Source organism: Aulonocara sp. 'chitande type north' Nkhata Bay, linkage group LG12 (genome assembly GCF_057382095.1).
Source record: "Aulonocara sp. 'chitande type north' Nkhata Bay isolate Kocher_YH1m ecotype deep benthic linkage group LG12, A_spYH_male_GT1.1, whole genome shotgun sequence".
Taxonomy (NCBI): domain Eukaryota; kingdom Metazoa; phylum Chordata; class Actinopteri; order Cichliformes; family Cichlidae; genus Aulonocara; species Aulonocara sp. 'chitande type north' Nkhata Bay.
The window spans coordinates 2572470-2638941 of record NC_141355.1 but is presented as its reverse complement, the minus strand read 5'-3'; the positions used below and the strand labels follow the sequence as shown (position 1 = coordinate 2638941).

Genomic DNA, 66472 nt, shown 5'->3' with positions numbered 1-66472 from the left:
ACGGAAGGCAAGAAAGTACATATGCGCAGGCGATTACGATGGACCACTCTAACAGGCCCATCTTTACCTTCTGGCCGAACTCTGTAGACTGGGTTCATAGGGTTTGGCTGGCCAACTACAATTTGGATCTCTTCCTCCCAGTGTGCTGCCAGTTTACCCTGTCCGTCCCTTCTTGTCATATGGACTAGAACCCTTTCCCCCGGGAGCAATGGTGCTGCCCTAGCCCCAACATCATACCTGTCCTTCATCCGGCCTGCAGCCTTCTGGCTGCTCTTTTCCACCATCTGGTATGCCAGCCTCAAGCGCTCATGATGTCTCCTCACCCACTCCTGCGTCGTGGTTGACTCCATGGGTCTCTTCGTCCCCATAAACAGCTCGCCTGGCAGACGAGCATTCCATCCAAACATCAGGTAATGGGGGGTGTAACCTGTAGACGCATGGACAGAGTTATTATAAGCCTGGAGCAGTTCGGGCAAACATTGTACCCACCGAGTCCGCCTCTCTTCCTCTAGGGTGGACAGCATATTTATTAATGTCTGATTGAAACGTTCACAGGCCCCATTTCCCTGAGGATGATAGGCAGTAGTTCGACTTTTCCGACAATTATAATACTGACAGAGCTCCTTTATGAGGGCGGACTCGAAATTAGCACCTTGATCCGAGTGCAGTTGTTCTGGGCATCCAATTGGCTGAATAATATGTTTCAACAACATCTTCGCTGTAGTTGCAGCGGTCTGGTCCCTGGTAGGTATTGCCCAAGCATACTTTGTAAACAAATCAGTGGCTACCAAAATGTACTGGTATGAGTCTGCCGGTCTACCTAATGTCAGGAAATCAACTGCCACGGTTTGGAGAGGTGCGTGTGTAAGAACAGGACTAAGTGGGGCCTGACCGTCACCACGACCTTTATGACGTACACACCGTTCACAGGATGTTGTCCAGTCCCGCACTCTCTTCTCCATTTGAAGCCAATAAAAACTACGGCGCAGCATCGAAAGTGTCTTTGCCACCCCCAAATGACCATTCCTTTCATGGAAAGCCTTCCATGTTGGTTGCTGTTCCTCCAAAGGAACAAGGATTTGGTAGTACGCCTCACAGGTGTTGGAATCCACCCCCCTGCGGACCAGAACACCCTCCAACAACTCCAGCCGTGACCATTGTTTCATGTAGTTTAAGACTGCAGTAGGCTCCTGGCGTCTTTCCTCCCCAGATGGCATCTTTCCTCGGGCCATGTAGTATCTCACTCTATGCAGCGTGGGGTCCTGCTCTTGTAAGCCTTGCCAGCATCCTGGATCCCAATCGATGTTCACAGCCTGAACCCATGCTTTTTCGTCCACCCTCTGTGGAGGCACCAAATCCTGGGGTTGCACCTGCAATGGCATTCTAGACAGAACATCAGCATTCACATTTTCCTGGCCAGGCCGATACTTAATATCAAATTGATAATTTGCGAGCTGGGCTACCCACCGTTGTTCCACTGCGCCCACTTTTGCAGTCGATAAATGGACCAATGGATTATTATCAGTATAAACTGTGAACAGAGACCCCCATAGATAATCTTTAAATTTCTCAGTCACCGCCCACTTCAAAGCGAGCAGCTCCAGTTTAAAGGAGCTATAGTTTGCATCATCCCTTTCGGCGGGTGCTAAGCTTCTGCTAGCATAGGCTATCACACATTCCTTCCCATCTTGTACTTGAGACAGTACTGCACCAAGGCCCACTTTACTGGCATCCGTATAAAGCCGGAAGGGTAATCTGAAATCAGCAAAAGCTAAAATAGGAGCCTCGAGCAATTTCTGCTTCAGAAGATCAAAGGACTGCTGACAATCCTCATCCCAATTTATGGGGATATTCTGTTTTTTATTCTTCGGTACTCCCACTAGCAGCGAGTTAAGAGGCCTAGCAACACCCGCAAACCCTGCAATGAACCGCCGATAATAACCGGCAAAGCCCAAGAAGGAACGCACCTGATGAATAGTCTGCGGGGCCGGCCACTTCTGTACAGCGGCAATCTTATCAGGGTCCGGAGCCACACCCTCACTGTTCACCAGGTGACCCAGGAACTTCACCTGTTGCTGGAAAAGAACACATTTATCAGGTCGCAACTTCAGCCCATAGCTCTTCAATCTTGCAAACACTGCCTGCAGATGTTCTAGGTGGCTGTCAAAATCCGGTGAATATACTATCACATCATCCAGATAGACAAAAGCGGACTCTGTGATTTGACTTCCCAAACAACTCTGCATCAACCTTTGAAATGTTGCTGGAGCATTACACAATCCAAAAGGCATTCTTTCAAACTCATACAAGCCAAAAGGAGTACAAAATGCAGTTTTTTCCCTGTCAGCTTCAGAAACTTTCACTTGCCAATACCCACTTGCTAGATCAAGGGTGGAGTAGTATTTTGATTTAGTCAGCATCGTCAAGGTCTCTTCAATTCTAGGTAATGGATGGGCGTCTTTATGTGTCACTGCATTCAACTTGCGGTAATCCACACAAAATCTCAATTCCCCATTCTTTTTCCTTACCAGGACAATGGGTGCTGCCCAGGGACTTGTACTCTCTCGCACCACCCCTGATCGAATCATATTATTCAGCAATTCTCGCACTTCCTGATACATTTTAGGGGGGATTGGCCTATACCGCTCTCTAATAGGAGGTGCCATACCTGTCGGAATAGAGTGCGTAATTACATCTGTGTGGCCATAATCCTCTTCGTCGGCAGCAAACACATCGCCCCACTTCCTCAAGTGACCATTTAACTTTTCCTGCTCCTCCATAGATAGATTCGACCGCCCTTGTGTCATAACTTCAATGTGAGGAGCTTTACCAGATGGTTCCGAGCTCACCTGGGATACGCCCACTTCAACGATGCCTGGCCTGGTTTGCTCAAACGTGACTTCAAAAGGTTCCTGAATGTCGACATTTTCCGTGGAGAATGTAGCCAGGGCCTCATAACGTCGTAACGTAATAGGAAAAGGATTGAGATTCCTTACTTTGATGGGGACCCGGCCTCTATAGACAGTTCCTAGCGATCGAGCAACGGCAACTGTACTAGGCCCTTCCAATGGCTCCACCAAGATACATTGTCCTTTCCTCAGTGTCTGTGGGGCCCTAGCCCAAATCACCTGCTCACTGTGCTCAGGGATCTTCACCGGGTGGCGGTAAGCGGGTCGCAGGGTCCCTACTTGTGGTACGGGGACAGCTGCCTGAATTCTTTGACAGTCCTGAAAAGCAGATGCCCACGCTTGTTGAGCGTCTACAGTCGAGCCAACAGGCCAGGTCTGGGTCTGCGTCTGAGGTTTCAAAAAAAACACATCCCAACATGGAACGATGATGTTCATACCTAATATAGGTAATGCATTAGAATTATTGGGGTCGTCCTTTGAAATCACAATTCCCATATCTTTCAGGGTAATGTCTCCCACCTGTACTTCAGCTAACACATAGCCCACGTAAGGAATAGCCAATCCATTCGCGGCCTTCAGCTTTAGCCAATTAAGATCACTCTCTTTCCCCGGCTCCTGTTCACCAAACAATCTCCTAAAACAGGCTTGTGGCATTAATGTTACATTAGACCCAGTATCCAGCAAAAATGTCACTTCTTTACCATCAATGAATACTTCTACTTGACGGCATGCCCCTAAAAATTGAGGGTGGTTTAACTGAGTTGGACCACTATCATCCTTTCCAATCACCTGGCCCATAGCGACTGGATTTACTCGTTTAAAGCCATCTGAGATGAAGTGCCCCGACACTCTCTTGCCATGTGTCCACTAACTCCACACCTACTACAAATAGGCTGCCCATGCTCATCCCACTTGTGCCGTGGTCGCTCCACTAACCGTGGGGTTTGCTTTGTCACCGGGGGTGGCTCGGACACTTCAACACCTCCCCTATATTGAGGGGAACTAAGGTTCCACCTTTCTCGCTCACCTCTAGGAGCTGAAAACGTCCGTGGCATTGGTGCTGGTCGGACAAATTCCCTCAGCTCCTCCTGAAGAGTATTTTTGAGATCCATAATTTGCTCCTTCATTTCTGCAAGGATCTCCACTTTAAACTTATCTCTCCAATTCAGAGTATCCTGCCACTTTAAATCCCCTCTTACTACAGCACAAGCGGAGTCCTCATGTACGCCATACAGCGCATCCGCTTCCAATTGCAGAGCCTCTTTACGCACCTGTTCAAATGAGAGGTCAGGATCGTGCCTTAATAAACGCCGCAGATCACGCTGTATCTCACCCTCCCTAAGACCCAAGACAAACTGATCACGCAGGTGCAGGTCAGCCCGCCGAAACCCTTGTGGCTCTTTTGTCTGCAGGCGATGGCCCAACTCCCTTAAGCGTAACGTGAACTTTCTAATAGGCTCTTCTGTCCTTTGTCTACATTCATAAAACATGGCACGCAGGGTACCCACGGCTGTTTTGTCCCCATACAGTTCTTTAAGCTGAAGAAAGATTTTATCTGGCGTATCCCGCTCCGCTTGTTCCAGAATAAGAATTTCACGTCGTGATTCTCCTCCTAATGCACTCAATACAAAATCACATTGCTGTTCTATCGACCACTTTTGAGCACGGAGCATTGCGCTAATTTGACTCTCCCAATCTTCATAATTCGTATTAAGCCCACAAAATTTTGGTACCCAGGGCGCACCGATAAAAAATGGTGACGCCATATTCCTGGTTTCAGATAACTCATCCGCCATATTAATCAGTCTAAGGCAGGTAGGTTTGTATACTGGTCACAAATCCTGTCGACAAACGCCAAATGTTACGGGAGGTCTGTTAAGAGAGCCTCCGTGCAAAAAGAATAGGAATTCTAGTAGGGACCAGCAACAAACCACCACGCACACACTGCAATGGGTTACACAAAATTTATTTGTTCTTCCTCTAGGCAAACTACCGGCTGAAGACAACCCCGGCCAGGGATCCAAAGCCCAAAGACCACCGCGGTCCGAGTTCTTCGCCTAGTTACAAACAGGGGAGAGAGGGTCACTGCACGAACACGCAACCAACACGTATCAATCCTGCAGCTCCCTAAAACAGGTTTGCCACCCACCTTTTCAGGCTTTAACTTTGTTCGAGGCTGGGTCTCCACATTACCTCCCGGCAGTTAAACTTCCCCGAGCTGGTCCAGTTCTTCTTATCGGGGCGCAGGAGGTCTCCAGTCTAGTGCTCGTTTTCCTCTTTTCCAACACGTCCCTTTTTTTCCAGCACGTCCTCTCTTTTCCAGCACGTCCTCTCACAGCTCCATAGGAATACGTCCTCCTTTCCACGTCCTCCGTTTCGTTAAAAGCAAAAACCAGGCCAGGCTAAAAAAAAATCCTTTCTATTAAAAATGCGCACACTTTGTCCTGGATCTCCGGGGCTCTCCTGCTTCACCGAGGTCCTACTAAAAACAACCACAACACTTCCTGCTTCCTCTCCCCTTTATAAAGAGGAACTCCAATCAGCCGCTCCCTGTATTCAACTCCGCCTCACTGGCAGCTGGGCTAGAGTAAAATCTCCCCTCCCACACAGGTGCAACAACCGTAAATAAACACAAAAACATGCAATTAATCCAAAACAAACTCAAAAACAAAACCAACAAAACTTAGGGGGGGGGGGGGGGGGTTTCTCTCCGTCCTTTCCCACCATGCTATACTCCGTAACATAACCATAGTGTCTCTCAGTGGTTTGTTCATCCAATTTTTGGTTTGATGTTAGTGTTTTGGCCATTTTAGCTGTTTGAAGCGAGACATACAGACCATGGACTGGATCTCACGATGAAGCCCAGAAGCACTGCACTTTCATATGGTAGTGACATTTTTTACAGCATGCCTCATTCACCCAGTCACACAACCATTTTTCCTGTGTGCGTTCTAATATTCAGACACGTTCACATTCCAGTGAACACAACTGCGGGTTCAGTATCTTAGTCAAGGACACTTGGGCAGTGGAATGGAGAAGCCAGGGATCAAACTGCCAACCTTCTGATTGGTAGATGACCTGATCCACCCTCTGAGCTACAGCCATGTTTTACCACAGACTTCTACGTAGCTGCTTCAGACGTCTTTCCCCAACTACAGGAACCACCCTCTGGTTCACTTTTCATGTTCGCCTTCTGTGTAGTCTAAAGTCTACTAATCAAAATGCTCTGCTAAGTCAACCGTAGTTTACTCCCAAAGTTCAGCCATGTTGCTGTTTGGCTAGTAGATTAGCTTGTAGTTTGTATCTGCCTTGTAAGAGCTTCTACTGCTCCAGTTTACCAGCTAAAAACTCCTTTTGTGTCTGAGTTGGTTGCACACAGTGGATTCATGGTTTATGGTTAAAAACAGCTGCCTGCTGTTGCAAACTAGGCTTATGCGTGTGATCACACTGAGCCAAAAGCTGAAGGCTGTGAATCCAAAGCAATGAGCTGAACGATGCTGTCTAGAGCTGGATGATCATTTTCTTTCATTAAGTCTGAACTTCTGATTATCTCATTTAATCCATATAAAAATATAGATTATAGTATGTAAAATATGTGATAGTGTAAATGTGCATTTTCATAATATAAACATTACCTGTTTACTTTGGACTCTTGAATAGTTTCAGACATGCAAACACACATTCCTTTGCTGTGGCATCGCTAGAGCTCACTTGGCTTATTATCAGAAAACATAAATCTGACTGTCCCTGCAGAATTGACCTCACAATGGGAAATAAATCAAGATTGTTGTCTTTGGATCGTGTGAAGGGTTATTTTGTTACTTCTTCTTTTAAAAGCATAACAAAGGATAGCATTTTTTTTAAATCCATCTCTGCAGTCAGAGCACTTTAGGCATTTTGTAACACTCATGATATATGGTTCACACTGGCAAGCACGTGTGGAAATCCTTGCCTGCTACACTCCACCCATTAGTAATGTCTTTCTCTACAGATGAAAACTTTAGTCTGTCCTCGGTGAGTGCAAGATTTGCTGCACTAAAAATTGTTTAGCAACATATCCATAATATAACAGAGACATAATGTCAACAACATATACAAAACGTAGATATAGTGTTACTGTTTGGTTTGAGATCAGCTACTACACAAAATAAATAATATCTTTAATTTAAGTGTTATAATAATAAAATAACTGTATAAAGATTGGTAATCCTGGTTCCTCAGGGAGTTCATATAGCAAATTTCATCCAGATCGATTAACATCTCGGGGAGGCTTTAAGGAACAGACACCCACACATACACTTTCATCATTCTAGTAAGATGTGTAATATACAGGCTCAGGCTACATCTGAGAAAAGCCATGATGTTCCTCCAGTATGCAGGATCATCACTGCGCATACATACATCTCTCTGTGTTGAACATGTTGGACTTTATGAGCACATTCTGGGCAAAATTTGAACTTTTATACAGAACATGTTAAACTTGAGCATTGGACCAAAATGTAGTGAACGTCTTCATGCTCAAACAGTAATTAGTACTTTAAAAATACCACAACCTGGGGTTTCCCAGGAGAACACTGAACTGTAACAAGATGAATAACGTTAATGCTTCAGTCTCAGACTGAAGAAGTCACTTGAATGAATGAGGAAACGTTTCTCCCACTGAAAACGCTGCATCCCGATGAACAGAATCAACCTTTGGAGATTTACTTACCTGGATGATTTAGCATGCATCAAGACGTACCTTACTGATGTTTATAGACTGAGCGGCCTCCTGCCTTACCTCTCTGTTTTAATAAGCATTATTAACACTACAGTTTGGTTCAGAACTTGTTGTACAAGTAGAAACACTTTGGACAACAAAGCACCAGAAGAAAGACCTTAAACAATATTAATATTTAATGAATATTAAATTGACTATTACTTACATAGTGCTTTTCTTTTCTAGCTGAGTACTTAAGGCATTTTTTCCATAGCCTCAATTCACTCACAGGGCACTTTATTTTATGCCTTAAGCATTATGTTTTTTTAATTTCATGGACAGATTCACTTGATTTCATCCACTTCAGACTGGGTAAGATACTGAGATTCAATATCTTACCCAAGAATACTTCTGCACGTGGAATGGAGGAACATCACTGAGTGCTCCAATTACCACTAGGACCACTGTTAGCTTCAGCCTCCACATCTTCTCCAGCTCTTCTCTGAGCCCTTGGTACATCTCCAGCTTCCCATGTTTCTTCGTGCTGATGTTGCTGTTATTCAGAATCACTACGGCCGTCTTCTTCTGCTTGTTTGCCACCACTATGTCCGGTTGGTTAGCCACCACCATTTTGTCCGTCTGTATCCGAAAATCCCACAGGATCTTAGCGCGGTCATGCTCCACCACCGTAGGGGGCATCTCCCATTTTGACCTCGGGACTTCCAGGTTATACTCGGCACAGATGTTCCTGTACACTATGCCGGCCACTTGGTTATGGCGTTCCATGTATGCCTTGCCTGCTAGCATCTTGCACCCTGCTGTTATGTGCTGGATTGTCTCTGGGGCATCTTTACACAGCCTGCACCTGGGGTCTTGCCTGGTGTGATAGACCCCAGCCTCTATGGATCTTGTGCTCAGAGCTTGTTCTTGTGCTGCCATGATTAGTGCCTCTGTGCTGTCTTTCAGTCCAGCTTTGTCCAGCCACTGGTAGGATTTCTGGATATCAGCCACCTCCTCTATCTGCCGGTGGTACATACCGTGCAGGGGCCTGTCCTTCCATGATGGTTCCTCCTCTTCCTCCTCTTTCTTGGGTTTCTGCTGCCTGAGGTATTCACTGAGCACGCGGACGGTCATGTGGATATTCGTTGTCTGGACCGTGATGCTGACACTCACCAGTCCCTGGCCTCCTTCCTTCCACTTAGCGTACAGCTTCAGGGTGCTGGACTTGGGTTGAAACCCTCCATCAGTGGTCAGGAGCTTCCTGGTCTTGATGTCAGTGGCTTCCATCTCCTCCTTTGGCCAGTTTATTATCCCAGCAGGGTACCTGATCATGGGCAGACTGTAAGTGTTGATAGCCCAGCTCTTGTTCTTACCTCAGCTGAATGGTGAGAACTGTACCTCTGTAGTTGGTTGGTGGTTGCAGCTTTCCTCGCAGCCTCTTCGTGGTTTCCATTTGCCTGTGGGATTCCCAGATGCTTGTGGATTCAGGCCTATGCAGAACAGCAGTGGGGAAAGAGCATGTCCTTGGTATATCCCGCCCTTGGCCATGACTTGTGCTATTGGCTTGTGGTTGGCCTCTAGTGTTGTATGCCACATCCCAACTAAGTTCCAGATGAAGGCTCTTAGGGTCCTGGAGATCTTGTACAGTTCTAGGCATTCCAGGATCCAGGGGCATCGAGTCATAGGCCGTCTTGTAATCAATCCAGGTAGTGCACAGGTTGGTCAGCCTAGTCTTGCAGTCTCAGGCGACTGGTTTGTCTACCAGTAGCTGGTGTATATGTCTGTTCATATTCATCCATTCGCTATGATGCCTGACAGGAGTTTACATGTGGTACTAAGGCAGGTTATTGGTCAGGTAGTTGGATGGGATTGGTCTCTTCTGGGGATCCTTTGGATCAGGACTGTCCGCCCTTCGGTTAGCCATTCTTGTCAATTAGCAGCTGGTTCATTTATGCTGTCAGACGCTCATGGAGTGCAGTCAGCTTCTTCAGCCGGTAGGCGTGAACCACGTGGGGCCCTGGTACTGTCCAACTCTTCATACTGGAGACCCTTTCATGGATATCTGCCACTGTGATGGTTACTGGACCCTGTTCAGGGAGGTCTCTGTGGTCTATCTTGGATGTCTTGGATGTAGACATCCAGTATTGCTCAGTCTCCAGCCTCGGTGGTGCTGTTCTCATATTGTTCCCCTGCCACTGAGAGTACACCTTGGCTGGTTCTGTGGAGACTCTGCTTGGTAGTTTCCAAAGCCTCAGGTATGGACAGCTTCCTGTACTCCTTAGGCACCTCCTTCATTGCACTTTTCTGCAGCTCCGATAGTTGGCTAACCTCCGTCCATGCTAACTTGATCTTGGCCTCTAGTTTTCTTCTCCATGTTGTTCCTGCTCCTTCTGGCTCCTTGTAGCTTTTCAACTGATTTCTTCTGCTGTAGTGTAGATCAGCTGGTTAGTCTCTGTATTGGTCACGGTAGGTATCTGCTTTTCATACAGTCGGCCCCCTGAACTCTTTCTTCCTGGACTCCTGTGCTGTCAACCTCCGGGTTGGTCCCCTGAGCCACTCTGTTATAGACTGTTGTGCCGTCAGCTTGCAGTCCTGCTCCATGAACTGTTTGTAAACTGTTTCCTGAGCTCCAGTGTTTTTTGTGAATATTCTGTTTTGGGCTATTTCATGAGCTCCAATGCTCCTTGTGGATTTTTTTTTTAAATTTTAGACTCCAATAATTGTTTAAGTGTCGTTTTTTTCCTCTGAGTTACTGATTTGACTGAAACACCAACCTTCCAGCCATTGCTATAAGCTTACGTTTGGACTCTTCAGTTATTAAATCCTCACTTTTGTTTCACCCTTGGTGTCTTACGTTTGCACCTACACACTCAGTCCTGACACTACATATGAACGTTTGGTGCCTAACTGTGGAATTCTGAGATATGCATGCATTATTGAAATTGTACTTGTTTTTTCTTAAGACATTCCGGGATGCTCACTTGTTTGGAATATGTGTGATTCATTGAATGTAAACCTTTTCAGAATGCACTTGTACTTCTTTACACCTAAAGACATACGAATTATGTTGCTTTTCATTTAGATTGCTAAGTATTTCACTTGTTAAGTTTGACATTATTGGCCAATTCTGTGTCCAAACACTCCTATGGTTCCCAAAATAAAACAATGAGGCACCAATGAGAGTAAAAAAACAGTCCAGATTCTTGAAGTTCCAATAAAAACCCGTATGGACGCTCTTCCAGGTGTTCCAATAAATGTTAACAACCAATATCCATGAAAAAGAGGATTTATATGGTTTTAGAAGTAGCAGGATTTTAGCTAGCTAGTTTCTGCCTAAAGTCTTTCTAATAAACTAAAATGCACAGCTCTGTACTTTGGACGTAAACAGAAGTGGAAAACTAAATAACAGCAATGTTTTGAGAGTTAGTGAAGTTAGTCTACCATATGATCTGCAACCTGGTTGGTAGTTATAGAGCTTTGTTTAGGTTAATATTGTCATGATCCAGTGTTTTTATCCAGTGGTTTGGGTTTTCATTTCTGTTATTCAGTGTTTTGTTTGATGCTTAGTTTGTAACAGTGTGGATTATTTGACTCTGTTTTCATCTGCCTTACGTATTTGCTGCTTCTAAATGAAGGTCAGTTTTCAGTCTGCTTAATCTGAGTCTGCATCTTTTTATGAAAATTAGCACAGAGAAGATGGCAGATGAGGGTGTAAATGTTCAATAAAAAGTCCTCATCATTCTAGGGCAGAAATAATATAACAAAAATGAACCAACCTTCAGCCAGCACATAGTATGAGATAAGCCCATTCAGAACACAAGGCCATTGACATGTTGCTGTATGGTTTGGTTGCTTGCTGTGACAAAGCCTTAATGTCCAAACCAACATCTTAGTTGGCCCAGGAGTGAATGTTCCCTGAAGTGTGCCCAACAGCTATAGTTAAACCACGACACTTTAAAACTGATTTTATTCATGTTGCACATCAATAGTGAAAAAGCTCAGGAGGATGTTTTATTATTATTAAGTAAAACAAGATAGTGTGCAGGCAAACATAGTGTTTGCTTCTGAAACACATTTTCTAGTGTGCCAAAATGAAAAGGCCTCTATGCCTACAGCAGATCATGCGTCTTTCATCTGCCTTTCATGCCTTTGAGTTTGTACCATGTTTAAACACTTTGATCACAGCTTCAGGCTAACAGCAGATTTCATGGTGATTCTTTTGCTTCATTACACTTACCTGCTTTAGCAGCTGTGAGCATGTAACAATGTAGCGTTTCTCCCAGCTGAAGACAAGCTCACAGGAGGTGTAGTGAAGCACCTCCTCGGTGTTGTGGGGATCCAAGATGAATGGGAGGTTTGACCCAGTGAAGCTTCATTGACCCCCCACCCACGAAGAACAATGCAATCAATATGCTGAGTCTGAGAAAATGCACAATGACATCATGTTTTGACCAGGAAACCCCCACCCCCCCAATCCCCCACCCCGGAATTATGACAAGAAGTAAGTGGCATAATGATTCTTTAGACAAGGCCAGCAGTGTTGTGAAATATTTCCACATTTGCACTCATCAGTTCCCGCTGGAATCCTTTCAGAGGGGGGATTCCTCAGGCAGAGGGGGAGAAAATGTCACACAGGCCCATATCAAACAGTAAGCAATTGTGGACTCTCTTAGCTTTTCCAGATCTAATCTGTTCCAGTTATGAAACAAATGCAGACGTTTTGCGGAACCACAGACCATACAAAGTGAATCAAAAGCAAAATGGTTTCAGAAACATTTGTCTAATTTAAATATTTGAAACAGCTGAGAGGAAAAGGTTCCTGGAAACGTCTCCTGTATTACAGCTGCATAGGCCCAGAGTTGCATCACGGACCTGGAATTTTGGTGTCAAAACTTTTTGTGGGAGTGCGTGTTTGGTGACAAGTCTAGACGAGCCCTCGGGGTGTGTGATTGACCAAACAGTGTCTGTGACGGCATTTAAGTGCCAAAAACAGGGGCAGCATAAACCATGTGTGCGTTTTGGTGCCTTTTAGACGATTTTATTGACGTAAATGACAGATCATATGACCCCGTGTGTGCTTGGTGATCTTGTAAATTTGTGCTTCAGTTTTGGACAGTAAAATTATTACTACTCTATTGAGCCTTCCCAAACCAAAGAAATCAGTCCAGTGAGAGAGCAAGGAAAATATTCAGAAAAATAACAGCAGTTGTTTAATTTTCTAGTAAACACTTACCAAAAAATCCCACAAGTTATTTTCATTTCTAACAAGAGACTATTGTAATTAACATGTTCTAATAGTGCATCATAAGAACTACACCAAAGTGTTTGCAGCCCCTCTGTGCTCTAACAACAGTAAAATCAGCTTCATATGAATTACCAGCCAACCCTTTGGCAGACGGACAATGGGTGGATGTACGGCAGGTTTTACAGCAACATGTACTCACTGCCAACTTTTACTCCACTGTAGAACTGGAAGCGTAGAAGCCTGATGGCTGTGAACAGACGTGCTTCTTTGGTATTAACAACCAGGGTGTAAACACACATTGTTTTGGACATCAGAGAGTGTTGCCAGAGTTAACATGTGGATTAAATCTCAATAGCATCATGTGTCAGTGCATTTACTGTAGATTTATCTGCAGTTCTGACATGCTCAAAGCAGCCCTACAGTATTAGCACTGTGGTCAAGATGCCTCCATTTCTTTCCCACCACAGGAGACAGCCATTCACACGTCCGCATCCTTACATCTATAGTCAGTTTAGATTTATTCATTAACCTGACAAGCATGTTGGACTGTAAGTGTCATGAATCGCTGTGCGGCAGGCAGGAGTTGGACCCAAAATGCAGGACTCAGACTCGGGGAGGTGAATTCAAAACACAGCTTTATTTGCTGGTAGAACAAACATACAAAACTAGACTAAACTGGGAAACCATAAACTAAGAACTCACAGGGAGATCCACACACAGCATGAGGGACGACGCGACACTGACTCAGAGAAACAGGGTTTAAATACACTGGGAAGTAACGAGGGGAATGAGACACAGAAGGAGGGCACAGCTGGGAGAAATCAGGACTGACGAGACAAGCAAAGCAGGACGCATTCACATGAGACACGGACCATCAAAGTAAAACAGGAAGTATCACACAGAGACGCGAACTTGACACAGTGGAGACAGCAACTAAGAAATACAGAGACATAAACCATAAGGCAGAGGTCTAAGAACCAAAATACACAGGGAAATACTCAGCTGGGAACACAAGAGACTAGACTAGAGAGAGTAACAAAAAACCAACCATGAGAACATAATGCACAATGCAGAGTGACAGAAAACAAGAAACTCAAACATGCAAAGACACAATTACACAGAACAGAGGGGACACAGAGAGACATGAAGGGCAAGGGATCAAAACTAGAAGCCATAGAATAAATCACACACAAGTACAATAATACAAAAATCACAAAGAACTAAAAACGCTGGGTCAGGAGACCCAGGACCATGACAGTACCCCCCCCCCCCCCCTCAAGGGCTGGCTCCAGACAGCCCAAACACAGAAAAACAAAACCAAACAGAAAACAACCCAGGGCGGGCGGCGGGGGCCCAGGACGGAGGGCTCGGAACAGAAAACAAAAGAAGAGCACAGCAAACACCGGAGCCCAAGAAAACAACCCAAACACAGAGCAGTTCAGGGGGCCGACCATGCGGAAGGCAACGGCGGCGACGTGGAAACAGTTCAGGAGGCCGGCCGTGCGCAAGGCAACGGCGGCGACGTGGAAACAGTTCAGGAGGCCGGCCGTGCGCAAGGCAACGGCGGCGACGTGGAAACAGTTCAGGAGGCCGGCCGTGCGCAAGGCAACGGCGGCGACGTGGAAACAGTTCAGGAGGCCGGCCGTGCGCAAGGCAACGGCGGCGGCGAAGGAGACAACGGAGCAGTTCAGGAGGCCGACCGCGCGGAAGGCAGCGGCGGCCCTCCAGTCTCAGGCGTGCTGGCCATGGCCTGGTGGGCGCAGGACCAGACGAGGCAGGACCAGACGAGGCAGGACCAGACGAGGCAGGACCAGACGAGGCAGGACCAGACGAGGCAGGACCAGACGAGGCAGGACCAGACGAGGCAGGACCAGACGGTGGCGATGCGGGGGCCGGACCAGGCGAAGCACAGGCCGAGGCTGGACCAGACGAGGACGAAGACTCGGAGGCCGGACCAGACGAGGTTGCAGAGGCTGAGGCTGGACCAGGCGGAGCTGCAGAGGCTGAGGCTGGACCAGGCGGAGCTGCAGAGGCTGAGGCTGGACCAGGCGGAGCTGCAGAGGCTGAGGCTGGACCAGGCGGAGCTGCAGAGGCTGAGGCTGGACCAGGCGGAGCAGAGGCAGAAGGCTGAACAGGCTCCTCGGGCCCTCCAGCTGACGTGGCAGAAGGCTGAACAGGCTCCTCGGGCCCTCCAGCTGACGTGGCAGAAGGCTGAACGGGCTCCTCGGGCCCTCCAGCTGACATGGCAGAAGGCTGAACGGGCTCCTCGGGCCCTCCAGCAGAGACAGGTGGCTGAACGGGCCCCTCGGACCCTCCAGCAGAGACAGGTGGCTGAACGGGCCCCTCGGGCCCTTCAGCGGAGACGAGGAGGTGCTGGCCGGGCTCACTGGAACCCCCAGCGGACGAGGTAGATGGCGGCGTGGGAGCCGCGGAGTCCTGGATGAGCTCATCCGAGCTTCCAGCAGGAGCTGATGTAGAGCCAGAGAGGTTTGGGACCCCTGGCTGAATGTTAAGCCGAACAGAAGACCGTATTGCTATCGGGGACTGGGCCAATGGTTCAGGTGCGAGCTGAGCTACTGGAGATGCGGATGAGAGTGGGAGCTGAGCTACTGATGGTGGTGAAGTAGATAACTGCACGGGAGACTGAACTGAGGGCGTCTGCACTGGCACAGGGGAGTGAACTGATGTCTGTTGTAACGGAGGTGGTGAGAGCGGAGTAGGCAGGGGAGTTGATGACTTCACAGGAGAATGAACCAGAGGTGAGTGCACAGGAGACTGAGCTAGAGGTGGTAGTGATAGTTGAGGGGAAAGTGGAGCTGGTGATTGAGTGGATGACTGTGCTAAGGGATGCTGCACTGGGGACACTGGAGACTGCACTGGGGACACTGGAGACTGCACTGGGGACACTGGAGACTGCACTGGGGATTGCAGTGATGGTTGTAGTGGAGGTGTGACGGGTGGAGGAGTGGCTGAAGTGGCTGCGGGTCGGGCGGCTAGTGGCTCAGCTATAGAGCATATTAACGGCAGGGCTATGGGTTGAATGTCTGACTGAGTAGCAGCCTGAATGGCTGGGTGTAGTGATGGTGGTGGTGGAAGGGAAACAGGTGGTAGTGTGGATGACGGAACTAAGGGCGACTGAGTGGCAGACCGAACTGATGACTGAAGCGATGGTAGAGGTGAAAATGGAGCGTGTGGTGGAGTTAATGGCTGTGCTAGCGGGGACACAGGAGATGGAGCTAGCGCTTCTGGCTGGGCAGCTAAGTGAAAAAACACAGCCCCGGAATAAACAGTCCCAAAGTCAGGAAACTCTTGATTGTCCCTTCCACTCACCACAGCTGGCAACTCAGACGTCTCGGGGTCTGGCTGTGGCGGTGGGTGTCGGCGGCGTGAATGCCGTTTTCTTCGGGAAGCCGGAGGTGCGGTGATGGAGGAAACTGGCAACAACGGAGAGATCACGGCCGGCTCCTCATCCTCCGACCACATTGCTGCGAGAAAAGCAGCGGGTGAGTGACAGTCAGAGTGGAGGGTGGATGGAGAGGAGTCCAGTGGCAGCGGCGTGGAAACGTTTCCCGATTGTGGCGGTCGCTGTTGCGGTATGACGAGCTCGCGAGCTTGTACTGTCTCCTTGGCTTTCTGCAGATTGGACAGTAGGCCCAAAAATCCTGAGAGCTCGCGAAGATGGGGATTCCCCTTGAGAATTGCCTCGATGGCGTTTATCCCAATGGACATTGCTTTAATGTCCGAGGCATGGGAAACTCGCTCCCACAGGCTGAAGATGCGGGCCAAATCGCTTTCCCGGGAGGAGCCTGCTGGGTCCATGTCTGGTCGCGTCGTACTGTCATGAATCGCTGTGCGGCAGGCAGGAGTTGGACCCAAAATGCAGGACTCACAGACTCGGGGAGGTGAACTCAAAACACAGCTTTATTTGCTGGTAGAACAAACATACAAAACTAGACTAAACTGGGAAACCATAAACTAAGAACTCACAGGGAGACACAGGGACACACAGCATGAGGGACGACGCGACACTGACTCAGAGAAACACAGGGTTTAAATACACTGGGAAGTAACGAGGGGAATGAGACACAGAAGGAGGGCACAGCTGGGAGAAATCAGGACTGACGAGACAAGCAAAGCAGGACGCATTCACATGAGACACGGACCATCAAAGTAAAACAGGAAGTATCACACAGAGACGCGAACTTGACACAGTGGAGACAGCAACTAAGAAATACAGAGACATAAACCATAAGGCAGAGGTCTAAGAACCAAAATACACAGGGAAATACTCAGCTGGGAACACAAGAGACTAGACTAGAGAGAGTAACAAAAAACCAACCATGAGAACATAATGCACAATGCAGAGTGACAGAAAACAAGAAACTCAAACATGCAAAGACACAATTACACAGAACAGAGGGGACACAGAGAGACATGAAGGGCAAGGGATCAAAACTAGAAGCCATAGAATAAATCACACACAAGTACAATAATACAAAAATCACAAAGAACTAAAAACGCTGGGTCAGGAGACCCAGGACCGTGACAGTAAGAGGAAACCCACACACAGGGAAGAACGTGTGCACAGAACGGTTTGATGGTCGGGGTTTTCTCTGGGTTATACTTTTAGGTCACAGTATCAAGCACCTTGTTGCTGTGAATTGACTTGATATAAATTAAACAGAATTTGGTCTTCTCTTAGGTTTGCGTTTGGGCATACAAAGCACCTAACTGTAACCCAATTTGAAATCAAAGTGCCACAGAACCGGGTAGATGTGAAGAAGTTAATAACATTTGTAGGCAACTATTAGAAGGATGCTCATGCTTCCTTTAGGATGAATCATAGTAACTTTGTGTCACGGTGCTGGGTCGTTGGCCCAGCGTTTTGTGTTTTGTGATTATGTCCCTCTGTTCTAGTTATTCTGTGTCCTCCCCCCTTGTGTCCGGTTCGGGTTCTAGATTTCCTGTTTTGTTCTGAAGGTCTGTGTCTGTTGTCATTGTGTTCAGCTTGTCTCCTCCGGTCCTCATGTGTATTGGGTTCAGCTGTTCTTCCCTCCTGTGTGTGATTACCCGATTACCTCGTGTGTGTATATTTAGTGGGTGTCGGTCTGTGTTCATCTGTGTATCTCTGCGTTTTTGGTATCCTCCGTCAGTATGCGTCTCTCTGCCTTTCACCCCGTGTCCTGAGGATTTCTAGTTGCTCTTTAGTTTTCCCAGTTTAGGTTTCCGTTAGTATGTCTCATGATTCGTTGTCTGTTCCTGCCACTGTCACCTGTAAATAAACTCTCACTCATATCATCAGTCGGCTGCCTGCATTTTGGGTCCTCCTTTCATTCCACAACACGACTGCTGCCCCAGCCGTGACACTTTGGGAGCTAAACCTATGGTTAACTTTGGTTTACAACTAAATGCATGAATGTCATGTCAGGTCCCATTTATCTGCATAGCACTATTCAGATCAAGGTGCTTTACAATGTGCTGGAAAGAGACAGTTAACACATTTAAAATATATACATATATACATACATACAAATATACAAACAAGGCTAGAGTTATTTAATGTGGTCACAGATACATTTTTATATCTGCTGTTCTAATGTCTACTGATAATGCAATCAGCTGTACTTTGTATTCAAATGTAAAAGTACCCAAATATTAGCAGCAGTCAGGTAATAGCACCGCTGTGCTAGTACACCTTTATACAGTCTATGTTCTCAGTTTGTCACATGCTGGCGTGTTGGCAGCTTCCCTTGTATGTTTTGTATAAATGACTTGGAGTACTGTTTACTACCCCGTGATAAAACCCGCATTCATTTTATTGGATATTCCAGTTATGAAGTATATTCTAGTCTTTCTGTGTGACTGCTCTTTTGTGACTCTAAATTGGTGTTGGATGTTTAAATGAACATGTGTCTTCATGTGTTAGACCAAGTGACCAAAAGGGTGCATAAGAAGAAATCACAGTTAAGAATATAATGCACTGTGGTTGTAGCGGTGACATTTGAGTAAGGCGATAGCTTGAGGAGGCAGGACTTCCAAAGGACGGGTCAATTTAATTGCTTCAATGGGGAAACTGATAAAGTGGATAAAGATGTGAAGCATTTAATGAGTTGTGGAAACTGAAGGGGCGAGCTGGAAGGAGGGAGACGAAAGAAGGAAAACTATTTCATACAGTTTATTATTGCTGCAACCCAATTTCCCCACAGGGATCGTTTGTTTCCTCTTGCAGCAACAGATTAAACTGTGGTCCCAGAAAGCAGCAGATGATTGATGTCCTTTCATTGCTCAGTGTTCTTGAGCTGTCTTTACCGCAGATCAGTAGAGCTGCTCAACATCCAACTGCCTTAAATAGCTAAAGGCAGGTGAAAAACACTGCAGCGCCTTTTTCCTGTGGTGGTGAGAGGTCATGTGAAACACTGTCCCCAGGACCTGTGGGAAGCACTCACATGTTTTCTAATATAATCTTGTAGATGAGGCGGATCTTCCAATGTGCTAAACATAAACATCCTCGTTGAATGGATTCCAACACACTCGGTTTTTTGAAGTCTGATGACATATTCAAGGCCATGAAATTACATTGTTTACTATACTGTGTAATAAGTTCTGTGTATGGACAAGTGAAAACTTACAAAAACCAAGCCAGACAGTGTGTTTCAATTCAGTTGTATTCATGTAGCACCAACTCACTACAGTTGTCTCAAGGTGCTTTATATTGTATTTATACAGTAATGTAAAGACCTTACACGTATTGCAGTCACGGCTCTGTGTGTCATGTTACTGGGTTTGTAGTTCTTGTTACGTTTCGGTTTTGTACCTGCTTTTATTTCATTATTTTAGCTTCACAAGGTGTTATTGATTTGTATTTTCCTCCTTAAAATCTCTTATCTTATGAGCAGCTGTGTCCCACTGCCTCTGTATCATGTTTAGTATGAATCTTTTCTGATAGCTGGTTTTCCCTCCTGTCTTGTTTTTCACCCCCAAAAGTCTTCCATGTAAAAACATGTTGTCCCTTTGTTGCTGTCAGAGGTTGTGTTCTTGTTTCCTGGTTATTCTCACAGCTAAGGCTCGTTCTTGATTTACAGTTTTGATTTTCCTTGTGAGCTTTATTTATTTATTTATTATTTAATTTAAGAAAATATCTAGGATGTATGAAACAATCTGAGTTCACAGGGCAGAGATACTATTTACAATTGGATTAGATTTGTGTTCATTTATGCTTTATATAATGTAAACAAGTTACCAAGATGGCACCGGTGTGCATGACTGGCCGTCTTCGACTCTGCTTTCGACCCCTCCTTTTTGATCTCTGTTTAATTTTCCTTATCCTCCTGATCTGCTCTCCAAGTGGCAATGTACTAATTACCTACGATCGGCAAACGCTTTTGAATCTTCGATCTTTTCACCACTATGGACCGGATCCATGTTGGAATATAGGAGATGCCACTTCGCCCCGGATGGATTTTTCCACCAGCACACACGTCTTGCCTCTACCCTTCCCGTACAAGAAACGCTTCAGGAAGTGGGGTAAACAGAGTGGTATTCGTGTACGTTTTAAGGCTTACCTTAAAGCATGGGCCGTGGCTAATCTACATGCTACCATGGAAATCCTGCAACATCCTCCCACTTCCCGGGGCCGATTCTTTGTTAGATTGGTCACCCATCGATGGATCCGCCCCGTCGGACAACAGGTTAACTCTGCCTTCCCTGTGGCCTGTCTGCCTATCCGGACCTGGATAAGGACTTTTCGGGGTGGCGTACACTGCAGCAACCTAAGCTGATTGAGCCGTGCTCCAAGTAAAAACACGGCGCCCTTGATCTGGATGGCCAACTAAACATGAGGTCGCTGGTGAATAAGACTTTTGTTCTGAATGATTTTTTCCTCACCTCTGGGCTGGACGCATTGTTTCTGACGGACACCTGGATGCGCCCTCTCCTTCTCTGAGCTACTCCCTCCTGACTGTCTTTTTTTAGTTCACCCAGACCCACTGGTAAAGGTGGAGGTCTAGCCTTGGTTATTAAACATAAACTTAAAGTTTATGTTCTCTGTGAACAATTTTTAAATTACTTCACAGATAAAATTTGATCTTTAAAAGCCTTACACGCCTTAGTGAGGAGCCCTGCCCCTACCTTAGGATGCCCATCGACTTTTCATCAGTTTGAGCTGGTGTCACTTCCCACACTTAAGCGTATAATCGATCAACTGAGAAATACTAACTCTGTCCATGATATCCTCCCATCTCGCTTTGTCAAGGAATGAATTTATCACTGTCCTCCGGCTGCGTCCCGACAGTCTTTAAACATGCGGTAATACAGCCTGTTCTAAAAAAAGTAATCTTGATCATAACGACCTTCCAAATTACAGGCCGATTTCCAAACTTCCATTCTTGTCTAAAGCATTGGAGAAAATAGTCCTCTCACAGATGCAGGCCTACTTGGATCCAAATAATATCAGCAACAAATTCCAGTCTGGCTTTAAACCGCGCCATAGCACTGAAACTGTGCTGCTGACAGTCCTAAATGACCTTCTCTTATTTGCTGACTCAGGGTGGTCTACAGTCTTAGTTTTACTGGACTTGACTTCTGCATTTGATATGGTGGACCATAATATCCTCCTATCGAGGCTTGGACGTACAGTAGGCATAAGGGGTAGTGCCCTTAACTGGTTTAGATCGTATCTATTGGATAGGTCTTACCCCGTCACCATCGGTGGCTGCTCTTCCTCTGTTGCTCCCCTCTGGTGTGGTGTCCCCCAGGGATCTGTGTTGGGCCCTATGTTGTTTTCATTGTGTATGCTGCCCTTAGGCTCTATCTTTGAGAAGTGTAATATCTCTTATCACTTTTATGCTGATGATATTCAGATTTACTTTCGGATGACTAATGGCATTTCGTCGTCATTACACTGTCTATTAGAGTGCTTGAGAGAGGTCAAAGATTGGCTCTCCGATAACTCTCTTATATTGAACGAGTAGAAATTGTGATGTTCGACAACCATGCTTCACGGGGCCAATTTGCTGACACTCTTGGACCCCTTGCCGCCTTTCTTTCTGGCACTTAGGTGTTCTCTTTGACAGCTCCTTTAAGTTTGACAAGCAAGTATCCTCTGTAGTTAAATCTAGTTTCTACCAACTGCGTTAAATCTCCAAGGCCAAGCACTACATACCACACAAGGACCTTGAGAAACGTATCCATGCTTTTGTGACCTCTAGATTAGACTACTGTAATTCCCTTTACTTTGGTCTCCACTCCGCCCTTCTTATAGATCGCAGCTTGTCCACAACACTGTGGCACACTGTCTGACTGGAACCACAAGGTTTGCCTCTATCAGCCCAGTCCTTGCTGACCTGCACTGCCTCCCTGTCAAATACCGAATTGAGTTTAAATTTTGTTGCTTACCTTTAAAATCATAAACAATACTGCGCCGTGCTACCTCACTGAACTCCTTAGTCCATATACCCCTGGGAGAGCCCTAAGATCATCAGGACAATTACTGTTAGTGCAGCCTGGATCCCGGTAAAGACCAGAGGTGACCGTGCTTTTGCCCCGGCAGCCTCGAGACTCTGGAACAATCTTCCTGCTGCTATTCGCGCCTCTGATTCTGAAAAGTAACATGCGCTCCTGAGGGCCACAAACTCTCCTCTCAGGTCCCAAGCGAAGGTGAAAGTGACGACAGATGCAGTGCAGACTTTATGAATTCCTTCTCCACCTGCACTCTGTTCAGGTTAAATCAGTATGATGTGGTGATAAAAGCACCTTAAATCCACTGAGTAATGTCGAGCTGACTTCTTACGCATGACTTTAGTTTTAGTAACTTACCTTTTGAATCATTATCTTAGCTGATAACAGCTAGGGGTATACTGCCTCATGCTGCTGCCTGCAGGACATCTCTGATTGCACCATTATAAAATAAAATAATAAAAATGAAATCCTGCTTGAAATCCTGTCAATGAGGCATTTTAAAGCATGTGCCACCTTACCATAACACAGCTCACTACCCAGCCAGGCATCTTTGCATGCACTTCCTCTTGTCTCTGCAGTGCTCACATAAAAGGGTGCTCTAGATAAAGTCTCTGAATCTTTGGTATAATCTTGTGTAGGTCCACCTCATGCTATCAAAAGAACTGTGAGTCACTACAGGATTAACACAAGACCTCTGCATGCATTTGGATGCCATAGTCTCTTTTGTACAAGCCAACTCTGAGTAGGTTTTGTGGTGCATTATCCTGCAGGGGGGGATTTCAGGGAGTGCTGTTTCCATAGAGGAAGGTTTGTTTGTTCTTTCTAGGTGTGTGATATGTGTCCACATGATTGCTAGGAAACAATGTTTCCAAGCAGAGCATTTCAACAAGTTGATCTGTATCATTCGCTCTCAGTGGTTTTAATATTGTGTCTGAGTGCTTCACTCATATTAGAGTAAAAGGAAGCAACCGCTTGGTGACTAGCAAAACATGTGCTAGTCTCTCAGACAGATTAGCAAAATTTCTCAAATAATGGCTCAAATGCTCAGCAGCTGCTCACATTTTGGTGATGTTTTGCACATAAATCACTATCTTGCAGAGAAAGTACGTCACTATTTGTGGAGGATTTCTGAATTTCAAATCTATGAGGTTCTTGCTGGATGCTTAATGTAAATAGTTACTGTGGATTTCTGTGTATGTGACAGTGGCACATTTGAGGTTTTTGCCAGTTTATCAAAGTTAATTGCTGTATTACTGTAACTGTCAGCTCAGTCCCATGCTAATATGAGTGATAGCCAACCGTCATTTTATTGCCATCTTGATTGACCAAAGTTGCTCTGAAGATGTTACCTGCCTGTGAGTAGCTGCCCACCTGGTCCTCTCCCCATCTTCCAGCAACCAAAGGCAATAAGATTTCATCTTTATTTCGCATGATCACAGTAATTTTGGTCGTCCATTAATCTCCAACTGCTGTTTTACCTTTTTGCTGCAGTAAAAACAGCTCACAGACAAAAAAATACTTCAAGTAAAACTAAAATATAAGTTCTAAACTACAGAGAAAAGTAGACACTCCCAAAACAACCATAACCACATACTGGAGGATATATGTGTCTCTCTGCCTACGTTTACTTTACAGGGAGTGCAGAATTATTAGGCAAATGGGTATTTTGTCCACATCATCCTCTTCATGCATGTTTTCTTACTCCAAGCTGTATAGGCTCGAAAGCCTACTACCAATTAAGCATATTAGGTGATGTGCATCTCTGTAATGAGAAGGGGTGTGGTCTAATGACATCAACACCCTATATCAGGTGTGCATAATTATTAGGCAACGTCCTTTCCTTTGGCAAAATGGGTCAAAAGAAGGACTTGACAGGCTCAGAAAAGTCAAAAATAGTGAGATATCTTGCAGAGGGATGCAGCAGTCTCAAAATTGCAAAGCTTCTGAAGCGTGATCATCGAACAATCAAGCGTTTCATTCAAAATAGTCAACAGGGTCGCAAGAAGCATGTGGAAAAACCAAGGCGCAAAATAACTGCCCATGAACTGAGAAAAGTCAAGCGTGCAGCTGCCAAGATGCCACTTGCCACCAGTTTGGCCATATTTCAGAGCTGCAACATCACTGGAGTGCCCAAAAGCACAAGGTGTGCAATACTCAGAGACATGGCCAAGGTAAGAAAGGCTGAAAGACGACCACCACTGAACAAGACACACAAGCTGAAACGTCAAGACTGGGCCAAGAAATATCTCAAGACTGGTTTTTCTAAGGTTTTATGGACTGATGAAATGAGAGTGAGTCTTGATGGGCCAGATGGATGGGCCCGTGGCTGGATTGGTAAAGGGCAGAGAGCTCCAGTCCCACTCAGACGCCAGCAAGGTGGAGGTGGAGTACTGGTTTGGGCTGGTATCATCAAAGATGAGCTTGTGGGGCCTTTTCGGGTTGAGGATGGAGTCAAGCTCAACTCCCAGTCCTACTGCCAGTTTCTGGAAGACACCTTCTTCAAGCAGTGGTACAGGAAGAAGTCTGCATCCTTCAAGAAAAACATGATTTTCATGCAGGACAATGCTCCATCACACGCGTCCAAGTACTCCACAGCGTGGCTGGCAAGAAAGGGTATAAAAGAAGAAAAACTAATGACATGGCCTCCTTGTTCACCTGATCTGAACCCCATTGAGAACCTGTGGTCCATCATCAAATGTGAGATTTACAAGGAGGGAAAACAGTACACCTCTCTGAACAGTGTCTGGGAGGCTGTGGTTGCTGCTGCACGCAATGTTGATGGTGAACAGATCAAAACACTGACAGAATCCATGGATGGCAGGCTTTTGAGTGTCCTTGCAAAGAAAGGTGGCTATATTGGTCGCTGATTTGTTTTTGTTTTGTTTTTGAATGTCAGAAATGTATATTTGTGAATGTGGAGATGTTATATTGGTTTGACTGGTAAAAATAAATCATTGAAATGGGTATATATTTGTTTTTTGTTAAGTTGCCTAATAATTCTGCACAGTAATAGTTAATAATTAAAAATAATTAAAAGTAACGTAATCATAAACAATAAACCAAGAACATCTAAACAGCAGCACGTGTCCCAAGGCATGATGGGAGAGAGCTAGCTGCTCCCCCAACACGCCACAATATGAATATTCACAACAGTATGTATGTAAGAGTTTACTCCAGAAAATAAGGAGAAGCACAAAAGGTTCATTTAATTTGTAAATGTGTCGTTACAAGCTCTAACGTGGAATAATGTTGGTATCCTGCAGCGATTTCAGACAGTCCTGATTCAAGGTGTTCACATCAGATAATAATGAGCATCATTTCAGATTTTTGTTATGTCTGTGTTACCCATAAACCCTTGTACTTTGGGATAGTTTACAACACTTGGTTTGGATTTTATTTCCACGCTTTAACAGCTTGAGCCACAGCTCTGTTGGCGCAGGACGAACAGGCCTCTCAATGTTCCAGCAGCACTGTTCCCACCAATTAACCCAGTGGAAAGGAGGAAAAACACCACAGGGTCAAATCATGAACATGCTGCGCGTGATCATATAAACTCCATCAGCTGTTTTCAGCCCATTGTTCAGCTTAAGACCTTCAACATGGTAACCAGAAAGCAGTCATATCGACTATAATGCCATTGTAACATACAAACCAAGGCTTGTAACTATGACAGAAGAAAAACACGTCACCCCACCTCTCCAGCACCCCTACCAACCACAAACAGACCCAGAGAGCAGCGCTCGGCTCCTTAGCAACAGTGGAGTAGGACTACAGTAACACGCCTGCTCCTAAAATCAGCGTTTGGGTGTGGATCCATACTCAGAGGAACATTACAAAATGGGATTTCATTCAACACTGCACTATGTGGTTCCTCAGGGAGACGTGCTGAAAGACTTGAACTAGAGCAGGTAAGAGCAGAACTTTTATCATAGTTAGAAAGTTGCTGAAAGACAGTCTAATGAACTGTAACTCTAACCACACACACATGCTTCTTGTTAAAACGCTGTAGATAACCCCGCAAGTCCAAGTGACTGAAACCAAAGGGCCAAATCCGTTCCAGAGGTGCATGCCGTCTGTTTTATTTTAAAATCCATGAGGCTGTTGAAGCAGGCTTGTAAAACCTGCGTGAACAGCTGGCCAGGATTGTCCCAGGTTAGAAACAAACGTCTGTCAGGTCTTCTTATACTATACAAATGGTTATTCTCTAATCAGTCTGCTGCTGGCCACAAAACGCAGCGTTATCTAGATAGTGTCAGTTCACAGCAGCAGTCTTTTCAAGATTCTTTATTTTGCGAGATAAAGACCCCACATTATTAAAGAGATCATCTGCTATTAGCAAGCACCTGGGAAAAGTGGGGAGGGAGAACAGGAAGAGGCCGTCTGCATGACCTAGGGTGAGGGAGGGGCACCCAACTGTTACATGTGGTTGTGATTAGTAATATTTTATTTCTCTTAGGACCATACTGAGTTAGATACAGGAACAGAAGGGTTACACACTGAACAACATGACAAAGAGGACAGAAAGTACTGAAGGTTTATGTCTTCGTCTCGGCTTCTTCCATCTAAGCCTGGCATCCTCCTCTGTCACACCAACTCTCTGAATGTCCTCCTTCATTTATGAACCTTTGCTGAGGTCTTCCTCTTTTCCTCCTGCCTAGCTGCTCCATATTCAACATGTATATGGAGTATTGTCTACTTTATCCTCCATCCCTCTTCTGCACATGTCCAAACCATCTCAACCTTACCTCTCTACCTTGACCTTGACATCTTTAAATCTGCAGCCTCCAGCTCTCTCCTGTCACTGCAGCCTTGTAAAGCTTACTTTCATTCCTTTTTCTTTCACTTCTGCTGCTTTTGCTGCCACAAATCATCCCTAACGCTTGTTTTCACCCACTCCACCATCCCTGCACGGTCTTTCACTTGTCTTGTCCATTGCTTTGACATCAGGCATTAAGTGTGGCAAGCTGATCTGAAACAAACAAACATGCACAAAATGAACTAAAGAGCACATTGGATTTTAAATTACAAGAACAGTCCAAATGTGATTTAAAGACTCAGTTTAATTCAGTTCAATTCATTGTGATTTATGCAGTGCCAAATCACAACTGTTGCCTAAAGGTGGTTTATATTGGAAGGTAAAGACCGTGCAATAACACAGAGAACCACAATGGCCAGAGCCAGTAGCTGTTTCTGATACGGGCGACATGGGCAGTTGCCCAGGGCGGCATCGTGGTGGAGGCGGCATCCAACAAACAGCCAAACAAAGACAGATACATCCATCCAGCCCTCCCTGTTTAGAATTATTTTTATCCCAGAGGTTGTGGGTTGACCCTGAGGTGATGCACACTCCTGAGTGTATTTTTGTTTTCGCTCCTCTCAGTCAGGAGGTTTGAATGGATGTAGGTTGACTCTAGGAGAACAGACCTCTGATTAACTACCACGCTAGCTAAAGGTTTTAATTTTAATTCTTTCTTCAGTCTAAGAAAACATACCAGGCGCATATATCCATATGCAAGCAAATGGATATCATGACAAAAAGCAACACTGTGAATTAGTGAAGGAGTAAAAGGCTTGGCATTCTTTAAAAGAAGCATAAGAGTAACTAAACTGATAATCAGCCATTAGAAAATAAATCAGTATCTATTCGTATTTTCCATTTAGATCCTTTAGTGAGCATAAAAACTGCTGAATTTGCTGTTGTGTTGTCAGTCATGTGTTATAATACATTTCATATTTTGGTTCACAGACTGTTGAATTTCATATATCAACATGTCATCTTGGCTGATTTTGGAAATTTGTACAGTTTTGTGGGAATTTTACACAAATGCTTTGTTACCAAAAGATTAAGTTTATTTGAAAATAATGTGCAGATGCAGCAGTAATGTTGCAGTCTCGATTTTATACTAGTACTCACCACCAAATGAAGAAGCAAACACAAAAACGAGTTGTTTAGCGTGCACAGGAAACCAAAATAAAATGGGGTTTTTTATTATTTATGACTTTTTGCATCGCTGAGACTTTAGATGAATAATTAAAAAAATGTAATTAATGTGGTACAGATGTCCCAGGCCCTGTGCACCGCCTACAGACTTCCTGTATGCAGAGTAAGAAATATTCAGGCCATGTGGTTGACACATTATGTTGTAACATGTAAACCATGGTTTTACTCTGAGAATGCAGATTTTTTATATATATATCGCTATATATTATATAGAGATATATACATATGTTTCAGCTCCTACTAAGTTCAGATTCTTAGAAGTATTTTTTTCATGTAACTCCTTAATTTCATGAGAATTGCAAGGCCCATAAAAGTGCTTAGTGTAATAGCGTTCAAAAACAAACCTAGTGAAAGTACATTTGATGCTCACTGCCTGTGTCCTGTCTGTCTTTGCATGTTTGCTGACAGATGAATGACAGCAGCACTGTGATAGAGGTGAAAGCATGAATGACCACAGTGAGCAAAGAAGGAACGTTCAGTCCAAATCCTTTCAAGCGGGTACAGGACTCCACCTCCTTCCACCAAGACTGAGGACGTCTACTGGCACGTGGCTTTCGTCCAGAGACTCTGAGCGTTTGGGCCTCCAAGGTGTGTAGTATCAGTTTTAAAATATTGTGAGTGCTCACATGGCCTCACTCCCTGGTATCTAGCAGTTCTGCGTCCCATGCTGCTAACTTTATTTCTCAGTACCTTCCAGTAATTATAAATTCCTGCTTGGCTTGTACATTCTCAGTCACAGCCCCAAAACTCTGGAAGCTTCTCCCTCTTCAGATTAGCTCCTCTACCTCACTAGCAGTCTTCAGTTCCCAACTGAAAACATACTTCTTTTCATGAGGTTGTTCAGCTTCAGACTAGCTTTAACATAACGTGTCGTTTTCTGCAGTGCTTATCTTTCACTTCTATTATTTTGTTATTATTGACTATCATTTATATATTATATTAGTTACTATATTTTTACTCAATTTTTATTTTTATTCCCTTTTCTTTGTAAATTATTTATATTGTTTTTTTGTTTTTATTTTATTTTACTCATGGTGCAGGACCTTGGTCCAGTCTTGACAACATGCTGTGATTGCAGTCAGTGTTTCAAAGACCAGTTCCAGTGGAAAGATAAATATTCCTGTGAAATGGTTTTCCATACGTCACATGTTGTAATGTTTTATCACAGTGTTTTATTTGACTTCAAGGAACAAATGTGATCCAAGACTGAACTGGCAACATTGTTGCTGCCTGATACCACAGCACACCTTCAGTTGTGATTAACAGTAAAGTTTTCTTTCTTTTCACGTTAGTTTACTTTATAAAAGTTTGAGCTTCCACTTAAGAAGGCACTCACAAGATATTTATCTCAATGTGGAATATGATGCCGCCATCTCCAGGGTCTCCCTTTTCCTTAACATACCTATAAAGGTTCTTTGGCAGTGGCACATTGATAACTAACCATAACCCAAAGGAAAAGACAAGTGTAAATGTCAGGAGAATAAAACCTGTCTTGTTTTGTGATGTATGGAGTTATTCCCATTTGTTTTGCTAAATATTGTATATAATATGATGAAGATTAATTTTGTATCATTTGGTCATGTGACATATTACAAAGCGCAGTCCTATAGTTCAGTCACACTAAAGTACAAATAGGATTGCAACCAGGAAAAATGTGTGATACATTCAAGTGTTCATATTCAGTATTTCAGTGCAGTGACCACCACAGTCAGAAGGCGATCGCTGTCCTGCATCAACTGCCTCGCTATTGATGCTAAAAAGTTCTGTTTCAACTTATGCTGAACTGAATTTAAGTAGTTCTGTGTTTGCAGAAATAAAAATAAGATATGTTTACAGTTTTTTTCCATATCATTAAAAACATTATTAGAAACATCTCATTCACAGCTTGAGCCCATTCAGTCCCACATTAACAGCAGACTGATTCTGTCTTATTGATACCAATCAAGACAGAATCACAGCCTCTTCAAATTCATCCACCCCACAGGCTTAGGCTTCAGTTAACGTCCCTCTGTTCATAACAATGTTACCATTTGGATCAATCAATTATAAAAGTTCTTAAACGAAAATGTCAAAATGAATCCTTTGAAATGTAACCTCATGGTTTTAAAACTATGATTTTTAAGCAAACTCAACCCTGACCCCAGTAAATGCTCTTTGAAGTAAGACGTAGATGTCATTCAGATTCATGTATAGGTATTTAAGAAACGTCTTTGATGTTCAGCTTTGAGAAATTCTACAGTTTGATTGATGAAAATAAACCAGATGTGATTTGGGGATTTGATCAAACAATGGTAAAAATGGTAAATGGCCTGTATTTATATAGCGCTTTACTAGTCCCTAAGGACCCCAAAGCGCTTTACATATCCAGTCATCCACCCATTCACACACACATTCACACACTGGTGATGGCAGCTACATTGTAGCCACAGCCACCCTGGGGCGCACTGACAGAGGCGAGGCTGCCTGACACTGGCACCACCGGGCCCTCTGACCACCACTAGTAGGCAACGGGTGAAGTGTCTTGCCCAAGGACACAACGACCGAGACTGTCCAAGCCGGGGCTCGAACCGGCAACCTTCCGATTACAAGGCGACCTCCCAACTCTTGAGCCACGATCGCCCCAAACACAATATCGTCTTTATTATTGAGAACTATCTGGTATTCATGTGTACGTTTCGCAATGATGGCTAAAGCTGCTGTTTTTTCACACTGCTAACCACTTAAAAGAGCTTTTGATCAACACACATGCACACAAACACAACAGCTTCCATCTGCCTGTAAATCTCTATAATCATATCCAGACAACATGCGTATATGAATTCTTCTTCTGGCTTTGGAGAGAAACAGATGTTTGTGGTGACTTTAGCAAATAATCTCATTTCATTGTCAACTGACATGAAAGTCTCTGTTTTGCATTCTTTCTCTATTTTTCTATTGGCTTTGCTGTATTTGGATTAATGGATGTTTTTGCTGCAGTTTGGGTAATTGCCTTTTGGATATCCTCTAGTGATAAGCAGACACAGTTGTTCAGATGTAGTCATGCCCAATCTATCACCCAGATCAAGCGGTAAATGACATCTCCAGTGTAGATGTGTCTAAGTTCAAAGCTGCGTGTCTTAGAGTGATAAACTCTTTGAAACACATACTCTGCACAGAGCCCTCGAGAACCCCCTGCGACAGCGAGAGGCCGGCTCGACACACACATCCTGCTTCCACAAAGGTTTCAGAGCTCCATCTATATCTGCCGTCATCACTGTGTGAAGATGAGAAGCAGGACACAGACGGACGGGAGATGAGGTATGAGCACAGAGGCTGTTCTAAGTCATAGGAAATGATGAATCTGCATCACTTTCAGCTTTGTTTGGGATAAACATTTGTAGTTTTCACCCTCCTTTCCCAAACAGGTCTCAGAAGTGATGTCAGCACGAGGGTGGGGAGACAAAAACTATTTTCCCAAGCAATTAGAGCAACTGCAGTGCATGGAAAGTCATGTCCGCTGGGCCTAAATGGGATTTGTTATATCCATGGCATTATTCCATGCAACAAAGAAGGAAAAAGGATAAAGTTACAGGATGTTTTATAAAAAGAAACTCTGTAAAATACCAGTGCAGTGACAGGGGGAGACCCTGGGATTCACTGGAACTGGGTGTTCATCAAGCATGTACAACATTGTCTTGTTTCTCAGAGCCAAGAGCAGTAATCCCACACAGCCGGGTGTAAGCAGAATGACTGCATATTATTCCCATCAGTGTGTTCAGGAGATAGGAGCTGATATTGGACCACGACAGAGCTGTGCTTATATAACATGTAACTGTATCACAAGAGAATTTAACCATTAAGAACATCTTCTTATTTATTTCAGTTTCTTCTTATTTATATTCTTGTTCTTGAGGACAGAATATCTCAACCCAGTCGCTGGTAACATGCTGCCCCCTGCTGCTGTGAGTGTTTTTATTACATTTCTCAAAGGATCATCAGTAAAAAACAAAAACTTCTGAAAGAAACGATGGAATTATTGTACCATTACATCCTAGCTAGAGACGTTTTATTCCCGATGTGGTGAAGATCAGTGACAAACTAGAAAACAAAACATTAGTTAGCTTTTAAAAATAGTCGAAAACATCTCGTAGGAACAGCTAAGGTACTCCTGCATACGCACAAAAACATATACTATACACTATGTACCACGCACACTTATCATACTGGTTCAAACTGGGACATATTCATTGTGTTTCCTTGCAGGAATTTATCAGAGGAGACCAGCGGTGAAGAACGTGAGGTCAAACTAACCATCTCACACGTGTCACACACCAGTGAAGACGAGCCTAATCCAGGACTCAGCAGACCACAGCACATCACCAGCTGATCACAACCTTCTGAGTCAGTTTAACCCCAAAAGAATCACCACATGACCAGCGCACACAAACACACCTAATGAGGTGGTGTAGTTTCTCCTCAGATATATATCAACGCTCTGCTCAGAGAGCTGGGTGACCTCTGAGGGACGACGGTGTTTATGCACTGCAGGGACACCTGAGAAAATGTCAAACTAATGAGATCTCTGTGGACAACTGACATGCCAACATATACTGTTAGTGGAGCAGGAGTGTTGTTTCAAAATAAAACCTGGACAAATGACAGCTGTAGCGACAAACTAGAAAAACGTGAGGATGAAGAGAACAGGACACGGCTAACAAACAACCAAAGAGTTTATTAGAGCGATAGAAACCACAGAGTTCACTGAAGTCCTGTGACGAGCTGATCAAGCACTTCCAGACTGCAAACAGTCCGTTTGAAGGCCGTGTTACTCAGGTGTGTTCACCTGTAACTACAGCTACATAGGTTTGTCAATGACTTTGTACATTTTATTTTGTTATGCTCCACATTCAGCTTTTCTTCCATCCACACGGATGTTGGACTGATTTAGGATTCATGATTATTCAGTTTACCTGATTATGTGTTTTGTGTTGTAATAACTGAGAAGCCATCAATGAATAGAAAGAAGAATTTGTGTATTATTTTGTCTCGTTAAAGACGTTGGTTTCTTAGTATATAAAACAAAGAACTCATTTGTTTTACTTGTATTTATAATAACTATGTGTGATTTTTCTGCGTCAGCGGTCCTTCTGGAAACAAATGATCCAAAGTACACAGTCCATGGTTGTCTGCTGACAGGCAGTCCGCTATCAGCTACAGCTGCTGCTGTTGGTGCACCTGGTGGTTATTGTAGTCACTGTTCTAACTTTAAGGCTTTATAAACCCAAGTGGCCAAGTTACAGGTTATTGCTGTACTTTAGTCTTTTAACATGAGAGTCAATAGGGACTCAGTGATGTGTCAGAAAACAATGAAAAAGCCTGTTTTTCAGTCACTCTCCTCTCTAAAGCAGCAGCCTTCTGTCAGGACAAGCAGGATGAGCAGTGTTCGATCATTCATTACTCACGTACCGTCAGTCCTTTCTTTCATTACAGCTAAAACAGCGTCTGCCAAGTTTCTCTCATGACTGTTTGCATCCATCCTGTAAATTACTGCCATCTCGTGGCTCAATAAAAAAGGCAACCCAAACATGCATTTTCACATCAAAGCTCTTGATTGACTGAATATTCTCAGTTTAAAGTCCCAATTATTCCAGCAGCAGTGGAAAATGAATGAGCTGGAGTTACATTTCTTTTTCCTTTGATTTGTTAATTGTACAAAGAAAAACTTCTTGGCTCAAGTTAAAGTTCTCCTTTTAAGGTGACAGTATGTTATTGCTATCGTCACTGCTGGTTGTTAGTGTTAAAGTGTCTTTTATTAAGCATTCAACAAATCAGCTGTAGGGTCTGACTTGTTCTGTAAGAGGTGTGTGATTCTTCTCATTGTGCTTTAAGCACACTGTAGAATAGAGCCAGGCCGAGGCGAGCTGCAGTGTTCGGCGTCCTGCGTGCAATCTGTCGCATCTGTGTCGCGTCTTCTTGCTGGCCTCCTGTCGGCAAACAGGTAGCAGATCATGCACCACACGCTGTGCTCTGGAGAGATCTGGGCACCACTGCTGCTGCGAAAGGGTCTCAGTGCACAGGAGCCTGTCAGCAGGAAGAAGAACAGCTGGGAGCGACGCTCACTGACACACAAGCAGAAACAAGGATTTAGAGCAGACGAGAGCCTGAGCTTTGGGCTCACAGGGATTACTTCTACATAAGATAAGATAAGATAAGATAGAACTTTATTAATCCCTCGGGTGGGTTCCTCTGGGAAATTCGATTTCCAAAAAGCACAGCAACGACAGAAGTTACAGAGTTATACACACACACACACACACACACACACACACACACACACACACACACACACACACACACACACACACACACACATATATAAATACAGAGACAATATAAATAAAATATACGAAGGGGATAAATAGAATAAATAGGAATAAAAATAAAAATACAAGTGAATTGCACATTTCAAGTATTGAGTCTATTGCACTGTTGACTATTTACAAAAGTATTGCACAAAAGGTATTGCACAGTGAGGTGAAGAGGCACTACAGCTTAGTTGTTCCCCCCTCCTTTGTCCTCCTGTTTCCCCTCCCTCTCCCCTCCAGAGAGGAGTTAAACAGTCTGATGGCGTGTGGGACAAAGGAGTTTTTAAGTCTGTTAGTTCTTGTCTTTGGGAGAAGCAACCTGTCACTGAACAGACTCTTCTGATTGTTTATGGCCGTGTGCAGAGGATGCCCAGCATTGTTCATAATGTCCATCAGTTTCTTTAATGTCCTTTTCTCTGCCACTGTCACCAGAGTGTCCAGCTTCATGCCGACCACAGAGCTAGCCTTCCTGATCAGTTTCTCCAGCCTGGATGAGTCCTTCTTTGCTGTGCTGCTCCCCCAGCACACCACAGCATAGAAAAGTACTCCAGCAACCACTGACTGGTAAAACATCCTCAGGAGCTTCCTGCAGATGTTAAAAGACCTCAGCCTCCTGAGGAAGTACAGTCGGCTTTGGGCTTTTTTATATAGGTGCTCTGTGTTGCATGACCAGTCCATCAACTGATGCCATTACTGGAAACTTGTTTATATGAGCATCTACGTTCCCCTCTCGCCGACAGAAGATGGGAAGAAACTATAAACTTTTTTTAAACAAAACTTTGCACATTAAATGAAAATTAAACGAGCACGACCTGATGTTTGGACTCTGTTACTTGTATACAGTCTCACTATTTGCTTTGTATCACTTTCATCTTGAACAGTCGTGGACTTTGTGACATCTGATCTACAATAAACATCATCACTAAATGATGTTGTTTGGAATCCAAGCAACACTTTCATGCTCCTGCTGAGGAGTGAACATGATGATAAAATGGAACAACATTTTATAAGTTGTTAGGTTTGGATTACTTATTGGACTCAAACCATTACCAAGGAGGAAGTATGCAGCTGCACTGAAGGAGAGGATGATGAGGAAGATGGTGCCTACACCCAGGTCTCCCACGGCACAGGACAAGCACAGAGGCTCTCCACCCAGATCTGCAGGGGCTCCCTGCTGCTCAGGCTCTGCTCTTGGTTGACAGACGTGGACTGATTTGGATTACAGTGGTAATGCACGACTGTCATTGGGAGCTTGTTGTGAGCTGAGACAGGAGAAGAAGACGAACAGCAGAGGGATTGAGCCAACTGCCACATTTGTAAAGCAGAAAAACTTCTTTTCTTCTAGTGATAAAATAATCTCAAATTCTCTGTTTTAAAAGCATATTTAATAAAATACAAAATAAACCCTGTAGCGGTGAATGTTTTCAGGATCACAGTTTCAAATTCTAAGCATCCTCACACCTCTTTGCTGGTGTTTTTTTTTCAGTTGGAGGAGTTTAAACGTGTCGTGTATGAATTATGATTTTAAAACTTCATTTTTTTAAACATGTACTTTTCAAAGAGTTTACTACATGTCCACTCAGTTGGACAACTGATGTGTATGGAGTGACACATCAGTGTCCAATGTAGTGGTAGCGCTGCAGAGATGATATTTCTCGACTGGCCGGGAACGCCGTGGTGTTCCCCGACAAGCTGGAGGAGGTGTGTGGGGAGAGGGAGGTCTGGGCTTCTCTGCGACCCTGCTCTGCATAGGAGGAAGAAGATGGATGGAGATTTCACAGTGGCTTTCATTCTTTATTAGTGTTTGCAAAGATCTGACCAGTTTTAGGTACTAACTTTAACTGCTTGTCATATCACATGTTAGTGAGTAAGGTAAAGAACTACTTTCACCTCTCATTGTTAGTACTTTGAACTACTGCACTTCACAACTTTTCAGTTTACCTGTACTGAAATAATGCTACAGTGTCGATACACACACACACACACACACACACACACACACACACACACACACACACACACACACACACACACACACTCACACACACACACACACACACACACACTCACAGCAATCGACTGAAAGACTTCAAGTCTAACCTGACAACATTTATGGGGAAAAACCCACTGACCTTCATCACAAATGACCAAACATCACTTTAAGAGGATTTAGAGGATTTAGAGGAAACAGGTTGTTTAAATTATCAGATGGAGACTTTTGTGAATTCAGTAAAAAAAGAAAATGACCAAAGAACGCCTGTCACATCAAACCCAAAGAGGCAACAATTAGTCTACAACTGCATATTTTCAATGGCAAGAAAAACACATCCCATTAGAGCTGTGGGTTTAAAGGGGGTAAAATATAAAGAAACGAGGGGTGGGTTGAGAATTTTGCACAATATTGTACATTCATCCCCGAGTAAGACTGAAGGAAAGAGATGACTTCTATAAGACTATAACGTCTCTCAGTAAATTCCTTTAACTGGGCTGGTTCTTCAGCCACGGGCCTTTTTTACTCCCAAACACCAAGAACACACACAGCGCTGTGATCTCAGTCAGCAGCTGCACAGCCTCTTGAGTCACGACATGGTGTAGATTTCAGGCGGGAGCGCTGGGGACACACTCCCCCAATATTTAGAACACATACATTTACAACAGATGAACTACGACAACAGTCCTCAGTGAGGAACAGGAGAGTGTGATGAGCAGCGTTTGGAGAGTTTTTCAAGGTTCTTTCAGCTATTAAAACACATTTACTATAGCTGAACATGCACATTCATGAAGACACGAGACAAGCCTGATGTTAGACCAGTCAGCTCAATGCGTAACCATCTCTGGAAGGATGAAAACACAACACAGCACAACAGAGTCAAACATGTTTACAAAATAGGACAATCAGGATAAAATTACCTGAGAAACCTGCAGAGAATTTTTAAAGCAATCCAGAACAGAAACCTCACAGCAGTTTTTTCCAGTTTATGTCAGCCAGTGCTAATTTTGTTTGAGCATGCGTTCCTTTAAAGACATCGATACTGATGTTGGAAAAGGTCAAGTGGTGCATTAACAACTAGAATGTGGGAAACTTGCTGTCTTACAGTTAAAATATCCCGTGCGAGACGTGTAAGGCATCCGTGAGTGCTCCAGAGAAAACCTATGCTCACATTCACAAAGCAGGTCTACAACTACGGAAGAAAGATGTTTAACGTTTAATGTTTTCTGAAAACTCAATAAGCTGTGAGCCACGGCCTTGTGTTTGTGTTTCCTTTACATAAATCAAGACGTTTCCTTCAAAAATGACTGCAGGGTGAAGGAAACAAAGTGTCTACAGTTCAACATTTCCTGGGATTGGATGCCAACACAGAGTACAAAGGAAGCCTTAATCAATGGTGGAAACCACTGGAGTTTATCGAAATGTTTACCAGAGGTTAAAACAGTCAGGTGGGAACTGTTCACAGCTCAAATTCACAGAGAGAGACGTGCTGAGGCGAATAGTCTCTACAGTTGGTGTGACATAAATCTACATGCTCGTTAGAGTAATGCGTCTGTTCTACCTGACAATGAGGCATGCTGCGACATCGGTGCAGTCACTTCCTGTGAAGTCATCCGGCAGGGAGAAATGCTGGCAGGGGCTGAAGGACAGGAGGACCTCTGTGTCCACCGGGACCACACTGCCTGCTGCCACGGGCTTCAAACGACCCAGGAAGCCGTCTGCATCTTCCATAGCCTTCAGGTTTATAACTCCGCTGCCATTCTCCATGATGCATTTGCAGCTGTTGACTCTGAAGCAGCCTGCCTTCTTAGCAGATCTCCCATGAGAGGAGGCAGTCGGGCAAAACAGGCCCAAACAAACAGATAGTGTGAGGAAGACAGCGTTAGGGATCATACTGGCGGTGTGAGCCGCAGCAATGGACAGGGGCGAGTTATGTGCTGTGAGGTACCTCAAGTGTAGCTGACAGTATGGTGAGGGTAGAAAAGTAATTAGAGTAAAGGTGATTACCATTCCTCACATTCCTAAGACTCTCTAAGCTCAGATTAATGCCCCTGCATACACAGAAATACACACAGACAAGCCCGGCGTCCTCATGGAAGAACTCCATCATCACACATTAAAACCATTTTCCTAACTTGATGTACACAGTAGACCAGCACTGATACAGCGCATACTTTACAGGACCTGTGAAGGTGCTCTGGCTTCAGGAGATTAGCACCAATTAGTACTATTACAGGTGCTAATTATTAATATTGTAGGCTCTTTACAGTATGAAACGCCTTGAGGCAACTGTGGCTGTGATTTGGTTCTATATACATAAGATTTAACTGAACCTGTGAACAAGGTAGAGCTTCTATAGAGTTTGGATCTGTCAATCAAACACATCCAACAGATGCTGAGATCGATGGAATCTAGATAATATGGAGAGCTCGTCTTCATGTTCCTCAAACCCTTCCCGAATAATGTTTTCAGTACAGCAGGGTGTGTTATCCTCCTGAAAGAGGCTGCTTGCAACAGGGAACATCACTGCCATCAAGGGTTAGATAGTTGTTTAGATAAGCTGTACGTGTAAAGTCGCATCAGCATGAAAGACAGAACCCAAAGTACATGAAGCAGGCGGTGCGGGAGCTGCATGTCATCAATTTTTGCCTTTTGTATTAATTCTAAACCACTTCAGTCTGATATGAATTGATTGTCTTTTCAGATCTATTTAAATGTGCGTGTTTGTTTGTGGCAGAAATCATCATGTTGCCCTAAAAAACACAAAGTTAAATGGTTGTATAACTTTAAATAGTTTAAGTTCATAGCCTGGGGCTTGCTCGGGCCACTTCGGAGGTGGGGTGCCCTCGGCCTCTCGGCCTGGGGCTCGGTCACTCAGGCACGGCTGGCTGCCGGCGGAGCTCACGGGCGCGTCACTGCAACTCCCCCTGGCTTCTGCTCCGCGGCTGCTGAGTGAGCCCTCATCTGGGACTCTCCTCAGCTCTTTCTGGGACAGTGGTGCGGCTGCCCCTCTGTTGGTCTTCCTTGGTCTATTGTGTTCTGGGGGCCTCTGGATGTCTGGAGTTTTGATCTCCTCCATACCTGCTTCATGCCCTGGAGGACGGGGCTGTGGCCCCCCCACACCCTCTAGCAGATCATTACATGAAGGAACCTTTTAAAAAAACAAGCGCGTCCATGCTCACAGGTGTACACACGGGTGATCACACCCACAAACTACACCCTTTTTGGCTCCTACCTCAAAGCACACTGTGTTCTGTTGATCTTATGTGCTGCACAATAATGTTTAATATTTAGTATTTACTGTCATATTCCCATATATCATTGTGATGTTGTTTATTCTATTACTCTTGTTCTCTTCTGCTTGCTTTCTTTTTTCTTTCTCAGCAGGTGATCCAGGTGATTGATATATGCATTTTTTTTCTCTGCCCGTTCTGTTGGTTTTTGTCTTTTGCCCTTCTCCCCCGTCCCTCTTCTCAGCTGTTTTTCTTTCCCTCTTTCTTTCTCCCCTTCTTTCCCCCAGTCAAGTCTGTCCCGTATTCAGTAAGTGAAAATAAAATAAACAATAAAAGGTGAATCAAATGGACCATTACGGCAAGGCTGGGATGGTCAATTTGGTAAAGTAAATCCGTTGGGCATCTTTCTTTGCCTTTAGACAACAATTCTGATGCAAAAGAGCCAAACGGGACAGGCAGAAAAAAAATAAATAAATAAATAAATGTGCGTGTTTGTTTGTGGCAGAAATCATCATGTTGCCCTAAAAAACACAAAGTTAAATGGTTGTATAACTTTAAATAGTTTAAGTTCATATATCGTGAGGCACTGTTTGCTGACTAATGGTATAAATGTATGTCCCCAAACACCGTGTACCAGCTCCTGTTGTGAAAAACATGTTATTGGCTGCAGTGAGACTTCCAGCGTTGTGCCAGTTAACCCAGCACCATCACTGAGCTGCTGTTGGTAGACATGACAGATCTGATATTAAGCAGATGCTACGACTAAGTTGTTCGTAGTTGCCACAGTGCCTTTGAAATAAAGACTTCACAAATTCACAGCACGAGTCATTCAGTATTTGGGATGTTACTGCCCTGACTGTGCTGCCCTCTAGTGGTGTTTTTGGCTATACACAGGTCATTAGATTGATAAACACAGAATGTCCCTTTGAATTGCTGCTGAAATTAACTTCAGGCCTCTCCTTTTTGAAGGCACCCACCCAAAAAAACCCCATTGGGTTCAAAAGTGAGATTTTTCCCCCATTTAAACAAGCCCACAATGCAAGTCCTTAGAAATCCTGTATAGTTAGGATAGATCAGAAAAAAGTGACTATAGCTGCACAGCAGAGACTGTGTTCAAATGAGGAGCAGAGCCTACTTTTATTTTTTTTAAGAGGCTCCAGACAAAATACGATCCCTCTGACTGTAACAGAGACACTAAAGAGCAACGTTACTATGACATAGAAACATGGTCTGGTTCATGTATGTATTTAAGTGTTTATGGAGAAACAACACAAACAGTACGTTCCAAAGATTTTATTTTGTTACTAGAAAATGCCTCTAAGCTTTGACGGCATATTTGCGGACCGAGTAGAGGAGGTCTTTCTTCTGCTGTTTCTTGGTGCGCAGGCTCTCTTCGTGCTTGTTGAGCCGGCGGCGCAGAGCTCTGGTCTTCTTGGGTCTCAGATCCAGGGGCTTGTACTTCTTGCCCTGCAAAAACGGTTATGTTTCAGTCAAGCTAAAAAGCATAAATCACAATAAAAATCCATCTGCAAGCACGGATGTGTCATGTTTTAGAGAGCAAAATGTTTTGCGTGAGGGTTCACTGCAAACACAAGAACTCAGCATGGCTGCATCCGGATGCATTAATGCATCAGAGCATCACACTGTGATTACACTGACTAAAACCTTACAACATGTAACTGAACAAAGAGTGACACAGGAGAAGTTTCTAAATGTTATTCTGGCTCATGTCAGAGCATCACAGCTTTTATACCCTGTGCTTATGTAATCTTGGTAATCTTGTTGTTAATAACAGTGATTACTTGTTTTAGTCAAACAACCGATTGGCTGTTATGAATTTAATTGATGTTGGTGGAAACAAACTTTATTTTATCAAATTGAAGTAACAAAAACATTTAATTAACTTGTAATTCTTACTGGTACGAAGAGCAGGCTAATCACAGCCGTGCCTTATTTAGAATTCTTACTTCTTAATATCAAATACAGTCACAAGTAATTTTGGTAATCAGCTGCGATGCATCAGCAAGAACCGAAGGAGTTTGAAGCAGGCAGATGTGTGTGTTTTAACATGGGAACAGCTGGAGGGGCTCACCTTGTAGAACTTCCTCAGATTCTCCTTCTGTGTCTGGTTGATTACAGTCAGGACTCTGGCGATGGACTTGCGAACAACACGGCTGTGAAGAATAAACAGCAAAGTCAGCCGTGCAACCACTTAGGAAAGTGTCCAAGACAAGAGCACATTAGCTGTTTTAATGTACTTAAAAACACTGCAATGATTCTAACAAATGTCTTGTTGTGCATGTATTTCAGGTCAGGCAACAAAAACAGAGTGAACCACACATCAATATACAAACACGCTTTTAAAATACTGGACCAAAGTCAATGTTAAGGCAAAAATGAAGACTTAAAGACAAATCCGTGGGTCTTTAAACAATCATTTTTGGTTATATTGTTTCTTCATTTGCTCTTCTTAGCTTTTAAGTCATTGTTCATATTCGCTCTCAGGTATTTCAATTACACATTTTAATAGAATATTGCTTCCTAAACACATTAAAAGGGACACGGCCAACAAATCAGCCAGAGCTAGAAGTCTGAGCAGTCACATGTTACTCAAATGACTCAACATCCATGTAAACTTCTGTTAAACTACATGCAAGTTTCTCTTTAGATGGGGTTACCTATAGCAAAGAAATGTATCCCCAGGACAACTCTTTCATAGTGTGTGCCAACTCTGAACTTGCTGACTTTATGGTCAATACTTATTCTGTACTTCTTCAAGTGACAGCAGTGAGCCATGGAATCCAAACCTATTAGCTAGATTAACCCAGCGAAACAACAGCAAAACTAAACATTTCTCATTACAACTGTGGTTGGGAAAGTATTTACTCAAGTGCTATCAGATGCTAAGTGAATGACATCCCATGCATCCCTGACTACAAGTATCTATCTGACCGGTTAAGGATCATCTGGGTTGGTTTGGTTCAGTAGGATTTATGTTCAGTACTCACATCTTGGAGAGTTTGGAAGCAGCTCCACCAGTAACCTTGGCCACTCGCAGCTGGGACAACTCATTTTTTAGGTCGTCGAGCTGCTTCAGCAGCTCCTCCTTCTTCTTGCCCCGCAGATCTCTTGCCTTGATTTTGGCCTGAATGACAGAAAACAAGCAAACACGTTGTAAGGAGAGCATGGGCATTAACACGCCATCGGTTCGGCTAACACGCACAACGCAACACTATCTAACATTATCATCCGTACGTTACACATTCGCATTACTTAGGGGAAATATTCAAGCTACTTGCTACCAGTATTAACAAGGACACGTTATTTGTACCAAATGCTTCGGTTCAACTACCCAGCAGCAGTAGATACTTGTCGCTATTTTTTCCACTAGCTTCAGGTTAGCAACTCAGCTGAGCGGCGCTGGTCGGTACGAGCGCTCCGTAATAAATCATTTTATTCTATTCTGGTAGCAGCCTGCCTGTCAACATACGCACTAACAAGTACCCAAGAAGTTTATGAACGCATATAGCACGAAACAGACGGGTTTCTGCGGCTCTTAAAGACCAAAAATTGGCAGTTAGTCGAAGAGTGAGAGTCCCCCACCATGTTCCTTTTCGCTGCTCCGTCGGAAAGGCCGGACGCACCGCGTGCTCACAAAAAGCAGTTTCCGGAGATTTTTTTCTTCGTCATTTCAGTTTCTCACCGTGCAAACAGCGCCACCGTGGCGCGGAGGACTGAACAACACACCCACCCACGCAGTACGATCGCTTCCAGTGGAACACCCCCCGGAAGAAAAACGGGTACAAACAAATGAAAAGAGACACTTTTATATAACTTTGATATAATCACAGACCAAATGAAGCCGCTAAACAAAAAAAGTACAACTGTATTATTGTCATTTCCTGATCTCAGGACATGGGACGTGTGCAAAATCTTTGCATATCAGAGTTATATTGCCACAGTAGTGTCAGAAGTGTGGGGAAAAATCAGGTAACGTTGATTTTCTAACCAAATGTGCAGAATTTGAAACAAATGTAGGCAGGTGCTGTTTTTCAAACCCAACTAAACAGCCAAACTACTTCACACAGACGGCTCTAGACTACGTGATCCTGTAATTTACCTTTACGTTTATCTTTCTTGTTTACTGCTAGGAAAAAAACCCTGACACATCGACCAAAACATATCAGCCTTCCCCGTTATAACTCCAAAACCATTACCTGCATGGTCATCAGGGGCACCTCCAGACCTTTTTCATAAGGCTGGCCAAATGGGGGCCACTAAAATAGTGGTGTGTCACGCCAAAAACAGAATTTCCAGTTTTATTACACTGTAGTCAAATATAGGTTATTTGAAAAATACGGCAAAAAAGGGAGAAAGATTGGGGTCAATGGGGGTGTCAATCTGAATGGGGTCTGAATAATTTTAGATGACCAAAACTAGGCACTGTGAATCCACCTTAGTTTATAAATTGTGGACACACACTTCTAATCTGTGTGGGTTTGCATTTTTCTTTTCCAATTTCCATTTTCCTTAAAGGGGTAACAAACAAGCAGAAAAAACACTGAAGCTTTATAAGTTCAAACCATCACTGCAGTTCCTCTAGGGTCCACTTCTGCTGCCGCTAAAAGGAAGTCAGACCATGAAGTGTCCCATTTTAAAATGCCAGTTTTACAGCACTGGAAAGCCTTTGGATTAACACCCCCATAACACATAGTTTTCGTTTTCTGGTTATTGGAATACAGATATAACAGTTAGCAGCATGCTAACAACTGTAGCTGGTGGCACTCTACCAACTGAACTACAAGGATCACAGAACTGGAGATATTTTAATGGATTATCTGTTGGATTTTATCTGGTCTGGTACAGATCAGCTTTTTCTTCAGTTTTGGTAAGGAAAGTTTTTGTATTTCATTATCGTTTTACTTGTTTAGTGTTCATGTGTCTATAAAAAAAATGGTGAGGCCTCATAATAATAATAATAAACCAATGGGTGATATCTTGGTGGCCACAGTTTGCAACACATAATTAAGAGTGTTTTATGATCTAAATAAAGTGGACATTCACAGCTGTTGAAAAGCCGATGTGAATAACCAGACCAACGCACAACAAACACGTCTTTCTGAATGACTTTGAGCTACTCTGTACCAGTGTCACAGAATAAAACAGTCATAGAAACATCACTGAGTCATTAAAAACAAAAGGCAGAAAAGCTCTTTGAGTGTTTAACACAGCAGAATCAACCAGGTTCAAAAGTGCATTCGTCATTTCTTTGATTCTCAGAGTATAAAAGCTGACGGAGTGTCCATAACCACGTCAGTCTGCTACCTGTAATAATAAACATGATGGCAAATCTGCATTCAAAGATGTGCTCTTGCTTTCTCTATATACAAACAGATAAAACTTCAAATCACATGACTGACACTCAGGACAAGACACCGTTATGGACAGTGTGACGAGCTGGGGCAGAAACATGTGTGGGCTCAGGTCTATGATAACGATAAATATTATAAACGGATCACTGTTGACATTCACTGATTTATAAAGTTTTCAATGCATACAGTATGTACAGATTTCTCTTTATAAACAGCCAAGTGGAATGTACTTTGATTTACATCAGCAAAGGCAGGTGAAGGCAGAGCCTTTCCTTCATCATTTACAGAGCATTCACCTTTTTTATCATATACAGCTGTGGTCAGTTTACAAACTCGCATTTTGGACTTCAGTGATTTCTTTCAGCCGTTCTTTTTCCAGGGTGGACTGGTTATACAGTATGTGTCTTTAACAACTTAAAAAAAGAAAGAAGAAAAACTGGGTATTATTTTTTATTTTGAATTGTCTCCAAAGGGCAGTTGGCTTCATGTCAAGTTTGCAGACGTCTATTTCGGAGCGGGGCCTTGTTTCTCGGTCAGCACTCTCTCAGTCCATGTTGATGTAAAACTCACTTCATTGTGGATGCTGTTAGTAGCAGCTGTTAGCAGTTCATAGCAGACCTGACCCTTGGTGGTTTCTGGGTTGCTCCTGAACATCCTAACCAGTGTCTCATTTCAGAATGACAGCTCGACTCTTCTTCCAGACACTGGTGAGGTGGTGAGACACTGGAATAACTTGTACTTATGTACAATAGTTGAACTGATGATCTTGAAAAGTGTAGTTGTTTAGGAATGGGTCCAATGGACATTCACAACTTGTGTAAATTCACAGTTCTCCTTCTGCGACCTTCACTGAGGTCCTTGGACTTCCCACTGTTCTTAGTAATGGATGATGCAGTGAGTGCTGTCAAACAAAAACTTTATGCTGACAGAGAGAAACTAACAATTTTAGTCAATAACAATCACCAAGAGGGAGGGAGGGAGGGAGGGAGGGTGTGTGTGTGTGTGTGTGTGTGTGTGTGTGAGCCTGACTGTATCCTTGTCAACATGTACGATGTTTCAATGTTTACAATGATTCAACCCTGGGAAAAAAACTAGTTCAAAGAAATACAAACCATAAATTACTTCACATTCATGTACACGATGAATGTATGAAAACTTTGACCACAGTTGTATTATTTCAGTTGAATTTATATACAGCCTATATTTTTCACACTGGTGTTAAAGGAGAGAGAAAAAGAAAAACAGCGCGTGGAGATCAGACTCAGAGTATCAAACAGCTTTCACATCAGTCTTCTTTCCCGGGCTGCCTCTGCGAATCAGAATGTGACTGCACCACACTGTGGCACATATTGGTATTACACGGGTGATCTTACATCTTTAATCCACCACAGTACAGAGAGCAACTACAGTTCAACATGCATGGAAGCTGGAGCAAGGTCAGCATTGCCATCTATTAGGAAAATGTTGGATTATGATGATCATATTGGACATTAATCACAGCCTTGATTTCTTTGATTGTTGCGTCCCAGAGTGTGGTTAGTTGCAGCCTAGACAGCAAAGCAGGTACTGCAGGTGGACCACAGGTCATTTAATTCACCTTTAAAGTTTGTCATTAAAATGTACAACAAATTATTAAAATCAAATTAAAAATAAATAAAATAAAAGTATTGATTAATTAGAGAGATTTCTATATTGACCAATTTTTGAACTGGTTGTGTTTTATTCCTCTCGGTCTCTGGGTGACTCAGTTGACCGAAAACCTCATCAGTGGCAGAGAAATGGAAGAAAAACTATTAATGGAGGATCAACAGCAGGAGAAGCAAAATGAATCCATTGAACCCAAACACCTGGTCCCAGGTTTGCTCTGCTCGGGGGCGAAAGACACTGTGTTGATTAAAGATGTAATCAAAGGTTTGTGTGACCCACAGAAGACTTTCAGTTTCCAATGCAGCATTCTTCAATGTGAGAACAGCTGGTCCTCTGACACCAGTGTGAACCATTTATATACCATTAAATAGACTCATTGATACTAAAGCCAACTGTACGGGTCAGTAAAGTGACCCGTTTTCATTAAATAAGCCCTCTGATTTAAAATGAAGTGATAAACAACAAGTTAACCCCAAAAACAACAGAGCGTTACTCCTGTGTGATGTCTCACATAGTAACTCACTTTTTGCTGACAAAAAACCATCAGATTAGTGTCATATGATTGAAGAAAAATCAAAAACGTCATTTTAAAAATCACCACTGATTATGAGTAAGCCTTCGTCCCTAAATGATGATGCGCAGCCCCTCCTCTGTCCTCACATCAGTACCTCCCACAGAGCCAGGGAAAAACTGGGAGGCTGGAGTCCTGCTCAGTGATGGGAGCTAGACAGGAAGGAGGTGCTCTGTCTTTTTCTCAGTCTCTCCATCACTTCAGCTCTTTCTGCTGTAAAATCAGCTCCAATGAGCTGATCCTGAGATAGAAGGGCGGACGATTCCCTTTGGAGAAGGCTTCGATCCAAACCAGGACATCTACAACACAAACGGGACAGTAATCATTAGCACAGACCGAGTATAAGGCAGCAAAGGTGAAGACATGATAATACACGTGATGACATTTGGCTGTGTCGGGAGGTTGGTCTGCTCTATAAAGGCAAAGCACAGTGACTACCACAGACTGTATAGAGGACATGGAGGTAGCTGCCATGTCTCCAGTCCCTCAGTCCAGTGACTGAGTCCGGAAAGGTTTTCCCACAGAGATTTGTACAGATGTCTTTTTGCAAAGAATCCGCCCACCTTGTACTCCAGAGTTTGCTTCAGCATGTCCTCTTCTTCTCGAGTGAAGTTCAGCAGCACAGATACAGCTCTTATCAGCTGGTATGCCTGTCAGAGCAAAACAAGCAGCGCACCTTCAGTCTGAGTGTGGAGCACAGCTGGGCTCTGACATGCAGTCAACACAAACCAGACTCTTGCAGAGTCACACGTTACCTCTGCCTCTCTGGATGACATGAACTTGAGGACGACGTGCTTGAGATACTCAAAATTAATTTCTCTTGAGTCATTGAGGTCCGAGGTGTTGGTCACTGTGGTGTTGGAGGTCGGGGGACTCGGGGTGGATGCAGGTGCAGGGTCAGGACAAACCCTCTCCGGTTTTTCTGCTCTGCTTTCAGGTAGCTTCTCCCTCCCTTCAGCTTCTGACTCAGGTTTTAATTTCTACAGAGCACGAAGAGAGAAAAGCACTCAAAGAATCAAATCATTCTGCATTTACACCCGATAAGCAGGCAGAATCCAATCAATAACAAATCTGACGATTAAGAAAGAACTTGATTGTTTTAGGTTACAGCAACAGTACAGGTTTGTGTTTCTTTGGAACCTGAGGCCTGTATGACACAGGATTCTGGCTTATCCAAGCACCTTCAGGGTTCACGCCTTTCTAATTTGCCGTAATAACTTGTTCTGTGAAGCTAACGCGCTCTGGAGAAGTCATTCTTTACTCTGAAACCTAAAACAGGCTGGAGCAGGTTATGTTCAGAGTTCTGTATTAAAAATCATCTGGACGTCGTTTGTTTACAGAATGTTTCACGATCCTCTGCTGGGCTACGACCTGTGTGCACAGCCTGTGTGCTCTATCTGAATGAAGCAATGTCACATGACCGTACGTGTTTTACTCCAGTGATTTGGAAAATGTATAAAATGTTATAATTCATTCTGATCTGCTGCTGTGGGACAGTAAGCTTTAATGCCACACTTCACTTCAGAATCAGAATCAGAATCAGAAAGGGGTTTATTGCCAAATGTTGAGCAGGTTTACAACATTAGGAAATTGCTGCGGTGCTTCAGTGCAAACATACTGTTATAAATACTGTTATAAATTAAGCTTAAATAGACATGAAAATAAAAATGAGAATAAGAATTAAGAGTGCTACGTAGAAAGATATATACATGATATATACATGAGTGCAGGTGGTGATCAGTGCAAACATGGAATGATGCAGTGACACAGCGTAGGGTCATGTGTTAGTGGTGGGAACAGTCATATGGTTATTGTTCATGTGTCCAACAGCAGAGGGGAAGAAACTGTTCTTATGGCGAGAGGTTCTGGTGCGAATGGACCGGAGCCTCCTGCCTGAGGGGAGCAGGTCAAACAGACTGTGTCCAGGGTGAGAAGGGTCAGCTGAGATCCGAGCTGCACGCCGCAATGTCCTGGAGGTGTACAGGTCCTGCAGAGATGGGAGTCTGCAGCCAATCACCTTCTCAGCAGAGCGCACAACACGCTGCAGTCTCTGTTTGTCCCTGATAGTGGCTCCAGCGTACCACACGGTGATGGAGGAGGTGAGGATGGACTCGATGATTGCAGTGTAGAATTGCATCATCGTCCGTGTTGGCAGGTTGAATTTCTTCAGCTGCCTCAGGAAGTACATCCTCTGCTGGGCTTTCTTGATGACGGAGGTGATGGTGGGTTCCCACTTCAGGTCCTGGGTGATGGTGGTACCCAGGAAGCGGAATGAGTCCACAGAGGTGATGGGGGTGTCAGTCAGGATGATGGGGGGGAGTGGGGCTGTGTGCTTCCTGAAGTCCACAATAATCTCCACTGTCTTCTGGGCATTCAGCACCAGACATATTTCATACTTTTTATGGCTACAACTGACTTTACATTAATGGCAATCTTATGACAATAGGAAAGATCAGCACTGAACATTCATTGTCTTACCAGTTCTTTCTGCAAAGTCCTCTTCAGTTCTGCCAGTCTCTGCTGCAGCTGCTTTATGGTCTGCAAACATCATCAGAGAGTTTTATGTGTGGGGTGAGTTTACCTGCCTTCATGCATGTAGTTTTTTTTCATTCATAGCTAGAGGACCAAATGTGAATTGCCAAAAAGCCTCTGACCCTGTTCTTGTCGCTGAGCTCTTGCTCCAGCTCTCTGTTGACTTTCTGGATGTGATCCAGGTCATCCACGGTCACGCTGCCGTTCTGATCCTCCTCACAGACTACACTATGACTGTGGAGCTGCTCGGTCAGGGTTTCCACCTCCACTTCCAGGTAGGAGATCTAGACAGTTCACACCAAGCATGCACTGTTAATTCAGTCTGATTAAAGTACTCAGTCCGTCTCAGTTTAACAAGAAACCCCATCAAGATAAAATAGTTCATGAGTGTGAATGCCTGGAAGTCACCTGCACACCGATCACATTATAAAATACAGCACAAGTATGTTCAAAGATGTCTGAGCGTGTGCAGGTGCTGACCCGAGCCTGGCAGCTGTCCAGCTGCTGAGTCTGTGTGAGCAGCTCCTCCTTCAGGCTGGTGACCTGGGAGTCTTTGTCCAGCTCCACCTGCTCCAGCTGGGCTCTCAACCGCTCAGCCTCCTCCTGCACCTCCACCAGGGATGCCTGTCGCCCCTGCACCTCTGCAACGCAAACACAATATTTTGGAGACATAAAGAGCTTTAAACTCTTATTGTTCTAAAGCTCTTTATTAAGCGCCATCTCTTTAAAGATCTTTAGTGCACACGCGTGTACCATTCTGCAGGGATCTGATGTCCTCCTCTCTGAGTGCTAGCTTCTCAGTGACAGCGGTCACTTCCTGCTGTGAGCTCTGTAGAGCTGCACTCAGCTCTGCAACCTGACATCAAGCACAACACGCACACAAACAGTGAGGTGATGTGCACACAGAGTTACATTATTTCAGCAGAGGTTTGTGTTTGAGTTTATCCACTGACCTGTGTTTGCAGGCCCTCCTTCTGTCGTCTGGTTTCTTCCAGAGCTTTGGCGATTTCTGTGCTCAGCGTCTGTCGGCTGTTTAGCTCCACCTGGGAAACACAGACCAAAAATGTGGGCTACAAATAACCTCTGCTCACTTCAAAAATCATTCAATAAAATAAACTTTAAAGTTGTATTTTTCGTCTGACGGAGTGAAAAACCTGCGCCATTAAACAAATGATTACAACTTATGACTCAAGACGCACTAACGAGGCAAATGTGCCGAAGAATGTGAACACTGGTAATATTAGTGAGTAATACACGGAGTAACAGCGACAACAGCAACAGGGTGAGCAGATGAACATTCAGACTAGGCTCAGAGTTTTGGTAGATCGACAGGCTCAGGTGTCCAAACCAGCCAGCAGCCTGTGAGCCTGCACGGCGGCCTCTTACTGCTGAGGGGTAAAAAAACCCTCACATTTATTCAGCGGAGATGACAAATAATGTGAACGGCTCCATCATGAAGAATATGGAGGTTTCGAACCAACAGAAATAAGCTGTTTGTTGTAAAACAACTTTTTACTGTGTTGGAATTTTCTGATTGTTTCTCTTGTGCTCCATTTTCTGGACTGGACCGTTTCTGTGGTTGTTCAGCTTCTCTTTGTCCCAGTAGTTTTCATTTCCCCCACCACCCCAATTATCCCTGTTTAAATCAAATACATGTTCATATTCTTGAATAAAACAACCCAGCAGTGTGTTGTGGTTCTTACCCTGCACTGCTCCAGTTCTTCTGTCCGCTGCTTCAGAACAGAGTCCACCTCATTCATCTGCTTGTCCAGATCAGCCTGCCACATGTGCACATCAGAACAAGCACTGATTAAGGTTGGCGGTTGGACGAATATATCGTTTTTACGAGAGTGATTTATTTATTTGCCCATGAATAAGTTTGCTAATAATGTTGGTTGAATCTAAGAGAGGCAGTCAACAGAAAAACAGCTGTTTCAACTGCAGCCTCCTCAGAGTGCGCCCAAACGCAGCGATGCATTTCAAAATGTCACACAATGGTGGGAAGGGAAACAAAGAGAAACGGGCTTCTTTTCTCCACTCTAAAAACGTCAAAAAGTAAGTTCAAAATCAAGTCTTTCATCTCAATAAATGATTCATCCAGAAAGTAGCTATAGCAACACTAAAACAAAGAATAAAATAAAATATTCCCTCCAGACAAAACGTATAAATTCTAAACGCTCAAATCAAATGATTATCGTTGCTCCGCCCATCCAAAGTCTGCGCCTGAGTGAGTATATCCCACGTCGTCAGTTATTGGACTGCCGGCTGGAAACCTCATTACAGATTAATCCCTCTTTTGGAAATTCCATATGAAAAACATCATGTTCAGTCTGGGGTCTGCAGGTACAGATCAGACACTGGTTTATCAAACAGAATAAAAACAAATGCCAGGAGGAAACATACCAGCCGGGTCTGTAGTGTCTGTTTGTCCTTCTGTAAAGAGGCGACACAGTCCTCCAGTCGGCTCATCTTCTCCCGACTCTGCTGCTCTAACAAAGACAGCTGCTGGTCCAGAAAGGCCTTCTCTGCACTCCGCTCTCCCTCCTGAGCACACGGACAAAAGTATGTTTGGACATGCACTCTTTACCTTCACTGCAATCATGCTGAAAGTCCATGTTTTCCCTCCAAGAAACAAAAAACTGAGCACAAACATGATCAGACTTTGAAAGAGCACTCTGTAGCCTTCAGTAAATAATATCAGGCTCCTTTCTAAAGGCTCAAACTGTGCTTGGAGTGGCACTCACCAGTTTCTCCATGTTCTGCTGCTTCTCTGCGATCTGCTGCTGTGCACTGCTCAGCCTCTCACTGCTCTCTACAACCTGCTGCTCCAGCTGAGCAATCTGAAAACCACAATTCAATCAATATGATATGAATGAATACTCATCGAGGCTTCAGCATACCAAATGTCACCATGTAAAGTCTTTTCGATTTCACTTTGCAATCTCAGGTTAGAATCCTTTTATCACGTATTATTCCTCGGAGCCGGGTGTTTGTTGTCTCATCGCTTACTTGTGTGTCTGTCCTCTCTCTGTAGGCCCTGGACGAGTCGTCTTTGTGTCGCAGAAGAGTCTGCAGCTCAGTAATGGTGACACTCATCCTCGACACCTAAGGCCACAAGAAACACAACGCTTAAGTTTTTTTTTTTTTTTTTTATCTTCTTTTGTTCAAAGTAACGTGAGGAATGAAAACCAGAAAACAGGAGTAAATAAACATGCAGCTGTTTTAAAAAGAGGAAAATGCCACAGAAAGCAACAGAAATGAAAACAACAACTTCATAACTAAAGTAAGAAGTTGAACATTTTAAGAAACACAGCTTACACTGTTAGGCCCACTTCGATCTTATGTCCCCTCTAAAGTGACACACTGCTGACTACATCAGACTATTACATTACATTGATTTACACAGGGTATGTGTATTTGGCCCCATACAATGTTCTCCATCGCGTATGAATGTGCTGTTTTACCTGAGCCTCCAGAGAGCTGACGGCATCAGCGTGGTCTGTTCGGACAGCCAGCAGCTCTGCTCTCGTCCCGTCCAGACTTTGCTCCAGACTAGACTTCTGGAAAGACAACAAAAAAATGAATAAACTTATATTTGTGCTTCTAATTTCTTTTTCTCATTAGGAAGCCTGACTATAAAGACATCTGTGGGCCCATGAAACACAACAACACCTCAGTGAGCATGTCAACTGCCAGCCATGCGCTACTGTCATAAAGTAGACCCAAGACTTGTTCTTAACCTCCTGCAGCAGCTCCTGTAGGTGCTCATCCTGGCTCAGGTTCCCCTGCAGTCGTCTCTCCAACGATGTTACCTTCTTCTGAAGCTCCACCAACAAGCGCTCCTTGTCCTCCACCGTCACAGCCGCCTGATGATGGAGCAACAAGCCAACGACAGGTAAAGAACATTTGGTTTAAAAGACTGAAACAAGTGGAACAAACTAATGTGACCCATTATAAAAGAAGATTCAATTTGTTTACACGTCAACAACAACGTAAACGTGGAACAATAACAGGTTTTTGGGTGTTTTGTGAATTTAGTTCAAAATAAAAAAGTTTGTCGAAGCATTTTTTGCAGGAACGAATAGCCTGAAGTCTTCTTGAACTCCAACTGAGCCGCTCCAGAATTTTCCCTGAGTCACGCAGTTGATTGTGCTTCAGGTCATTGCCTTAAACACTGAGCAGAGCTTTTCCTGCAGGATGTTGTTGCATCCATGTTTCCCTCCGCTCCAACTGGTGTCCCAGTTTGTGTCACATGTACACAACCCCGCAGCATCATGTTGCCACTACTAGGTTGTGCTGAGCGTTTACTTTATGCCACACATACTGGTTGAAACTCTTTCATCGCACCAGAAGACTGTGCATCTCATAGATACTACAGAAGCTTCTCAGACGAGCGGTGAAACGTCTTCAGGGAACTTGAAGAAGTCCGGTCGCTCTCATAGATGGACGTTGGCACCTTTTGACAAACTGTGCTGAAACTCTTAGTGAAGAAAAGGTTTTTCTGGTTTCTTCACTGTAAATGTCCGATTGGCGGAGTGACGCACTAACAGCTGTGCTGCTGTTTATTTAGATGGATAGTCCAGGTTTATATTATTTTTAGCAAATAAAAATTAGTCCTGTTTTTGCTTTTCCACTGTAAAATGATGACGTAAAAAACGAGTATGAGCTATGAGCCAAAATGCAGAGGGTTCGAAAAATGATAACACATTATTTAAGCCCAGTTAGACACAGACTGTCGATGTTTAGCTGCAGGGCGTTACAGCTTTACTGCCCTCACGTTCTGACCTTTTGCTGCTGCAGCTTCAGAGCATCATGTTCTGTCTGTAATTCATGGAGGGACTTCTCCAACGTGGAAACCATACTCTGTGACTGAAAAACAAAGGCAACCAACAACAAGTGAATAAGCAGTTTTGGAGAGGATGGTAGTGGTAGTGTGCTCAGTGCTGACCTTCTGGAAGTCTTCAGAGACCTGCTGGATGACTGACTGCAGCTCCTGGCATCGTCCCTCTAGCTCGCCGACCTTCTTGTCAGCCTCCTCTCTGAGCAGCAGCAGCTCTTCTCTACATGGAGCCAATAAATGCTCTTTGAATTACAGCGTCATGTCACAAAATAAATCACAGTCCCACAACAAATCCAAGCTCACTTCTAGAACAAGCAACTAAATGTTGAAAATGCTGACTCCCTCCACAAAAACCGAATGTTGCATTTTCCATACCGCTCTATCTCCAGCTCAGAGTTGAGTCTGCAGCTCTCCTCGTGCTGCCGTTCCAGAGTCTGGAGCTTCCCCCGAGCCTCGGCCAGCCCTCGCTTTGCCGACTGAATATCAGCCTCCTTATGCTGAAGTTCCCGCTCTTGCTGGCTCAGCAGTTCTTCCTTCCTCAGCAACTGATAAACAGAATCCAACCATCATACCACATCGTAAAGTGTTTTCAAACCAATGTACAGACTCGCCAGTCCTGCACTAAGGTACAATCAGTGTACGACTACATAACTGACTGCCATTTTTCCTTAATCGCAAAATGTCAGGAAGAAGCTGGCACACCACATGTACGCACCATGTGTTTAACTTTAGCGAGCTCCTGCTGCTGAAAGCCCTCCAGTTCATCCAGGTCGTCCCTTTTTTGAAAGAGTGCTAAGCTTTGTTCCATCATCTCCTCTAGCCGAGCTGACAGGGCAGCCTTCTCCTAAACAAACACACCTTTGAGGTAAATATCGTTTCTCTCATGCACCATTTATTGGATTCATGCAGGTGTACAGAATCTTAAGATTATGGATATGACCCCGGTTCACTGATGGCCTCACCAAGAGCTCAAATACCAATACACTACCCCCCCCCGGCTGGCTACACTCCTGTCAGGACAGGGCCCACCTCGATAACTGGCAGACAGAGTCACAACAAGCTCCTGCAGGAAGCCTGCACTGCGTAGTAACCTTCCAAGCCATCCAGTCGTGGTTTCATTTCTTAGGTTACATGTGAGGATATGGTGTAGGGTTACGAGTGACTTCTGGTTACATCATAAGTCACAATGCAGATTTCCTGCTGCAGTAATTCAAACATTAGAGGGACTTTCACCTGCTCTGTAGATGCTGTAGACACACCCAACTGGTAAAACCTAGCAAATGTGTGGGGTAAGACAGTTATGCAGAAACCTCTCAGAAACTCCCTTTAAGAGAAACCATGAGGCTGCCAGACACCTGCTAGTAAAAGCAGCTGCTCCTGCTATCCAAGGGAAAGACGATGTTTAGACACAGGCCTCGTGTGGTTTAGTCCAGGACACAGGTAACTGGTCCTCGTCTAAAACCCCGAGTCCTGTCCAGGTAAACCTACAATGCATGGACTGGACACAAGGTATGCAACATAAAACCAACATGGCAGGCTGTAATAGTGGCCGAATACACCTGGAAGGTGTAGAATGCCTTACTCTCTTCTACCTGAAGAAATGATGGGATCACGGCCATGAAGCACTGAAATGGGATGGCCTATGATTCAAATACGTTATGCTCATACAGAGTCCTGTAAGACCACGCTCTAGCACACAGAAGCTATAGCCATGATTAGCGTTTAGGCTGAGTGTTACAAACAGTTAAACCACCAGGTTAAAGCACTGAGAAGAATATTAGTGTTTTTCAGTTAACTTGGAGTAAAAAGTAATTGTACTTTTTTTTTTAAAGATGTATTTCTTCCTGATAGAAATGCCAGTGGCACCTTAGCATCAGCTACAGGACAGCACTGCTACCTCTGGTGAGCCAATTTACAACTGAAATACTGGGAACAAAGAAGCAGTGGCAGAGTCTTTAGCCCAATAGTATACTAGTCACCAAGAGGTGTTTGAATAACATCTGAGGCTATGACACTATTATGTAACACTGCTCTGGCCACTCCTGACACGAGTGTCACTGAGCAAGTGTAAAGGAGCCGGTATGACGGTATTTGAGATTTTGTTGAGGTCACGCAGCCAGCGTCCCCCACAGTGAAACACAAGACAAATACCATGAAAGAACCAGTTGTAAGAGTCTCTAGTATTACTATGCAGCTTCTTTTCCCCCCACAAGGAAAATTTCTCCTTTATCTTCTTTGTGATGGGATATACACCAAACACTGCACATTGTTAGCAATAACTCAGCATATTACAAAGTAATGGTATTCTAGTAGGAATGTAATGACTGAAACTGAGTGTTAAAGAATGATAATTTGCCCAACTGCTGGTGTAATGTATTTTTCACTCTTCTTATTTTGTGACCAGTTTAACGTTCATTCCAATCAGTGAACAGCACAGAAATATCAGCTCCTCCCCCCCAAACAAACTGCTGGGCTTTATCATTCTTGACCTGAAACAACTGCTCCCATAAAGCCACCAGAGAAGTGTTTACTGAGGTCAAACGGACAAGAAGCCAAGGTCCAGTTTGCCATAGAGCTTTACAACTGGACTTTTTCCCTCTACTAGAGCGAAGACGTTACCGCCGTCAAGCCACGAGAAAGAATGCAGGCTAAGGTAATCCTGCACTGGGTCCAACCTTTAAACCTACAGACCACGTCCATCTTTTATATTTTTGTGGGGTGATTTTGCAATCTTCAAATTAAAGAATTATATTTGTTCTACATGTTTTAAAAGAAATGTAACTTACTTTGTCTGAATTGGCCATTTTCTCCATCCACTCCTGCAGGAGGAGGATAGAAAGTGTTCAGAACAAATCAGACCTCTATAATAAGTGAGACAGAACGCATCTTTACCTGATCTTTTTTCTCCAGCGCTAAAGTCATCCCCTCTGCCATTTTGGCTCTGCTGACCTGATGAGAGTCATTCTGTTCCTGAAGTTTCTTTATGGATGCTGAGCAGTGAGAGAGGGAGAAAGAGACAGACAGGACACAGAAAGGTTTGTATGTACCAAGCAGAACAGAAATGTTAAACAGCACAGAGAGCGGCGCCGTTAGTAGCTGTGAAAAGTTGGAGTCAGTTTAACAAGTGTTTTCATCCCAGAAGCAAAAACAGGCAGAGACGAGCAACGTGCGACACGTGGAAGAAACAGAAAGGTAGTAAAGATCCTAACACAACAAAGCCACCCTGAAGAAATGACGTCGTTTAGACTAAAAGCTTAGAACCCCCAGAAACTGCAGAGTTCAACTCACATTACTACAACACAAGACAAATAATCTTAGAGCAGCAAGTCCATCTTACTATGAAGGAAAACTATGCAGCAAGCAGGGAGGGACGGCAGAGAGGCCGCAGTGGGGCTTTAAATCGAGAGGTTTCAGGGAGAACTTTGAGAGAATAGCTGATAGTTTCAGTGCTAAAGATGAAATGTTTAACTCTTCCAAGATTCACTCATTAAGGATGTTGTTGACTGGATGTTCCAATAAGCTCTCATCTAACCAGTTCCTCATTTGCCACACGACCCCTGGTGCTACTGTCAGAAGGTTTACATCACTTATCTCCCTGAACTAGTCCATTATTTTTGTGAGGGACAGATATCCTTGTTTTCAAAAAAGATGTTTACCTAACGTTTAGGCAAATTAGTCAATATTATAGTAGTATATATTAAATGTATTTTATTTTATCCATTCACTTTGCTTTTAATTTGAATGGTTAGTTGCTGCAAGCCAGCTCCATTGCTTTGCATCTCGTGTTTTCCTACCAACTGGTTGGTGGCCATGTTGCTGTTGTGGTTGTCCTCAATATCATGTCAGAGGATTCTCCAAATCTACCACCCTTGATAGCAGCTGGGGTCAGTGGATTCTGTTCTAGTCTTGAGCTCTGCTGTGAGCACGAGGGTCGCTTTACCTGAATCTGCACGACCCTCATGAAGGCTGCAGAGCAGAACAAGGAATAAAATCAGCAGCTGCAATCCAAGATGCTGAGGTTGGAGTGTATTCAAAGGTAGAGATGGGACAAACTGAAGTGTTTCAGATTAACTGAGTCAGTTTGCTAAAACAGATGGCCAAAAAGTCAAGTTTAACATTTAAAGATTTTGCAAATCACCTGTTACTAAACTTAAAAAAGGAGGTTCAGCCAGTGTGTTTAATGCTCGAGGCTTTTAGTGTGAACATATAACATTTGCATACTCCAATATATTTAGCTTTGCTTGTATTACAGCAGGTATAAAAACTTTGTTTGCATCAGCATCTGCCACACGCAGCAGCTACACACAGACCAGGTTCCCAAATCTTCCTCTCTAAACAAAGTGGAAAAATTCTATTGCTACACTTAATGAGTCACAAGCAAGTTGGTCTTGTTGTTCAAACCGTGCATTGTGGTAGGGTTTTGATATTTAGTTCATCACAGTGAATACAGTAACTTAAAACAATGTGAGAGACACAGCCCAACAAATGAGTATATAAATATATAGGTGGCTGTACCAGGTTTAATAGACCAGAATGAGAGAGGTTTGAGAAACCACTTAGCAAAAGCGAACAAACTGAGAGCAAAGTGACAGACAAAGCATGGCTCTGGAATCAGTGCTCTGAACACTGCATACCAGTGGTTTGAAAAAAAGCCCAATCCTACTTTGGATTAAAAGAAAAGAAAAAGCACTTCCACAGCAACCCTCTGAAGATATTAGCATCTGGAACCCTGAACCATCTCTGTGAGCGATAATGTGTCAGGTAATGTTTAGTACAGCTGACAGACAGGAAACAGAAAGGAAGCTAATTGGGAGGAGAGTAGAGGTACGTACAATCCTGATGCCTTTCTAATGCAATTTCAAGCTTCTCCTTGGTCTTCTGCATAATTCGCAGCTGCTCAGCGTAGTCTAGTGTTGGGAAGTAGGGTGATTGGGTGGGGTACCAACAATACACACACAAACAAGGAGAAAGAGGCAGATGACAGTTAAGAGAGAAGCAGGAGAGAAGGTGAACAGAAGGAGTGGGGGAAAACAAAAGGGAGAACATGGTTGAGAAATAATGGAAGGTAAAAATACTGATGATTTGCTTATCTGAGAAAACCATAATGGTTTAAAGGCTGCGTGAGAATCTGCCACCTTTAACCTTTTTCTAGGGATTGAAAGTCATTAAAGCTACTAAAGGAAAAATGTGCCATTATTCTGAGAAGAAAAAAAGAAGTAGTCAAAGGAGCTTGCAAAGAAAAGCGTCTGGACTTCTTTAGGTTGCTTGAAGACGTTTCACCTCTCACCCGAGAAGCTTCTTCAGTTCTAAGGTCAAATGGTGGAGAGTCCCAGATTTAAACCTAGTGGGAGTTTCCCCCCACAGAGGGACAAAGGACCCCCTGATGATCCTCTAATCACATGAGCCAAGGTGTGAAACTGGGTGTGGGTCCCAATCAGCCAGAGCTTCAGGTGAGCTCATTGTGAAACCTGGCCCCACCTTATCATGCGATTTCCTGAGGTCAGATGGCCCAGGATGTGAGTGGGCGTTAAGGCCGTACATTTTGGGAGGGACACCCTTCAACTGGTGCGGGAGTATGAAAGGGAATCAAGGAAACTAGCGGATTATAGGAACCATCTCCGTTTCAACCTAAGATGCAGACAAAGCAGAGTTGTTCCTAAGAGCCTGCGCCTTGGATCCACTGTCAGGGGATACAGAGCAGACTTGATTCTACACAGAGCACAAAATCAGCTTCTAAGTGAAAGGATAAGACAGGTCCATTTCACTATAGATGCCCTCCAGAGCAAGAACAGCCAGACCCTGCAGGAACTGGAAATCCTTCTACCCTCTCCAATCTTAGAAGAGGTTTACAAGTTTGTGGACAAGGCTCAGCGGGCCCAACACTCTAAAGGAAAAGAAAGACAACGCAGGAAATTCCACACCTTGCTTTCAAAAACACACACTCCTCAGTCTGAACCTACACAACTCAGAGAAGAAAACACACCTGAAGACAGTCAGGAGAAATGGGTTAAGAACTTTTCAGACAGGAATCTCACTGAACCTGAAAAGAGAGTATTAGCCAAAGGACTCAATTTTGCCATTTCTCCACAACAGTTGCCCATAGTGGACCTCATCACAGCCACAGAAACCGCCATACGGATTAATAAATTATCACAGAAGCAGAGCAAATCATGATGCCACCCTCTCCAGTGCCAAAGTCCCTCCGTCCAACCTCACAATACAAGAAGGCCGTCGCTTCCCTGAGCAAAGACCACAACATCACTGTTTTACCAGCTGATAAGGGAGGATGCACCGTGGTCCTAAACACTACAGATTACCACACAAAGATCACTACTCTCCTCAGTGACAACAATACCTACGAAGATTTGAAGTGAAACCCCACAAGCAGCTACAAAAAGAAAGTTATAGCTTGCCTTCAAGACTTTGAAAAGGACAAAATTATTGACCGCCTTACATATCACCGCCTTTACCCAGGGGATGCCATACCCTGCATCTATGGACTTCCTAAGATCCACAAGGAAGCTGTCCCACTCAGACCCATAGTCAGTAGCATAAACTCAGCCACTTATAACATTGCTAAACACCTTGCTACCATCCTTGCTCCTCTCGTGGGGAACACCCCACACCACATCAAGAACTCCACCGACAAGGTCCAGAAACTTACCCTGGATCCAGATGAAACCATGGTGTCCTTTGATGTAGTCTCTCTCTTCACTTGCATACCCACCACGGAGGCCGTGGAGACTGTCAGAAAATGACTACAAGAAGACAGCTCCTTGGAGGACAGGACCAACTTCACACCCGATCAGATCTGCACACTGTTAGACCTCTGCCTCACCACCACATACTTCAAATACAACGAAGGCTTCTACAGACAAACACATGGCTGTGCCATGGGCTCCCCCGTGTCAACTATTGTAGCCAACCTTTACATGGAGGAAGTGGAAAGGAAGGCTCTTGGCTCTTTCAAAGGAAGAGTACCCAGCCACTGGTACAGATACAGTGGGGCAAAAAAGTATTTAGTCAGCCACCAATTGTGCAAGTTCCCCCACCTAAAATGATGACAGAGGTCAGTAATTTGCACCAGAGGTACACTTCAACTGTGAGAGACAGAATGTGGAAAAAAAAAAAATCCATGAATCCACATGGTAGGATTTGTAAAGAATTTATTCGTAAATTAGGGTGGAAAATAAGTATTTGGTCACCTCAAACAAGGAAAATCTCTGGCTCTCACAGACCTGTAACGTCTTCTGTAAGAAGCTTTTCTGTCCCCCACTCGTTACCTGTATGAATGGCACCTGTTTGAACTCATCATCTGTATAAAAGACACCTGTCCACAGCCTCAAACAGTCAGACTCCAAACTCCGCCATGGCCAAGACCAAAGAGCTTTTGAAGGACACCAGGAAAAGTATTGTAGACCTGCACCAGACTGGGAAGAGTGAATCTACAATAGGCAAGCAGCTTGGTGTGAAAAAATCAACTGTGGGAGCAATCATCAGAAAATGGAAGACATACAAGACCACTGATAATCTCCCTCCATCTGGGGCTCCACGCAAGATCTCATCCCGTGGGGTCAAAATGATCATGAGAACGGTGAGCAAAGATCCCAGAACCACACGGGGGGACCTGGTGAATGACCTGCAGAGAGCTGGGACCAAAGTAACAAAGGTCACCATCAGTAACACACTACAACGGCAGGGAATCAAATCCCGCAGTGCCAGACGTGTTCCGCTGCTGAAGCCAGTGCATGTCCAGGCCCGTCTGAAGTTTGCCAGAGAGCACATGGATGATACAGCAGAGGATTGGGAGAATGTCATGTGGTCAGATGAAACCAAAGTAGAACTTTTTGGTATAAACTCAACTCGTCGTGTTTGGAGGAAGAAGAATACTGAGTTGCATCCCAAGAACACCATACCTACTGTGAAGCATGGGGGTGGAAACATCATGCTATGGGGCTGTTTTTCTGCCAAGGGGACAGGACGACTGATCCGTGTTAAGGACAGAATGAATGGGGCCATGTATCGTGAGATTTTGAGCCAAAACCTCCTTCCATCAGTGAGAACTTTGAAGATGAAACGAGGCTGGGTCTTCCAACATGACAATGATCCAAAACACACCGCCCGGGCAACAAAGGAGTGGCTCCGTAAGAAGCATTTGAAAGTCCTGGAGTGGCCTAGCCAGTCTCCAGACCTCAACCCCATAGAAAATCTGTGGCGGGAGTTGAAAGTCCGTGTTGCTCGGCGACAGCCCCAAAACATCACTGCTCTCGAGAAGATCTGCATGGAGGAATGGGCCAAAATACCAGCTACTGTGTGTGCAAACCTGGTAAAGACCTATAGTAAACGTTTGACCTCTGTTATTGCCAACAAAGGTTATGTTACAAAGTATTGAGTTGTATTTTTGTTATTGACCAAATACTTATTTTCCACCCTGATTTACCAATAAATTCTTTACAAATCCTACCATGTGGATTCATGGATTTTTTTTTCACATTCTGTCTCTCACAGTTGAAGTGTACCTCTGGTGCAAATTACTGACCTCTGTCATCATTTTAGGTGGGGGAACTTGCACAATCGGTGGCTGACTAAATACTTTTTTGCCCCACTGTATGTAGACGACATCTGGGTCAAAATCAAGACACAAGAAGTGGAATCCTTCACTGCGCACATTAACGCTGGGGATAAAAACATCAAGTTCACCAGGGAAGACACAAAGGACAACTGTTTGCCTTTCCTGGACTGCGCTGTGCACATTGAAGAGAACGGCAACCTCAACATCGAAGTTTACCGGAAGCCCACACACACGGACCAGTACCTCCTCTTTGACTCCCATCACCCTCTGGAACACAAACTTGGAGTAATTAGGACCCTACACCACCGGGCAGAACATGTTCCCTCTAAGCCTGAAGGAAAAAAGAAGGAACACACATGTAAAGGAAGCACTCAAAACCTGCGGCTATCCTAAATGGGCGTTCTTAAAGTCAGCAAAGAGGCACAGAAAAGAAGACCAGACACCAGCGAGGGAGGATAAGAAGGACAGACGCAACAACATTGTCATCCCCTATGTAGCCGGTGTATCAGAAAAACTCAGGAGAGTTTTCTCCAAGCATGACATCCCGGTGTATTTCAGACCCAGCAACACGCTCAGACACAAACTGGTTCACCCGAAAGACAAAACCCCAAAACACAAACTTAACAATGTGGTGTATGCTGTACAGTGCAGTGAGGAATGCTCAGACCTCTACATCGGAGAGACCAAACAGCCACTTCACAAGCGCATGGCACAACACAGAAGAGCCACCTCCACAGGACAAGACTCAGCAGTCCATCTGCATCTAAAGGTCAAAGGTCACTCGTTCGAGGATGCCAATGTTCACATTTTGGACAGAGAGGACAGATGGTTTGAAAGAGGAGTGAAAGAAGCATCTATGTCCACTGTGAGCGACCATCTTTGAACAGAGGCGGGGGTTTACGACACCAACTCTCTGCCATCTATAATCCAGTTTTGAGATCCTCCCCAGACGCCTTAACGCCCACTCACATCCTGGGCCATCTGACCTCAGGAATTCGCATGATAAGGTGGGGCCAGGTTTCACAATGAACACACCCGAAACTCTGGCTGATTGGGACCCACACCCAGTTTCCCACCTTGGCTCATGTGATTAGAGGATCATCAGGGGTCCTTTTGTCCCTCTGTGGGGGGTCACTCTCACTAGGTTTATATCTGGGACTCTCCACCATTTGACCTTAGAACTGAAGAAGCTTCTTGGATGAGAGGTGAAACGTCTTCAAGCAACTTAAAGAAGTCCAGACGCTTTTCTTTGCAAGCTCCTTTGACTACGATGACCTGGATGACTGAGAACCTTCACAGAAAAAAAAGTAGTTCAATATTTATTTACAACAGAAAAACAAGCCACACACAGTTAAATACTAAAAATAATATTCACACTGAGACATTAACACAATCACTTCATGGCCATCAGTCTGTGCACTGCAGCATGGAGAGCAGAGAAATCAGCTGCCCTGCTTTAAACTGGCCTATTAGGCTCTTCCTCATCTTCTGTCATATGTGTCACATATTAAGGTCAATGCATGTGCACGTAATCCCTGAGAGCCAAACAGCTTTGAAAAATCTGTTTCAGCCCCGCCCACCTGCTACTCAAACCTGTTTGCCATTTGATTGAAATGGGATTAAGCACAGACTTTTGCCTTAGCCATATACTTTACACGCTCACAATAACTCCAGTATTCATGCTGCCCAGCTTTGACACTGTGCAGTAACAGTTGTGCTGTGGGGCTCATAAACATGAAGCATTCACACTCTATTACCAAGACCATAAAAAGTCTAAATGCATGTTTGTATATATGATTTTCTTGTTGGTTTCCATGGTTTCTCCTGGCTGAAAGGCCTCAGTCTCATGCAGCTAATCCTCAAATTACCTCTACTCATTATAATTCTATATTTAACATATGCATCTTTAACTTGTGTGAGATAAAACTAAAATCCTTTAGATGTTCTCAGATTATTATAATTATTATCAGTTAAGACAGGGTGCACTTGCATTTAAATTGAACTCAGATTGCTCCTAAAATCTGCTTCACTTCAGCTGCTTACACTACTGTTGTACATCATACCTGACAGCTTGGCCTCCAGCCTCCGGATCTGATCATTTCTTCTGAGGAGCTGGGCAGGAAGGTCATCCCTGGAGCTGCTGCCATCAGATGCCTGAAAATAAATAAAAAATAAAAATAAAAAATCAGACATACAGACGTTTATAGAAGTGGAACTGGTCAATCCATTGGTCCATTCATCAGGTGCTTCACAACAAAATAATGTTAGAACATAAAAACAAAAAGTTACACAAATACAAGTTTAAAAAGATGAGTTTTAGCTGTTCCTTTAATGTGATCAGCGAGTCTACAGATGCCAGGCTCAGAGGGAGAGTGTGCAGAGGCCTGGACCCTGTTGCAAAAGCTCCGTCTCCTTTAGGTCCCAGCCTAGTGTGATGGACGGTCAACTGGTTCTGATCACATGACCTCAGTGACCTGCCGGAGACGTATGGATGTGAGGGTTTTCTTATGCACACTGGTGTGTCCATGCAGAGCTCTAGAAGTCAAAACCAGAATCTTAAAGTTAACAGGGAACCAGTATAAGTAAACCAGCAGTGGAATTGGACAACTTTGTCAGAAGTCTCACAGTAACGCTCTGAACATCCAGTAAAAGAGGTTCCCAGGAGGTTTTGCTGAGACAGCTAACTAATAATTATCTGGACAAAATAAAGTAAAAGCATGAATGACAAGGTCAGAGTGTGACACCAATATTGCCAAGCATAACTTGGTAATATTTCTTAAATGATAGAGGCGAGAACAAACCAGATTGTTAGCATCAGTATCCAAAGTTAAAAGTAACACCAACAATCCTGATAGAAGTTTTAACAAAGAGCAGCGAGTTTCCATGACCTTCAACACAAATCTCACAGTGGGACAGATATGGACTGCTTAGTCTTCATTAAGTTTAAAACATGGTCAGTTGTCTAACTTAATAGAATGTAAGCACTATGCAGGATTTGAAACTCGAGGCTTAAAACAGATATAACTACATAGTAGTTATATCTAGAAACATTACATGATAC

The 66472-nt window shown here is 44.0% G+C and overlaps 6 protein-coding genes across 8 annotated transcripts in view; 1 reads left to right on the top strand and 5 right to left on the bottom strand.

Annotated features, from left to right (window-relative positions):
• Positions 1-7995: 7995 nt before the first annotated feature.
• LOC147316665 (uncharacterized) lies at positions 7996-9050 on the bottom strand. Its single transcript, XM_086313046.1, has one exon. The coding sequence runs from the start codon at positions 8938-8940 to the stop codon at positions 7996-7998; it is 945 nt and encodes a 314-aa protein (XP_086169172.1). The 5' UTR covers positions 8941-9050.
• Positions 9051-14128: 5078 nt separating this feature from the next.
• On the bottom strand, positions 14129-16672 carry LOC147316664 (uncharacterized). The gene has a single exon (XM_086313045.1). It carries the CDS (start codon positions 16670-16672, stop codon positions 14129-14131), a length of 2544 nt encoding a protein of 847 aa, XP_086169171.1.
• Positions 16673-26052: 9380 nt separating this feature from the next.
• Positions 26053-33857, top strand: LOC147316663 (uncharacterized). Its single transcript, XM_086313044.1, has 4 exons — positions 26053-26217; positions 28719-28898; positions 31466-31607; positions 32553-33857. Exons 2-4 carry the CDS (start codon positions 28754-28756, stop codon positions 32674-32676), a joined length of 411 nt encoding a protein of 136 aa, XP_086169170.1. The 5' UTR covers positions 26053-26217; positions 28719-28753; the 3' UTR covers positions 32677-33857.
• A 316-nt stretch (positions 33858-34173) lies between these two features.
• Positions 34174-38537, bottom strand: LOC147316662 (uncharacterized). Its single transcript, XM_086313043.1, is given in 6 exon segments — positions 34174-34370; positions 35705-35785; positions 35788-35916; positions 37484-37488; positions 37565-37573; positions 38206-38537. Coding segments are annotated over 6 exon segments (753 nt in total).
• Positions 38538-41155: 2618 nt separating this feature from the next.
• rpl35 (ribosomal protein L35) lies at positions 41156-43635 on the bottom strand. Its single transcript, XM_086313185.1, has 4 exons — positions 43481-43635; positions 42886-43022; positions 41970-42051; positions 41156-41344 (listed from the first exon to the last, which is right to left on the bottom strand). Exons 1-4 carry the CDS (start codon positions 43481-43483, stop codon positions 41195-41197), a joined length of 372 nt encoding a protein of 123 aa, XP_086169311.1. The 5' UTR covers positions 43484-43635; the 3' UTR covers positions 41156-41194.
• Positions 43636-45085: 1450 nt separating this feature from the next.
• The window catches only part of golga1 (golgin A1), a 26111-nt gene continuing 4724 nt past the window's right edge, over positions 45086-66472 (bottom strand). The window contains exons 3-24 of one of the 3 annotated variants that reach the window (XM_086313181.1): positions 65475-65565; positions 59672-59746; positions 57732-57829; positions 57626-57658; positions 55555-55683; positions 55215-55384; positions 54948-55059; positions 54785-54868; positions 53740-53865; positions 53464-53559; positions 53009-53104; positions 52744-52839; positions 52403-52543; positions 51703-51777; positions 50953-51042; positions 50753-50855; positions 50480-50640; positions 50122-50283; positions 49946-50005; positions 48223-48447; positions 48031-48117; positions 45086-47766 (exon numbers count right to left, since the gene is read on the bottom strand). In XM_086313181.1, the coding sequence (XP_086169307.1) occupies positions 47689-47766; positions 48031-48117; positions 48223-48447; positions 49946-50005; positions 50122-50283; positions 50480-50640; positions 50753-50855; positions 50953-51042; positions 51703-51777; positions 52403-52543; positions 52744-52839; positions 53009-53104; positions 53464-53559; positions 53740-53865; positions 54785-54868; positions 54948-55059; positions 55215-55384; positions 55555-55683; positions 57626-57658; positions 57732-57829; positions 59672-59746; positions 65475-65565 (2388 nt within the window). In that variant the 3' untranslated portion in view covers positions 45086-47688. The remainder of the gene's footprint in view (positions 47767-48030; positions 48118-48222; positions 48448-49945; positions 50006-50121; positions 50284-50479; positions 50641-50752; positions 50856-50952; positions 51043-51702; positions 51778-52402; positions 52544-52743; positions 52840-53008; positions 53105-53463; positions 53560-53739; positions 53866-54784; positions 54869-54947; positions 55060-55214; positions 55385-55554; positions 55684-57625; positions 57659-57731; positions 57830-59671; positions 59747-65474; positions 65566-66472) is intronic. The other 2 variants (XM_086313183.1, XM_086313182.1) reach the window with 2 other exon arrangements.

Bases quoted from the DNA above. Each gene is read 5' to 3' on its own strand.
- LOC147316665 (XM_086313046.1), bottom strand. From the start codon at position 8,940: ATGATCAGGTACCCTGCTGGGATAATAAACTGGCCAAAGGAGGAGATG.
- LOC147316664 (XM_086313045.1), bottom strand. From the start codon at position 16,672: ATGGACCCAGCAGGCTCCTCCCGGGAAAGCGATTTGGCCCGCATCTTC.
- rpl35 (XM_086313185.1), bottom strand. The intron at 42,052-42,885 runs GTGAGTACTGAA...TATTCTTCACAG, and splicing joins GCTTCCAAACTCTCCAAGAT to CCGTGTTGTTCGCAAGTCCA. The intron at 41,345-41,969 runs GTGAGCCCCTCC...CCGTTTTTGCAG, and splicing joins ATCTGAGGAAGTTCTACAAG to GGCAAGAAGTACAAGCCCCT.
- LOC147316663 (XM_086313044.1), top strand. From the start codon at position 28,754: ATGAATGACCACAGTGAGCAAAGAAGGAACGTTCAGTCCAAATCCTTT. The intron at 28,899-31,465 runs GTGTGTAGTATC...TACTCTGCACAG, and splicing joins TGAGCGTTTGGGCCTCCAAG to AGCCCTCGAGAACCCCCTGC. The intron at 31,608-32,552 runs GTATGAGCACAG...GTTTCCTTGCAG, and splicing joins ACAGACGGACGGGAGATGAG to GAATTTATCAGAGGAGACCA.